The following is a 72,089-nucleotide window of genomic DNA, read 5'->3' as shown; positions in this document are numbered from 1 at the left end:
ATCTGTATGAAGATGGAAATATCTACTCCGCTATATGTGTAAACATGGAAATATCTACCCCACCATCTCTATAAACATGGAAATATCTACACCGCCATACGTATAAACATGGAAATATCTACACCGCCATCTCTAAAAACATGGAAATAACTACACCGCCATCTCTATAAATGTGGAATTATCTACACCGCCATCTGTAAGAACGTGGAAATATTTACACCGCCATCTGTATAAAGATGGAAATATCTACACCGCCATCTGTATAAACATGGAAATACCTACACCGCCATCTCTATAAACATGGAAATATCTACACCGTCATCTGTATGAACATGGAAATATCCACACCGCCATCTGTATGTACATGATAATATCTTCTCCGCCATCTGTATAAACATGGAAATATCTACACAGCCATGTGTATAAACATGGAAATATCTACACCATCATCTGTAAAAACATGAAAATATCTATACCGCAATCTCTATAAACATAGAAATATCTACACCGCCAACTGTATGAGCATGGAAATATCTACTCTACCATCTGTATAAAGATGGAAACGTCTTCACCGCCGTCTGTATAAACATGGAAATATCTACACCGCTATCTCTATAAGGATGGAGATATCTACACCACCATCTGTATGAACATGTAAATACCTACACCGCTGTCTGTATAAACGTGGAAATGTCTACACCGCTATCTCTATAAACATGGAAATATCTACACCACTATCTGTATAAACAAGGAAATATCTACACGTCTGTCTCTATAAACATGGAAATATCTACACCGCTATGCCTATTAACATGGAAATAACTACACCGCTATCTCTATATACATGGAAATATCTACACCGCCATCTTTATGAACATGGATACATCTACACCGCCATCTGTATAAACATGGAAATATCTACACAGCTATGTGTATAAACATGGAAATATCTACACCGCTATCTGCATAAACATGGAAATATCTACACCGCCATCTCTATAAACGTGGAAATATCTACACCGCCATCTGTATAAACATGGAAATGTCTACACCGATATCTGTATCAGGATGGAAATATCTACACAACCATCGGTATTAACATGGAAATATCTACACCGCTATCTGTGTAAACATGGAAATATCTACCCCACCATCTCTATAAACATGGAAATATCTACACTGCCATCTGTATAAAGATGGAAATAACTACACCGCAATCTGTGTAAACATGGAAATATCTATCCCACCATCTCTATAACCATGGAAATATCTACACCGCCTTCTGTATAAGCATGGAAATATCCACACCGACATGTGTATAAACATGTAAATATGTACACCGCTATCTGAAAAAACATGGAAATAACTACACCGCCATCTCTATAAACATGGAATTATCTACACCGCCATCCGGATGAACATGGAAATATTTACACCGCCTTCTGTATAAAAATGGAAATATCTACTCAGCCATCTGTATAAACATGGAAATATCTACACCACCATTTGTATAAAGATGTAAATATCTACACAGCTATCTGTATAAACATGGAAATAACTACACCGCTATCTGTATAAACGTGGAAATGTCTACACCGCTATCTCTATAAACATGGAAATATCTACACCGATATCTGTATAAACAAGGTAATATCTACACTTCTATCTCTATAAACATGGAAATATCTACACCGTTATGCATATTAACATGGAAATAACTACACAGCTACCTCTATAAAGGTGGAAATATCTACACCGCCATCTCTATAAACATGGAAATATCTACGCCGCCATCTGTATAAACATGGAAATATCTACACCGCCATCTGTATAAAGATGGAAATATCTACACAGCTATCTGTATAAAGATGGATATATCTACCCCGCCATCTGTGTAAACATGGAAATATCTCCACGGCCATCTGTATAAACATGGAAATATCTACACAGCCATCTGTATAAACATGGAAGTATCTACAACACTATCTGTATAAACATGGAAATATCTACACCGCCATCTCTATAAACATGGAAATACCTACACCACCAGCTGTATAAACACGGAAATATCTACACCGCCATCTCAATAAAGATGGAAATAACTACACCTCCATCTGTACGAACATGGAAATATCTACACCGCCATCTGTATAAGGATGGAAATATCTACACCGCTATCTGTATGAACATGGAAATACCTACCCCGCCATCTGTATAAAGATGGAAATATCTACACAGCTATCTGTATAAACATGGATATATATACGCTGCCATGTGTATAAACAAGGAAATATCTACACCGCCATCTATATAAACATGGAAATATCTACACCGCCATCTGTATGAACGTGGAAATCTCTACACCGCCATCTCTATAAACATGGAAATATCTACACAGCTATCTGTATAAACATGGAAATATCTACACCGCTATCTGTATTAACATAGAAATATCTACACCGCCATGTCTATGAACATGGAAATATCTACACCGCCATCTGTATGAACATGGAAATATCTACACTGCCATCTGTATAAAGATGGAAATATCTACACCGCCATCTCTGTAAACATGCAAATATCTACACCGCCATCTCTATAAACATGGAAATATCTACACCGCCTTCAGTATAAGCATGGAAATATCTACACCGACATCTGTATAAACATGGAACTATCTACACCGCCATCTGTATAAACATGGAAATATCTACACAGCTATCTGTATGAACATGGAAATATCTACACCGCTATCTGAATAAACATAGAAATATCTACACCGCCATCCCTATAAACATGGAATTACCTACACCGCCATCGGTATGAAAATGGAAATATTTACACCGTCATCTGTATAAAGATGGAAATATCTACACAGCCATCTGTATAAACATGGAAATATCTACACCGCTATCTGTATCAGGATGGAAATATCTACACCTCCATCTGTATTAACATGGAAATATCTACACCGCTATCTGTATAAACGTGGAAATGTCTACACCGCTATCTCTATAAACATGGAAATATCTACACTGATATCTGTATAAACAAGGAAATATCTACACCTCTATCTCTATAAACATGGAAATATCTACACCGTTATGCGAATTAACATGGAAAAACTACACAGCTATCTCTATAATGGTGGAAATATCTACACCGCCATCTCTAAAAACATGGAAATATCTACACCGCCATCTGTAAAAACATGGAAATATCTACACTGCCATCTGTATAAACATGGAAATATCTACACTGTCATATGTATAAAGATGGAAATATCTACACAGCTATCTGTATAAACATGGATATATCTACACTGCCATCTGTATAAACAAGGAAATATCTACACCGCCATCTATATAAACATGGAAATATCTACACCACCATCTGCATAAACATGGAAATATCTACAAAGCCATCTCTAAAAACATGGAAATATGTTCCACGCTATCTGTATAAACATGGAAATATCTACAACGCCGTCTCTACAAACATGGAAATATCTACACCGCCATCTGTATAAACATGGAAATATCTACACCGCCATCTCTATAAACACGGAAATATCTACACCGCCATCTGTATGAACATGTAAATCTCTACACCGACATCTCTATAAACATGGAAATATCTACACAGCTAATTGTATAAACATGGAAATATCTACACTGCTATCTGTATTAACATCGAAATATCTTCACCGCCATGTCTATGAACTTGGAAATATCTACACCACCATCTGTATGAACATGGAAATATCTTCACTGCCATCTGTATTAAGATGGAAATATCTACACCGCCATCTGTGTAAACATGGAAATATCTACAACGCTACCTCTATAAACATGGAAATATCTACACCGCTATCTATTTAAACGTGGAAATGTCTACACCGCTAACTCTATAAACATGGAAATATCTACACCGCTATCTGTATAAACAAGGAAATATCTACACCTCTATCTCCATAAACTTGGAAATATCCACACCGCTATGCCTATTAACATGTAAATAACTACACAGCTATCTCTATAAACATGGAAATATCTACACTGCCATCTGTATAAACATGGAAATATCTACACTGCCATCTGTATGAACATGGAAATATCTACACCACTATCTATTTAAACGTGGAAACGTCTTCACCACCGTCTGTATAAACATGGAAATATCTACACCGCTATCTGCATAAACAAGGAAATATCTATACCTCTATCTCTATAAACATGGAAATATCTACACCGCTATGCCTATTAACATGTAAATAACTACACCGCTATCTGTATAAACATGGAAATATCTACACCGCTATCTGCATAAACAAGGAAATATCTACACCTCTATAAACATGGAAATATCTACACCGCTATACCTATTAACATGTAAATAACTTCACCGCTATCTGTATAAACATGGAAATTTTTACACCGCCATCTCAATAAACTTGGAAATATCTACACCGCGATCTCTATAAATTTGGAAATAACTACACCGCCATCTGTATGTACGTGGAAATATCTACACCGCCATCTGTATAAGGATGGAAATATCTACACCGACATCTGTATGAACATGGAAATAACTACACCGCCATCTGTATAAAGATGGAAATATCTACAAAGCCATCTGTATGAACATGGAAATACCTACACCGCTATCTGTATAAACATGGAAATATCTACACCGCCATCTGTATAAACATGGAAATAACTACACCGCCATCTCTATAAACATGGAAATATCTACACCGCCATCTGTATGAACATGGAAATATCTACACCGCCATCTGTGTAAAGATGGAAATATCTACACAGCTATCTGTATAAACATGGAAATATCTACACCGCTATCTTTATAAACATGGAAATATCTACACCACAATCTCTATAAACATGGAAATATCTAAACCGCCATCTGTATAAACATGGAAATATCTACACCGCCATCTCTAAAAACATGGAAATAACTACACCGCCATCTGTATGAACATGGAAATATCTGCAATGCCATATGTATAATCATGGAAATATCTACATAGCCATGTGTATAAACATGGAAATATCTACACCGTCATCTATAAAAACATGGAAATATCTACACCGCCATCTCTATTAACATGGAAATATCTACACCGCCATCTGTATGAACATGGAAATATCTACACTGCCATCTGTATAAAGATGGAAACGTCTTCACCGCCGTCAGTATAAACATGGAAATATCTACACCGCTATCTGCATAAGGATGGAAATATCTACACCACCATCTTTATGAACATGTAAATATCTACACCGCTGTCTGTATAAACTTGGAAATGTCTACACCGCTATCTCTGTAAACATGGAAATATGTAAACCACTATCTGTATAAACAAGGAAATATCTACACCTCTGTCTCTATAAACATGGAAATATCTACACCGCTATGCCTTTTAACATGGAAATTACTACACCAGTATCTCTATAAACATGGAAAAATCTACACCGCCATCTGAATGAACATGGAAATATCTACACCGCCATCTTTATAAACATGGAAATATCTACACAGCCATCTGTATAAACATGGAAGTATCTACACCACTATCTGTATTAACATGGAAATATGTACACCGCCATCTCTATAGACATGGAAATACCAACACCACCAGCTGTATAAACACGGAAATATCTACACCGATATCTCTATAAAGATGGAAATAACTACACCGCCATCTTTATGAACATGGAAATATCTACACCGCCATCTGTATAAGGATGGAAATATCTACACCGCCATCTTAATGAACATGGAAATATCTACACCGCCATCTGTATAAATATGGAAATATCTACACAGCTATCTGTATGAACATGGAAACACCTACACCGCTATCTGTATAAACATGGAAATATCTACACTGCCATCTGTATTAACATGGAAATATCTACACCGCCATCTCTATAAACATGGAAATATCTACACCGCCATCTGAATGAGCATGGAAATATCTACACTGCCATCTGTATAAAGATGGAAATATCTACACAGCTATCTGTATACACATGGAAATATCTACACCACAATCTCTATAAACACGGAAATATCTACACCGCCATCTGTATAAACATGGAAATATCTAAACCGCCATCTCTAAAAACATTAAAATAACTACACCGCCATCTGTATGAACATGGAAATATCTACACCGCCATCTGTATAAACATAGAAATATCTGCACCGCCATCTGTAGAAACATGGCACTATCTACACCGCCATCTGTATAAAGATTTAAATATCTACACAGCTATCTGTATAAACATGGAAATATCTTCATCGCTATCTGTATAAACATGGAAATATATACATCGCTATCTCTATAGACATGGAAATATCTACACCGCTATGCCTATTAACATGGAAATAACTACACCGCTATCTCTATAAACATGGAAATATCTACACCGCCATCTGCATGAACATGGAAATATCTACACTGCCATCTGTATAAAGATGGAAACGACTTCAACGCCGTCTGTATGAACATGGAAATATCTACACCGCTATCTGTATAAGGATGGAAATATCTACACCACCATCTGTATGAACATGTAAATATCTACACCACTGTCTGTATAAAGAAGGAAATATCTACACCTCTGTCTCTATAAACATGGAAATATCTACACCGCTATGCCTATTAACATGGAAATAACTACACCGGTATCTCTAAACATGGAAATATCTACACCACCATCTGTATGAACATGGAAATGTCTACACCGCCATCTGTATAAAGATGGAAACGCCTTCAACGCCGTCAATATGGACATGGAAATATCTACACTGCTATCTGTATAAGGATGGAAATATGTACACCACCGTCTGTATGAACATGTAAATATCTACACAGCCGTCTGTATGAATATGGAATTAGCTACACCGCTATCTGTATAAACGTGGAAATATCTACACCGCCATCTGTATAAACATGGAAATATCTACACCGCCATCTCTGTAAACATGGAAATATCTACACCGCCATCTGTATGAACATGGAAATATCTACACCGCCATCTGTATAAACATGGAAATATCTACACCGCTATCTGTATAAACATGGAAATAACTACACAACAATCTCTATAAACATGGAAATATCTACACCGCCATCTGTATAAACATGGAAATATCTACACCGCCATCTCTAAAAACATGGAAATAACTACACCGCCATCTGTATGAACATGGAAATGTCTACACCACCATCTGTATAAACATGGAAATATCTGCACCACCATCTGTAGAAACATGGCACTATCTACACCGCCATCTGTATAAAGATGTAAATATATACACAGCTATCTGTATAAACATGGAAATATCTTCACCGCTATCTGTATAAACATGGAAATATACACATCGCTATCTCTATAGACATGGAAATATCTACACTGCTATGCCTATTAACATGGAAATAACTACACCGCTATCTCTATAAACATGGAAATATCTACACCACCATCTGTATGAACATGGAAATATCTACACTGCCATCTGTATAAACATGGAAATATCTACATAGCCATGTGTATAAACATGGAAATATTTACAACGTCATCTGTAAAAACATGGAAATATCTACACCGCCATCTCTATAAACATGGAAATATCTACACCACCATCTGTATGAACATGGAAATATCTACACTGCCATCTGTATAAGGATGGAAACGTCTTCAACCCCGTCTGCATGAACATGGAAATATCTACACCGCTATCTGTATAAGGATGGAAATATCTACACCACCATCTGTATGAACATGTAAATATCTACACCACTGTCTGTATAAACAAAGAAATATCTACACCTCTGTCTCTATAAACATGGAAATATCTACACCGCTATGCCTTTTAACATAGAAGTAACTACACCAGTATCTCTATAAACATGGAAAAATCTACACCGCCATCTGAATGAACATGGAAATATCTACACCGCCATCTTTATAAACATGGAAATATCTACACAGCCATCTGTATAAACATGGAAGTATCTACACCACTATCTGTATAAACATGGAAATATGAACACCGCCATCTCTATAGACATGGAAATACCAACAGCACCAGCTGTATAAACACGGAAATATCTACACCGATATCTCTATAAAGATGGAAATAACTACACCGCCATCTTTATGAACATGGAAATATCTACACCGCCATCTGTATAAGGATGGAAATATCTACACCGCCATCTGAATGAACATGGAAATATCAACACCGCCATCTGCATAAAGATGGAAATATCTACACAGCTATCTGTATGAACATGGAAACACCTACACCGCTATCTGTATAAACATGGAAATATCAACATCGCTATCTCTATAGACATGGAAATATCTACACCGCCATGCCTATTAACATGGAAATAACTACACCGCTATCTCTATAAACATGGAAATATCTACACCGCCATCTGTATGAACATGGAAATATCTACACCGCCATCTGTATGAACATGGAAATATCTACACAGCCATGTGTATAAACATGGAAATATCTACACCGCTATCTGTATAAACATGGAAATATCTACACCTCCACCTCTATAAACATGGAAATATCTACTCTGCCATCTGTAGGAACATGGAAATATTTACACCGCCATCTGTATAAAGACGGAGATATCTACACCGCCATCTGTATGAACATGGAAATAACTACACCGCCATCTGTATAAAGATGGAAATATCTACACCGCCATCTGTATGAACATGGAAATATCTACACCGCCATCTGTGTAAAGATGGAAATATCTACACAGCTATCTGTATAAACATGGAAATATCTACACCGCTATCTTTATAAGCATGGAAATATCTACACCACAATCTCTATAAACATGGAAATATCTACACCGCCATCTGTATAAACAGGGAAATATCTACAACGCCATCTCTAAAAACATGGAAATAACTACACCGCCATCTGTATGAACATGGAAATATCTACATAGCCATGTGTATAAACATGGAAATATCTACACCGTCATCTATAAAAACATGGAAATATCTACACCGCCATCTCTAAAAACATGGAAATATCTACACCGCCATCTGTATGAACATGGAAATATCTACACAGCCATCTGTATAAAGATGGAAAAGACTTCACCGCCGTCTGTATAAACAAGGAAATATCTACACCACTATCTGTATAAGGATGGAAATATCTACACCACCATCTGTGTGAACATGTAAATATCTACACCGCTGTCTGTATAAACGTGGAAATGTCTACACCGCTATCTCTATAAACATGGAAATATGTAAAACACTATCTGTATAAACAAGGAAATATCTACACCTCTGTCTCTATAAACATGGAAATATCTACACCGCTGTGCCTATTAACATGGAAATAACTACACCAGTATCTCTATAAACATGGAAATATCTACACCGCCATCTGTATGAACATGGAAATATCTACACCGCCATCTCTAAAAACATGGAAATAACTACACCGCCATCTGTATGAACATGGAAATATCTACACTGCCATATGTATAATCATGGAAATATCTACATAGCCATGTGTATAAACATGGAAATATCTACACCGTCATCTATAAAAACATGGAAATATCTACACCGCCATCTCTATTAACATGGAAATATCTACACCGCCATCTGTATGAACATGGAAATATCTACACCGCCATCTGTATAAGGATGGAAATATCTACACCGCCATCTGTATGAACATGGAAATATCTACACCGCCATCTGTATAAAGATGGAAATATCTACACAGCTATCTGTATGAACAAGGAAATACCTACACCGCTATCTGTATAAACATGGAAATATCTACACCCCCTTCTGTATAAACATGGAAATATCTACACCGCCATCTCTATAAACATGGACATATCTACACCGCCATCTGAAGAACATGGAAATATCTACACCGCCATCTGTATAAAGACGGAAATATCTACACAGCTATCTGTATACACATGGAAATATCGACACCACAATCTCTATAAACATGGAAATATCTACACCGCCATCTGTATAAACATGGAAATATCTACACCGCCATCTCTAAAAACATGGAAATAACTACACCGCCATCTGTATGAACATGGAAATATCTACACCGCCATCTGTATAAACATGGAAATATCTGCACCGCCATCTGTAGAAACATGGAAATATCTACACCGCTATCTTTATAAGCATGGAAATATCTACACCACAATCTCTATAAACATGGAAATATCTACACCGCCATCGGTATAAACATGGAAATATCTACACCGCCATCTCTAAAAACATGGAAATAACTACACCGCCATCTGTATGAACATGGAAATATCTACACCGCCATCTGTATAAACATGGAAATATCTACATAGCCATGTGTATAAACATGGAAATATCTACACCGTCATCTATTAAAACATGGAAATATCTACACCGCCATCTCTATAAACATGGAAATATCTAAACCGCCATCTGTATGAACATGGAAATATCTACACTGCCATCTGTAAAAAGATGGAAACGTCTTCACCGCCGTCTGTATAAACATGGAAATATCTACACCACTATCTGTATAAGGATGTAAATATCTACACCACCATCTGCATGAACATGTAAATATCTACCCTGCTGTCTGTATAAACGTGGAAATGTCTACACCGCTATCTCTATAAACATGGAAATATGTAAACAACTATCTGTATAAACAAGGAAATATCTACACCTCTGTCTCTATAAACATGGAAATATCTACACCGCTATGCCTATTAACATGAAAATAACCACACCAGTATCTCTATAAACATGGAAATATCTACACCGCCATCTGTATGAACATGGAATTATCTACACCGCCATCTTTATAAACATAGAAATATCTACACAGCCATCTGAATAAACATGGAAGTATCTACACCACTATCTGTACAAACATGGAAATATGTACACCGCCATCTGTATACACATGAAAATACCAACACCACCAGCTGTATAAACACGGAAATATCTACACCGATATCTCTATAAAGATGGAAATAACTACACCGCCATCTGTATGAACATGGAAATATCTACACCGCCATCTGTATAAGGAAGGAAATATCTACACCGCCATCTGTATGAACATGGAAACATCTACACCGCCATCTGTATAAAGATGGAAATATCTACACAGCAATCTGTATGAACATGGAAATACCTACACCGCTATCTGTATAAACATGGAAATATCTACACCCACATCTGTATAAACATGGAAATATCTACACCGCCATCTCTATAAACATGGAAATATCTACACCGCCAACGGAATGAACATGGAAATATCTACACCGCCATCTGTATAAAGATGGAAATATCTACACAGCTATCTGTATACACATAGAAATATCTACACCACAATCTCTATAAACATGGAAATATCTACACCGCCATCTGTATGAACATGGAAATATCTACACTGCCATCTGTATAAACATGGAAATATCTACACAGCCGTCTGTATGAACATGGAATTACCTACACCGCTATCTGTATAAACATGGAAATATCTACACCGCCATCTGTATACACGTGGAAATATCTACACCGCCATCTCTATAAACATAGAATGATCTATGCCGCCATCTGTATGAACATGGAAATATCTACACCGCCATCTGTATAAAGATGGAAATACCTACACAGCTATCTGTATAAACATGGAAATAACTACAACACAATCTCTATAAACATGGAAATATCTACACCACAATCTCTATAAACATGGAAATATCTACACCGCCATCTGTAAAAACGTGGAAATAACTACACCGCCATCTGTATGAACATGGAAATATCTACACAACCATCTGTATGAACATGGAAATATCTACACGGCCATCTGTATAAACATGGCACTATCTACATAGCCATCTGTATAAAGTTTTAAATATCTACACAGCTATCTGTATAAACATGGAAATATCTACACCGCTATCAGTATAAACATGGAAATGTCTACATCGCTATCTCTATAGACAGGGAAATATCTACACCGCTATGACTATTAACATGGAAATAACTACACCGCTTTCTCTATAAACATGGAAATATCTACACCGCCATATGTATGAACATGGATATATGTACACAGCCATGTGTATAAACATGGAAATATCTACACCGCTATCTGTATGAACATGGAAATATCTACACCTCCTTCTCTATAAACATGGAAATATCTAGACTGCCATCTGTAGGAACATGGAAATATTTACACCGCCATCTGTATAAAGACGGAAATATCTACACCGCCATCAGTATGAACATGGAAATATCTACACCGCCATCTGTATAAAGATGGAAATATCTACACCGCCATCTGTGTAAACATGGAAATATCTACACCGCCATCTCTACAAACATGGAAATATCTACACCGCCATCTGTATGAACATGGAAATATCTACACCGCCATCTGTATAAACATGGAAATACCTACACAGCTATCTGTATAAACATGGAAATATCTACACCGCTATCTGTATAAACATGGAAATAACTACACCACAATCTCTATAAACATGGAAATATCTACACCACCATCTGTATAAACATGGAAATATCTACAGCGCCATCTCTAAAAACATGGAAATAACTACACCGCCATCTGTATGAACATGGAAATATCTGCACCGCCATCTGTATGAACAAGGAAATATCTACACTGCCATCTGTATAAACATGGCACTATCTACACCGCCATCTGTATAAAGCTTTAAATATCTACACAGCTATCTGTATAAACATGGAAATATCTACACCGCTATCTGTATAAACATGGAAATATCTACATCGCAATCTCTATACACATGGAAATACCTACACCGCTATGCCTACTAACATGGAGATAACTACACCGCTCTCTCTATAAACATGGAAATATCTACACCGCCATATGTATAAACATGGAAATATCTACACCGCCATCTCTAAAAACATGGAAATAACTACACCGCCATCTCTATAAACGTGGAATTATCTACACCGCCATCTGTAAGAACATGGAAATATTTACACCGCCATCTGTATAAAGATGGAAATATCTACACCGAAATCTCTATAAACATGGAAATATCTACACCGTCATCTGTATGAACATGGAAATATCCACACCGCCATCTGTGTAAAGATGGATATATCTACACAGCTACCTGTATAAACATGGAAATATCTACACCGCTATCTGTATAATCATGGAAATATCTACATCACAATCTCTATAAACATGGAAATATCTACACCGCCATCTGTATAAACATGGAAATATCTACAAAGCTATCTGTATAGACATGGAAATATCTACACCGCTATGCCTAATAACATGGAAATAACTGCACCGCTATCTCTATAAACAAGGAAATATCTACACCGCCATCTGTATGCACATGATAATATCTGCTCCGCCATCTGTATAAACATGGAAATATCTACACAGCCATGTGTATAAACATGGAAATATCTACACCATCATCTGTAAAAACATGGAAATATCTATACCGCCATCTCTATAAACATAGAAATATCTACACCGCCATCTGTATGAGCATGGAAATATCTATACCATCTGTATAAAGATGGAAACGTCTTCACCGCCGTCTGTATAAACATGGAAATATCTACACCGCTATCTCTATAAGGATGGAGATATCTACACCACCATCTGTATGAACATGTAAATATCTACACCGCTGTCTGTATAAACGTGGAAATGTCTACACCGCTATCTCTATAAACATGGAAATATCTACACCACTATCTGTATAAACAAGGAAATATCTACACGTCTGTCTCTATAAACATGGAAATATCTACACCGCTATGCCTATTAACATGGAAATAACTACACCGCTATCTCTATATACATGGAAATATCTACACCGCCATCTGTATGAACATGGATACATCTACACCGCCATCTGTATATACATTGAAATATCTACACAGCCATGTGTATAAACATGGAAATATCTACACCGCTATCTGTATAAACATGGAAATATCTACACCGCCATCTCTATAAACGTGGAAATATCTACACCGCCATCTGTATGAACATGGAAATATTTACACCGCCATCTGTATAAAGATGGAAATATCTACACCGCCATCTGTATAAACATGGAAATATCTACACCGATATCTGTATCAGGATGGAAATATCTACACAACCATCGGTATTAACATGGAAATATCTACACCGCTATCTGTGTAAACATGGAAATATCTACCCCACCATCTCTATAAACATGGAAATATCTACACTGCCATCTGTATAAAGATGGATATAACTACACCGTAATCTGTGTAAACATGGAAATATCTATCCCACCATCTCTATAACCATGGAAATATCTACACCGCCTTCTGTATAAGCATGGAAATATCCACACCGACATGTGTATAAACATGGAAATATGTACACCGCTATCTGAATAAACATGGAAATAACTACACCGCCATCTCTATAAACATGGAATTATCTACACCGCCATCTGGATGAACATGGAAATATTTACACCGCCTTCTGTATAAAGATGGAAATATCTACTCCGCCATCTGTATAAACATGGAAATATCTACACCACCATTTGTATAAAGATGTAAATATCTACACAGCTATCTGTATAAACATGGAAATAACTACACCACTATCTGTATAAACGTGGAAATGTCTACACCGCTATCTCTATAAACATGGAAATATCTACACCGATATCTGTATAAACAAGGAAATATCTACACTTCTATCTCTATAAACATGGAAATATCTACACCGTTATGCGTATTAACATGGAAATAACTACACAGCTACCTCTATAAACTTGGAAATATTTACACCACGGTCTCTAAAAACATGGAAGTTTCTACACCCCCATCTGTATAAACATGGAAATATCTTCACAGCCATCTCTATAAACATGGAAATATCTACACCGCCATCTGTATGAACATGGAAATCTCTACACCGCCATCTCTATAAACATGGAAATATCTACACAGCTATCTGTATAAACAGGGAAATATCTACACCGCTATCTGTATTAACATCGAAATATCTACACCGCCATGTCTCTGAACATGGAAATATCTACACCGCCATCTGTATGAACGTGGAAATATCTACACTGCCATCTGTATAAAGATGGAAATATCTACACCCCCATCTGTGTAAACATGGAAATATCTACACCGCCATCTCTATAAACATGGAAATATCTACACTGCCTTCTGTATAAGCATGGAAATATCTACACTGCCATCTGTATAAACATGGATCTAGCTACACCGTCATCTGTATGAAGACGGAAATATCTACACAGCTATCTGTATAAACATGGAAATATCTTCACCGCTATCTTTATTAACATGGAAATATCTACACCGCTATCTCTATAAACATGGAAATATCTGCACTGCCATCTGTATAAACATGGAAATATCTACACAGCCATCACTGAACATGGAAATATCTACACTGCCATCTGTATAAAGATGGAAACGTCTTCACCGCCGTCTGTATAAACACGGAAATATCTACAACGCTATCTGTGTAAGGATGGAAATATCTACACCACCATCTGTTTGAACATGTAAATATATACACCGCTGTCTGTATAAACGTGGAAATGTCTACACCGCTATCTCTGTAAACATGGAAATATCTACACCACTATCTGTATAAACAAGGAAATATTTACACCTCTGTCTCCATAAAGATGGAAATATCTATACCGCCATCTGTATGAACATGGAAATATCTACACCGCCATCTGTATAAAGATGGAAATATCTACACAGCCATCTGAATAAACATGGAAGTATCTACACCACTATCTGTATAAACATGGAAATATCTTCACCGCCATCTCTATAAACATGGAAATACCTACACCACCAGCTGTATAAACACGGAAAGGTCTACACCGCCATCTCTATAAAGATGGAAATAACTACACTGCCATGTGTATGAACATGGAAATATCTACACCGCCATCTGTATAAGGATGGAAACATCTACAGCGCCATCTGTATGAACATGGAAATATCTTCACCGCCATCTGTATAAAGATGGAAATATCTACACAGCTATCTGTATGAACATGGAAATACCTACACCGCTATCTGTATAAACATGGAAATATCTACAATGCCATCTGTAAAAACAAGGAAATATCTACACCGCCATCTCTTTAAACTTGGAAATATCTACACCGCCATCTGTATGAACATGGAAATATCTACACCGCCATCTGTGTAAAGATGGAAATATCTACACAGCTATCTGTATAAACATGGAAATATCTACACCGCTATCTGTATAAACATGGAAATATCTACACCACAATCTCTATAAACATGGAAATATCTACATCGCCATCTGTATAAACATGGAAATATCTACACCGCCATCTCTAAAAACATGGAAATAACTACACCGCCATCTGTATGAACATGGAAATATCTACACCGCCATCTGTATAAACATGGAAATATCTACACCGGCATCTGTATAAACATGGCACTATCTACACCGCCATCTGTATAAAGATTTAAATATCTACACAGTTATCTGTATAAACATGGAAATATCTACACCGCTATCTGTATAAACATGGAAATATCTACATCGGTATCTCTATAGACATGGAAATATCTACACCGCTATGCCTATTAACATGGAAATAACTACACCGCTAACTCTATAAACATCGAAATATCTACACCGCCATCTGTATGAACATGGAAATATCTACACTGCCATCTGTATAAACATGGAAATATCTACACAGCCATGTGTATAAATAAGAAAACATCTACACTGTCATCTGTAAAAACATGGAAATATCTACACCGCCATCTCTATAAACATGGAAATATCTACACCGCCATCTGTACGAACATGGAAATATCCACAACGCCATCTGTATAAAGACGGAAATATCTACACTGCCATCTGTATGAACATGGAAATATATACTCCGCCATCTGTATAAAGATGGAAATATCTACATCGCCTTCTGTATAAACATGGAAATATCTATACAGCAATCTGTATAAGGATGGAAATATCTACACCACCATCTGTACGATCCTGGAAATATCTAAACCGCTATCTGTATAAATGTGGAAATATCTACACCGCTATCTCTATAAACATGGAAATGTCTACACCGCCATCTCTATAGAGATGGAAATAACTTCACCGCCATCTGTATGAACATGGAAATATCTACACCGCCATCTGTATAAGGATGGAAATATCTACACCGCCATCTGTATGAACATGGAAATATCTACACCGCCATCTGTATAAAGATGGAAATATCTACACAGCTATCTGTATGAACATGGAAATACCTACACCACTATCTGTATAAACATGGAAATATCTACACCGCCATCTGTAAAAACAAGGAAATATCTAAACCGCAATCTCTATAAACATGGAAATATCTACACCGCCATCTGTATGAACATGGAAATATCTACACCGCCATCTGTGTAAAGATGGAAATATCTACACAGCTATCTGTATAAACATGGATATTTCTACACCGCCATCTGTATAAACATGGCACTATCTACACCGCCATCTGTATAAAGATTTAAATAGCTACACAGCTATCTGTATAAACATGGAAATATATACACTGCTATCTGTATAAACATGGAAATATCTACATCGCTGTCTATATAGACATGGAAATATCTACACCGCTATGCCTTTTAACATGGAAATAACTACACCGCTAACTCTATAAACATCGAAATATCTACACCGCCACCTGTATGAACATGGAAATATCTACACAGCCATCTGTATAAACATGGAAACATCTACACAGCCTTGTGTATAAACATGGAAATATCTACACCTCCATCTCTATAAACATGGAAATATCTACCCCGCTATCTGTATAAACATGGAAATATCTACACCACCGTCTCTGAAAACCTGGAAACATCTACACCACCATCTGTATAAACATGGAAATATCTACAGCGCCATCTCTATAAACATGGAGATATCTACACGGCCATCTGTATGAACATGGAAATCTCTACACCGTCATCTCTATAAACATGGAAATATCTACAAAGCTATCTGTATAAACATGGAAATATCTACACCGCTGTCTGTATTAACATCGAAATATCTACACAGCCATGTCTATGAACATGGAAATATCTACACCGCCATCAGTATGAACATGGAAATATCTACACTGCCATCTGTATAAAGATGGAAATATCTACACCGCTATATGTGTAAACATGGAAATATCTACCCCACCATCTCTATAAACATGGAAATATCTACACCGCCATATGTATAAACATGGAAATATCTACACCGCCATCTCTAAAAACATGGAAATAACTACACCGCCATCTCTATAAATGTGGAATTATCTACACCGCCGTCTGTAAGAACATGGAAATATTTACACCGCCATCTGTATAAAGATGGAAATATCTACACCGTCATCTCTATAAACATGGAAATATCTACACCGTCATCTGTATGAACATGGAAATATCCACACCGCCATCTGTGTAAAGATGGAAATATCTACACAGCTACCTGTATAAATATGGAAATATCTACACCGCTATCTGTATAATCATGGAAATATCTACATCACAATCTCTATAAACATGGAAATATCTACACCGCCATCTGTATAAACATGGAAATATCTACAAAGCAATCTGTATAGACATGGAAATATCTACACCGCTATGCCTAATAACATGGAAATAACTGCACCGCTATCTCTATAAACAAGGAAATATCTACACCGCCATCTGTATGTACATGATAATATCTGCTCCGCCATCTGTATAAACATGGAAATATCTAAACAGCCATGTGTATAAACATGGAAATATCTACACCATCATCTGTAAAAACATGGAAATATCTATACCGCCATCTCTATAAACATAGAAATATCTACACCGCCATCTGTATGAGCATGGAAATATCTACTCTACCATCTGTATAAAGATGGAAACGTCTTCACCGCCGTCTGTATAAACATGGAAATATCTACACCGCTATCTCTATAAGGATGGAGATATCTACACCACCATCTGTATGAACATGTAAATATCTACACCGCTGTCTGTATAAACGTGGAAATGTCTACACCGCTATCTCTATAAACATGGAAATATCTACACCACTATCTGTATAAACAAGGAAATATCTACACGTCTGTCTCTATAAACATGGAAATATCTACACCGCTATGCCTATTAACATGGAAATAACTACACCGCTATCTCTATATACATGGAAATATCTACACCGCCATCTGTATGAACATGGATACATCTACACCGCCATCTGTATAAACATGGAAATATCTACACAGCCATGTGTATAAACATGGAAATATCTACACCGCTATCTGTATAAACATGGAAATATCTACACCGCCATCTCTATAAACGTGGAAATATCTACACCGCCATCTGTATGAACATGGAAATATTTACACCGCCATCTGTATAAAGATGGAAATATCTACACCGCCATCTGTATAAACATGGAAATATCTACACCGATATCTGTATCAGGATGGAAATATCTACACAACCATCGGTATTAACATGGAAATATCTACACCGCTATCTGTGTAAACATGGAAATATCTACCCCACCATCTCTATAAACATGGAAATATCTACACTGCCATCTGTATAAAGATGGAAATAACTACACCGCAATCTGTGTAAACATGGAAATATCTATCCCACCATCTCTATAACCATGGAAATATCTACACCGCCTTCTGTATAAGCATGGAAATATCCACACAGACATGTGTATAAACATGGAAATATGTACACCGCTATCTGAATAAACATGGAAATAACTACACCGCCATCTCTATAAACATGGAATTATCTACACCGCCATCTGGATGAACATGGAAATATTTACACCGCCTTCTGTATAAAGATGGAAATATCTACTCCGCCATCTGTATAAACATGGAAATATCTACACCACCATTTGTATAAAGATGTAAATATCTACACAGCTATCTGTATAAACATGGAAATAACTACACCGCTATCTGTATAAACGTGGAAATGTCTACACCGCTATCTCTATAAACATGGAAATATCTACACCGATATCTGTGTAAACAAGGAAATATCTACACTTCTATCTCTATAAACATGGAAATATCTACACCGTTATGTGTATTAACATGGAAATAACTACACAGCTACCTCTATAAAGGTGGAAATATCTACACCACCATCTCTATAAACATGCAAATATCTACGCCGCCATCTGTATAAACATGGAAATATCTACACCGCAATCTGTATAAACATGGAAATATCTACACCGCCATCTGTATAAAGATGGAAATATCTACACAGCTATCTGTATAAACATGGAAATATCTTCACAGCCATCTCTATAAACATGGAAATATCTACACCGCCATCTGTATGAACATGGAAATCTCTACACCGCCATCTCTATAAACATGGAAATATCTACACCGTTATGCTTATTAACATGGAAATAACTACACTGCAATCTGCATAAAGGTGGAAATATCTACACCGCCTTCTCTATAAACATGGAAATATCTACACCGCCATCTGTATAAACATGGAAATATCTACACCGCCAAATGTATAAACATGGAAATATCTACACCGCCATCTGTATGAACATGGAAATATCTACACCACCATCTGCCTAAACATGGAAATATCTACACCGCCATCTCTACAAACATGGAAACATCTACCCCGTTATCTGTATAAACATGGAAATATCTACACCGCCGTCTCTAAAAACATGGAAATATCTACACCGCCATCTGTATAAGGATGGAAATATCTACACCGCCATCTGTATGAACATGGAAATATCTACACCGCCATCTGTATAAAGATGGAAATATCTACACAGCTATCTGTATGAACATGGAAATACCTACACCACTATCTGTATAAACATGGAAATATCTACACCGCCATCTGTAAAAACAAGGAAATATCTAAACCGCAATCTCTATAAACATGGAAATATCTACACCGCCATCTGTATGAACATGGAAATATCTACACCGCCATCTGTGTAAAGATGGAAATATCTACACAGCTATCTGTATAAACATGGATATTTCTACACCGCCATCTGTATAAACATGGCACTATCTACACCGCCATCTGTATAAAGATTTAAATAGCTACACAGCTATCTGTATAAACATGGAAATATATACACTGCTATCTGTATAAACATGGAAATATCTACATCGCTGTCTATATAGACATGGAAATATCTACACCGCTATGCCTTTTAACATGGAAATAACTACACCGCTAACTCTATAAACATCGAAATATCTACACCGCCACCTGTATGAACATGGAAATATCTACACAGCCATCTGTATAAACATGGAAACATCTACACAGCCTTGTGTATAAACATGGAAATATCTACACCTCCATCTCTATAAACATGGAAATATCTACCCCGCTATCTGTATAAACATGGAAATATCTACACCACCGTCTCTGAAAACCTGGAAACATCTACACCACCATCTGTATAAACATGGAAATATCTACAGCGCCATCTCTATAAACATGGAGATATCTACACGGCCATCTGTATGAACATGGAAATCTCTACACCGTCATCTCTATAAACATGGAAATATCTACAAAGCTATCTGTATAAACATGGAAATATCTACACCGCTGTCTGTATTAACATCGAAATATCTACACAGCCATGTCTATGAACATGGAAATATCTACACCGCCATCAGTATGAACATGGAAATATCTACACTGCCATCTGTATAAAGATGGAAATATCTACACCGCTATATGTGTAAACATGGAAATATCTACCCCACCATCTCTATAAACATGGAAATATCTACACCGCCATATGTATAAACATGGAAATATCTACACCGCCATCTCTAAAAACATGGAAATAACTACACCGCCATCTCTATAAATGTGGAATTATCTACACCGCCGTCTGTAAGAACATGGAAATATTTACACCGCCATCTGTATAAAGATGGAAATATCTACACCGTCATCTCTATAAACATGGAAATATCTACACCGTCATCTGTATGAACATGGAAATATCCACACCGCCATCTGTGTAAAGATGGAAATATCTACACAGCTACCTGTATAAATATGGAAATATCTACACCGCTATCTGTATAATCATGGAAATATCTACATCACAATCTCTATAAACATGGAAATATCTACACCGCCATCTGTATAAACATGGAAATATCTACAAAGCAATCTGTATAGACATGGAAATATCTACACCGCTATGCCTAATAACATGGAAATAACTGCACCGCTATCTCTATAAACAAGGAAATATCTACACCGCCATCTGTATGTACATGATAATATCTGCTCCGCCATCTGTATAAACATGGAAATATCTAAACAGCCATGTGTATAAACATGGAAATATCTACACCATCATCTGTAAAAACATGGAAATATCTATACCGCCATCTCTATAAACATAGAAATATCTACACCGCCATCTGTATGAGCATGGAAATATCTACTCTACCATCTGTATAAAGATGGAAACGTCTTCACCGCCGTCTGTATAAACATGGAAATATCTACACCGCTATCTCTATAAGGATGGAGATATCTACACCACCATCTGTATGAACATGTAAATATCTACACCGCTGTCTGTATAAACGTGGAAATGTCTACACCGCTATCTCTATAAACATGGAAATATCTACACCACTATCTGTATAAACAAGGAAATATCTACACGTCTGTCTCTATAAACATGGAAATATCTACACCGCTATGCCTATTAACATGGAAATAACTACACCGCTATCTCTATATACATGGAAATATCTACACCGCCATCTGTATGAACATGGATACATCTACACCGCCATCTGTATAAACATGGAAATATCTACACAGCCATGTGTATAAACATGGAAATATCTACACCGCTATCTGTATAAACATGGAAATATCTACACCGCCATCTCTATAAACGTGGAAATATCTACACCGCCATCTGTATGAACATGGAAATATTTACACCGCCATCTGTATAAAGATGGAAATATCTACACCGCCATCTGTATAAACATGGAAATATCTACACCGATATCTGTATCAGGATGGAAATATCTACACAACCATCGGTATTAACATGGAAATATCTACACCGCTATCTGTGTAAACATGGAAATATCTACCCCACCATCTCTATAAACATGGAAATATCTACACTGCCATCTGTATAAAGATGGAAATAACTACACCGCAATCTGTGTAAACATGGAAATATCTATCCCACCATCTCTATAACCATGGAAATATCTACACCGCCTTCTGTATAAGCATGGAAATATCCACACAGACATGTGTATAAACATGGAAATATGTACACCGCTATCTGAATAAACATGGAAATAACTACACCGCCATCTCTATAAACATGGAATTATCTACACCGCCATCTGGATGAACATGGAAATATTTACACCGCCTTCTGTATAAAGATGGAAATATCTACTCCGCCATCTGTATAAACATGGAAATATCTACACCACCATTTGTATAAAGATGTAAATATCTACACAGCTATCTGTATAAACATGGAAATAACTACACCGCTATCTGTATAAACGTGGAAATGTCTACACCGCTATCTCTATAAACATGGAAATATCTACACCGATATCTGTGTAAACAAGGAAATATCTACACTTCTATCTCTATAAACATGGAAATATCTACACCGTTATGTGTATTAACATGGAAATAACTACACAGCTACCTCTATAAAGGTGGAAATATCTACACCACCATCTCTATAAACATGCAAATATCTACGCCGCCATCTGTATAAACATGGAAATATCTACACCGCAATCTGTATAAACATGGAAATATCTACACCGCCATCTGTATAAAGATGGAAATATCTACACAGCTATCTGTATAAACATGGAAATATCTTCACAGCCATCTCTATAAACATGGAAATATCTACACCGCCATCTGTATGAACATGGAAATCTCTACACCGCCATCTCTATAAACATGGAAATATCTACACCGTTATGCTTATTAACATGGAAATAACTACACTGCAATCTGCATAAAGGTGGAAATATCTACACCGCCTTCTCTATAAACATGGAAATATCTACACCGCCATCTGTATAAACATGGAAATATCTACACCGCCAAATGTATAAACATGGAAATATCTACACCGCCATCTGTATGAACATGGAAATATCTACACCACCATCTGCCTAAACATGGAAATATCTACACCGCCATCTCTACAAACATGGAAACATCTACCCCGTTATCTGTATAAACATGGAAATATCTACACCGCCGTCTCTAAAAACATGGAAATACCTACACCACCATCTGTATAAACATGGAAATATCTACACTGCAATGTCTATAAACATGGAATTATCTACACCGCTACCTTTATAAACATGGAAATATCTACACCGCTATCTCTATAATCATGGAAATATCTGCACTGCCATCTGTATAAACATGGAAATATTTACACCACCATCTGTCTGAACATGGAAATATCTACACCGCTATCTCTTTAAACGTGGAAATGTCTACACCGCTATCTGTATAAACATGGAAATATCTACACCGCTATCTGCATAAACAAGGAAATATCTACACCTCTCTCTATAAACATGGAAATATCTACACCGCTATGCCTATTAACATGTAAATAACTACACCGCTATCTGTATAAACATGGAAATTTTTACACCGCCATCTCTATAAACATGGAAATATCTACACCGCCATCTCTATAAATTTGGAAATAACTACACCGCCATCTGTATGTACGTGGAAATATCTACACCGCCATCTGTATAAGGATGGAAATATCTACACCGACATCTGTATGAACATGGAAATAACTACACCGCCATCTGTATAAAGATGGAAATATCTACACAGCCATCTGTATGAACATGGAAATACCTACACCGCTATCTGTATAAAGATGGAAATATCTACACCGCCATCAGTATAAACATGGAAATAACTACACCGCCATCTCTATAAACATGGAAATATCTACACCGCCATCTGTATGAACATGGAAATATCTACACCGCCATCTGTGTAAAGATGGAAATATCTACACCACTATCTGTATAAAAAAGGAAATATCTACACCTCTGTCTCTATAAACATGGAAATATCTACACCGCTATGCCTATTAACATGGAAATAACTACACCGGTATCTCTAAACATGGAAATATCTACACCACCATCTGTATGAACATGGAAATATCTACACCGCCATCTGTATAAAGATGGAAACGCCTTCAACGCCGTCTGGACATGGAAATATCTACACCGCTATCTGTATAAAGATGGAAATATCTACACCACCATCTATATGAACATGTAAATATCTACACAGCTGTCTGTATGAACATGGAATTACCTACACAGCTATCGGTATAAACATGGAAATACCTACACCACCACTGTATAAACATGGAAATATCTACACCGCCATCTTTATAAACATGGAAATATCTACACAGCCATCTGTATAAACATGGAAGTATCTACACCACTATCTGTAAAAACATGGAAATATGTACACCGCCATCTCTATACACATGGAAATACCAACACCACCAGCTGTATAAACACGGAAATATCTACACCGATATCTCTATAAAGATGGAAATATCTACACCGCCATCTTTATGAACATGGAAATATCTACACCGCCATCTGTATAAGGATGGAAATATCTACACCGCCATCTGTATGAAGATGGATATATCCCCACCGCTTACTGTATAAACCTGGAAATGTCTACACCGCTATCTCCATGAACATGGAAATATCTACACCGCTATCTGTTTAAACTAGGAAATATCTATGCCTCTATCTCTATAAACATGGAAATATCTACACCGCTATGCCTATTTACATGGAAATAACTACATCGCTATCTCTACAAACATGGAAATATCTACACCGCCCTCTCTATAAACATGGAAATATCTACACTGCCATCTGTATAAACCTGGAAATATCTACACCGCCATCTGTATAAACATGGATACATCTACACTGCCGTCTGTATAAAGATGGAAATATCTACACAGCTAACTGTATAAACATGAAAATATCTACACCGCCATCTCTATAAACATGGAAATACCTACACTGCCATCTGTATAAACATGGAAATATCTACACTGCCATCTGTATAAACATGGGAATATCTACACCGCCATCTCTTTAAACATGGAAATATCTACACTGCCATCTGTATAAAGATGGAAATATCTACACAGCTATCTGTATAAACATGGAAATATCGACACCAATATCTGCATTAACATCGAAATATCTACACGGCCATGTCTATAAACATGGAAATATCTACACCGACATCTGTATAAACATGGAAATATCTACACCGCCATCTGTATGAACATGGAAATATCTACACCGCCATCTCTAAAAACATTGAAATAACTACATCGCCATCTGTATGAACATGGAAATGTCTACACCGCCATCTGTATAAACATGGAAATATCTGCACCGCCATCTGTAGAAACATGGCACTATCTACACTGCCATCTGTGTAAAGATGTAAATATCTACACAGCTATCTGTATAAACATGGAAATATCTTTACCGCTATCTGTATAAACATGGAAATACACACATCGCTATCTCTATAGACATGGAAATACCTACACTGCTATGCCTATTAACATGGAAATAACTACACCGCTATCTCTATAAACATGGAAATATCTACACCGCCATCTGTATGAACATGGAAATATCTACAATGAAATCTGTATAAACATGGAAATATCTACATAGCCATGTGTATAAACATGGAAATATCTACAACGTCATCTGTAAAAACATGGAAATATCTACACCGCCATCTCTATAAACATGGAAATACCTACACCGCCATCTGTATGAACATGGAAATATCTACACTGCCATCTGTATAAGGATGGAAACGTCTTCAACACCGTCTGTATGAACATGGAAATATCTACACCGCTATCTGTATAAGGATGGAAATATCTACACCACCATCTGTATGAACATGTAAATATCTACACCACTGTCTGTATAAACAAGGAAATATCTACACCTCTGTCTCTATAAACATGGAAATATCTACACCGCTATGCCTATTAAGATGGAAATAACTACACCGGTATCTCTAAACATGGAAATATCTACACCACTATCTGTATAAACAAGGAAATATCTACACCTCTGTCTCTATAAACATGGAAATATCTACACCGCTATGCCTATTAACATGGAAATAACTACACCGGTATCTCTAAACATGGAAATATCTACACCACCATCTGTATGAACATGGAAATATCTACACCGCCATCTGTATAAAGATGGAAACGCCTTCAACGCCGTCTGTATGGACATGGAAATATCTACACCGCTATCTGTATAAAGATGGAAATATCTACACCACCATCTGTATGAACATGTAAATATCTACACAGCTGTCTGTATGAACATGGAATTACCTACACAGCTATCGGTATAAACATGGAAATACCTACACCACCACTGTATAAACATGGAAATATCTACACCGCCATCTTTATAAACATGGAAATATCTACACAGCCATCTGTATAAACATGGAAGTATCTACACCACTATCTGTATAAACATGGAAATATGTACACCGCCATCTCTATACACATGGAAATACCAACACCACCAGCTGTATAAACACGGAAATATCTACACCGATATCTCTATAAAGATGGAAATAACTACACCACCATCTTTATGAACATGGAAATATCTACACCGCCATCTGTATAAGGATGGAAATATCTACACCGCCATCTGTATGAAGATGGATATATCTCCACCGCTTACTGTATAAACCTGGAAATGTCTACACCACTATCTCCATGAACATGGAAATATCTACACCGCTATCTGTTTAAACTACGAAATATCTATGCCTCTATCTCTATAAACATGGAAATATCTACAACGCTATGCCTATTTACATGGAAATAACTACATCGCTATCTCTACAAACATGGAAATATCTACACCGCCCTCTCTATAAACATGGAAATATCTACACTGCCATCTGTATAAACTTGGAAATATCTACACCGCCATCTGTATAAACATGGATACATCTACACTGCCGTCTGTATAAAGATGGAAATATCTACACAGCTAACTGTATAAACATGAAAATATCTACACCGCCATCTCTATAAACATGGAAATACCTACACTGCCATCTGTATAAACATGGAAATATCTACACTGCCATCTGTATAAACATGGGAATATCTACACCGCCATCTCTTTAAACATGGAAAAATCTACACCGCCATCTGTATAAAGATGGAAATATCTACACAGCTATCTGTATAAACATGGAAATATCGACACCAATATCTGCATTAACATCGAAATATCTACACGGCCATGTCTATAAACATGGAAATGTCTACACCGACATCTGTATAAACATGGAAATATCTACACCGCCATCTGTATGAACATGGAAATATCCACAACGCCATCTGTATAAAGATGGAAGTATCTACACCGCCATCTGTATGAACATGGAAATATATACACCGCCATCTCTATAAACAAGGAATTATCTACAATTCCACCTGTATGAACATGGAAATATCTACACCGCCATCTGTATAAAGATGGAAATATCTACACCGCCTTCGGTATAAACATGGAAATATCTCCACCGACTTCTGTATAAACATGGAAATATCGACACCGCCATTTGTATAAAGATGTAAATATCTACACAGCTATCTGTATAAACATGGAAATATCTACACCGCCATCTCTATAAACATGGAAATATCTACACCGCTATCTGTATAAGGATGGAAATATCTGCACCACCATCTGTATGAACCTTTAAATATCTACACCGCCATCTGTATAAAGATTGAAATATCTACAGCGCCATCTGTATAAACATGGAAATATCTACACCGCTATCTGTATAAGGATGGAAATATCTACACCACCATCTGTCTGAAAATTTAAATATCTACACCGCTACCTGTATAAATTTGGAAATGTCTACACCGCTATCTCTATAAACATGGAAATATCTAAACCGCTATGTGTATAAACAAGGAAACATCTACACCTCTGTCTCTATAAACATGGAAATATCTACACCGGTATGCCTATTAACATTGAAATAACTACACCGTTATCTCTATAAACATGGAAATATCTACACCGCCATCTCCATAAACATGGAAACATCTACACCGCCATCTGTATAAACATGGAAATATCTACACCGCTATCTGTATAAACATGGAAATAACCACACCGCCATCTCTATAAACATGGAAATATCTACACCGCCGTCTGTATGAACATGGAAATATCTACACCGCCATCTGTATAAAGATGGAAATACCTACACAGCTATCTGTATAAACATGGAAATATCTACACCGCTATCTGTATAAACATGGAAATAACTACAACACAATCTCTATAAACATGGAAATATCTACACCACAATCTCTATAAACATGGAAATATCTAAACCGCCATCTCTAAAAAGGTGGAAATAACTACACCGCCATCTGTATGAACATGGAAATATCTACACGGCCATCTGTATAAACATGGCACTATCTACACAGCCATAAGTATAAAGTTTTAAATATCTACACAGATATCTGTATAAACATGGAAATATCTACACCGCTATCAGTATAAACATGGAAATGTCTACATCGCTATCTCTATAGACATGGAAATATCTACACCGCTATGCCTATTAACATGGAAATAACTACACCGCTTTCTCTATAAACATGGAAATATCTACACCGCCATATGTATGAACATGGAAATATGTACACAGCCATGTGTATAAACATGGAAATATCTACACCACCATCTCTATAAACATGGAAATATCTACACCGCCATCTGCATGAACATGGAAATATCTACACCGCCATCTGTATAAACATGGAAATACCTACACAGCTATCTGTATAAACATGGAAATATCTACACCGCTATCTGTATAAACATGGAAATAACTACACCACAATCTCTATAAACATGGAAATATCTACACCACCATCTGTATAAACATGGAAATATCTACAGCGCCATCTCTAAAAACATGGAAATAACTACACCGCCATCTGTATGAACATGGAAATATCTGCACCGGCATCTGTATGAACAAGGAAATATCTACACTGCCATCTGTATAAACATGGCACTATCTACACCGCCATCTGTATAAAGATTTAAATATCTACACAGCTATCTGTATAAACATGGAAATATCTACACCGCTATCTGTATAAACATGGAAATATCTACATCGCTATCTCTATATACATGGAAATATCTACACCGCTATGCCTATTAACATGGAGATAACTACACCGCTCTCTCTATAAACATGGAAATATCTAAACCGCCATCTGTATGAACATGGAAATATCTACACCGCCATCTGTATAAACATGGAAATATCTACACAGCCATGTGTATAAACATGGAAATATCTACACCGCTATCTGTATAAACATGGAAATATCTACACCTCCATCTCTATAAACATGGAAATATCTACACTGCCATCTGTATGAACATGGAAATATTCACACCGCCATCTGTATAAAGATGGAAATATCTACACCGCCATCTGTATAAACATGGAAATATCTACACTGCTATCTGTATAAACGTGGAAAGGTCTACACCGCTATCTCTATAATCATGGAAATATCTACACCGATATCTGTATAAGCAAGGAAATATCTACACCTCTATCTCTATAAACATGGAAATATCTACACCATTATGCGTACTAACATGGAAATAACTACACAGCTATCTCTATAAAGGTGGAAATATCTACACCGCCATCTCTATAAACATGGAAATATCTACACCGCCATCTGTATAAACATGGAAATATCTATACCGCCATCTGTATAAACATGGAAATATCTACACCGCCATCTGTATATAGATGTAAATATCCACACAGCTATCTTTATAAACTTGGATATATCTACACCGCCATCTGTATAAACAAGGAAATATCTACACCACCATCTATATAAACATGGAAATATCTACACCACCATCTGCATAAACATGGAAATATCTACACCTCCATCTCTATAAACATGGAAATATCTACCCCGCTATCTGTATAAACATGGAAATATCTACACCACCGTCTCTAAAAACTTGGAAACATCTACACCACCATCTGTATAAACATGGAAATATCTACAGCGCCATCTCTATAAACATGGAGATATCTACACGGCCATCTGTATGAACATGGAAATCTCTACACCGTCATCTCTATAAACATGGAAATATCTACAAAGCTATCTGTATAAACATGGAAATATCTACACCGTTATCTGTATTAACATCGAAATATCTACACAGCCATGTCTATGAACATGGAAATATCTACACCACCATCAGTATGAACATGGAAATATCTACACTGCCATCTGTATAAAGATGGAAATATCTACACCGCTATATGTGTAAACATGGAAATATCTACCCCACCATCTCTATAAACATGGAAATATCTACACCGCCATATGTATAAACATGGAAATATCTACACCGCCATCTCTAAAAACATGGAAATAACTACACCGCCATCTCTATAAATGTGGAAGTATCTTCACCGCCATCTGTAAGAACATGGAAATATTTACACCGCCATCTGTATAAAGATGGAAATATCTACACCGCCATCTCTATAAACATGGAAATATCTACACCGTCATCTGTATGAACATGGAAATATCCACACCGCCATCTGTGTAAAGATGGAAATATCTACACAGCTACCTGTATAAATATGGAAATATCTACACCGCTATCTGTATAATCATGGAAATATCTACATCACAATCTCCATAAACATGGAAATATCTACACCGCCATCTGTATAAACATGGAAATATCTACAAAGCTATCTGTATAGACATGGAAATATCTACACCGCTATGCCTAATAACATGGAAATAACTGCACCGCTATCTCTATAAACAAGGAAATATCTACACCGCCATCTGTATGTACATGATAATATCTACTCCGCCATCTGTATAAACATGGAAATATCTACACAGCCATGTGTATAAACATGGAAATATCTACACCATCATCTGTAAAAACATGGAAATATCTATACCGCCATCTCTATAAACATAGATATATCTACACCGCCATCTGTATGAGCATGGAAATATCTACTCTACCATCTGTATAAAGATGGAAACGTCTTCACCGCCGTCTGTATAAACATGGAAATATCTACACCGCTATCTCTATAAGGATGGAGATATCTACACCACCATCTGTATGAACATGTAAATATCTACACCGCTGTCTGTATAAACGTGGAAATGTCTACACCGCTATCTCTATAAACATGGAAATATCTACACCACTATCTGTATAAACAAGGAAATATCTACACGTCTGTCTCTATAAACATGGAAATATCTACACCGCTATGCCTATTAACATGGAAATAACTACACCGCTATCTCTATATACATGGAAATATCTACACCGCCATCTGTATGAACATGGATACATCTACACCGCCATCTGTATAAACATGGAAATATCTACACAGCCATGTGTATAAACATGGAAATATCTACACCGCTATCTGTATAAACATGGAAATATCTACACCGCCATCTCTATAAACGTGGAAATATCTACACCGCCATCTGTATGAACATGGAAATATTTACACCGCCATCTGTATAAAGATGGAAATATCTACACCGCCATCTGTATAAACATGGAAATATCTACAACGATATCTGTATCAGGATGGAAATATCTACACAACCATCGGTATTAACGTGGAAATATCTACACCGCTATCTGTGTAAACATGGAAATATCTACCCCACCATCTCTATAAACATGGAAATATCTACACTGCCATCTGTATAAAGATGGAAATAACTACACCGCAATCTGTGTAAACATGGAAATATCTATCCCACCATCTCTATAACCATGGAAATATCTACACCGCCTTCTGTATAAGCATGGAAATATCCACACCGACATGTGTATAAACATGGAAATATGTACACCGCTATCTGAATAAACATGGAAATAACTACACCGCCATCTCTATAAACATGGAATTATCTACACCGCCATCTGGATGAACATGGAAATATTTACACCGCCTTCTGTATAAAGATGGAAATATCTACTCCGCCATCTGTATAAACATGGAAATATCTACACCACCATTTGTATAAAGATGTAAATATCTACACAGCTATCTGTATAAACATGGAAATAACTACACCGCTATCTGTATAAACGTGGAAATGTCTACACCGCTATCTCTATAAACATGGAAATATCTACACCGATATCTGTATAAACAAGGAAATATCTACACTTCTATCTCTATAAACATGGAAATATCTACACCGTTATGCGTATTAACATGGAAATAACTACACAGCTACCTCTATAAAGGTGGAAATATCTACACCGCCATCTCTATAAACATGGAAATATCTACGCCGCCATCTGTATAAACATGGAAATATCTACACCGCAATCTGTATAAACATGGAAATATCTACACCGCCATCTGTATAAAGATGGAAATATCTACACAGCTATCTGTATAAACATGGAAATATCTACACTGCCATCTGTATAAACAAGGAAATATCTACATCGCCATCTATATAAACATGGAAATATCTACCCCGCTATCTGTATAAACTTGGAAATATCTACACCACCGTCTCTAAAAACATGGAAGTTTCTACAACCCCATCTGTATAAACATGGAAATATCTTCACAGCCATCTCTATAAACATGGAAATATCTACACCGCCATCTGTATGAACATGGAAATCTCTACACCGCCATCTCTATAAACATGGAAATATCTACACAGCTATCTGTATAAACAGGGAAATATCTACACCGCTATCTGTATTAACATCGAAATGTCTACACCGCCATGTCTCTGAACATGGAAATATCTACACCGCCATCTGTATGAACGTGGAAATATCTACACTGCCATCTGTATAAAGATGGAAATATCTACACCCCCATCTGTGTAAACATGGAAATATCTACACCGCCATCTCTATAAACATGGAAATATCTACACTGCCTTCTGTATAAGCATGGAAATATCTACACTGCCATCTGTATAAACATGGATCTAGCTACACCGCCATCTGTATGAAGACGGAAATATCTACACAGCTATCTGTATAAACATGGAAATATCTTCACCGCTATCTTTATTAACATGGAAATATCTACACCGCTATCTCTATAAACATGGAAATATATGCACTGCCAACCGTATAAACATGGAAATATCTACACCGCCATCTCTATGAACATGGAAATATCTACACTGCCATCTGTATAAAGATGGAAACGTCTTCACCGCCGTCTGTATAAACACGGAAATATCTACAACGCTATCTGTGGAAGGATGGAAATATCTACACCACCATCTGTTTGAACATGTAAATATATACACCGCTGTCTGTATAAACGTGGAAATGTCTACACCGCTATCTCTGTAAACATGGAAATATCTACACCACTATCTGTATAAACAAGGAAATATTTACACCTCTGTCTCTATAAAGATGGAAATATCTATACCGCCATCTGTATGAACATGGAAATATCTACACCGCCATCTGTATAAAGATGGAAATATCTACACAGCCATCTGAATAAACATGGAAGTATCTACACTACTATCTGTATAAACATGGAATTATCTTCACCGCCATCTCTATAAACATGGAAATACCTACACCACCAGCTGTATAAACACGGAAATGTCTACACCGCCATCTCTATAAAGATGGAAATAACTACACTGCCATGTGTATGAACATGGAAATATCTACACCGCCATCTGTATAAGGATGGAAATATCTACAACGCCATCTGTATGAACATGGAAATATCTTCACCGCCATCTGTATAAAGATGGAAATATCTACACAGCTATCTCTATGAACATGGAAATACCTACACCGCTATCTGTATAAACATGGAAATATCTACAACGCCATCTGTAAAAACAAGGAAATATCTACACCGCCATCTCTTTAAACTTGGAAATATCTACACCGCCATCTGTATGAACATGGAAATATCTACACCGCCATCTGTGTAAAGATGGAAATATCTACACAGCTATCTGTATAAACATGGAAATATCTACACCGCTATCTGTATAAACATGGAAGTATCTACATCGGTATCTCTATAGACATGGAAATATCTACACCGCTATGCCTATTAACATGGAAATAACTACACCGCTAACTCTATAAACATCGAAATATCTACACCGCCATCTGTATGAACATGGAAATATCTACACTGCCATCTGTATAAACATGGAAATATCTACACAGCCATGTGTATAAACATGAAAACATCTACACTGTCATCTGTAAAAACATGGAAATATCTACACCGCCATCGCTATAAACATGGAAATATCTACACCGCCATCTGTATGAACATGGAAATATCCACAACGCCATCTGTATAAAGACGGAAATATCTACACTGCCATCTGTATGAACATGGAAATATATACACCGCCATCTCTATAAACATGGAATTATCTACACCTCCATCTGTATGAACATGGAAATATATACTCCGCCATCTGTATAAAGATGGAAATATCTACATCACCTTCTGTATAACCATGGAAATATCTATACAGCTATCTGTATAAGGATGGAAATACCTACACCACCATCTGTACGAACCTGGAAATATCTACACCGCTATCTGTATAAATGTGGAAATATCTACACCGCTATCTCTATGAACATGGAAATATCTACACCGCTATCTGTATAAACAAGGAAATATCTACACCTCTGTCTCTATAAACACGGAAATGTCTACACCGCCATCTCTATAAAGATGGAAATAACTTCACCTCCATCTGTATGAACATGGAAATATCTACACCGCCATCTGTATAAGGATGGAAATATCTACACCGCCATCTGTATGAACATGGAAATATCTACACCGCCATCTGTATAAAGATGGAAATATCTACACAGCTATCTGTATGAACATGGAAATACCTACACCACTATCTGTATAAACAAGGAAATATCTACACCGCCATCTGTAAAAACAAGGAAATATCTAAACCGCCATCTCTATAAACATGGAAATATCTACACCGCCATCTGTATGAACTTGGAAATATCTACACCGCCATCTGTGTAAAGATGGAAATATCTACACAGCTATCTGTATAAACATGGAAATATCTACACCGCCATCTGTATAAACATGGCACTATCTACACTGCCATCTGTATAAAGATTTAAAGATCTACACAGCTATCTGTATAAACATGGAAATATATACACTGCTATCTGTATAAACATGGAAATATCTACATCGCTGTCTCTATAGACATGGAAATATCTACACCGCTATGCCTTTTAACATGGAAATAACTACACCGCTAACTCTATAAACATCGAAATATCTACACCGCCACCTGTATGAACATGGAAATATCTACACTGCCATCTGTATAAACATGGAAACATCTACACAGCCTTGTGTATAAACATGGAAACATCTACACTGTCATCTGTAAAAATATGGAAATACCTACACCGCCATCTCTACAAACATGGAAATACCTACACCGCCTTCTGTATGAACATGGAAATATCTACACTGCCATCTGTATAAACATGGAAACGTCTTCACCGCCGTCTGTATGAACATGGAAATATCTACACCGCTATCTGTATGAGGATGGAAATATCTACACCACCATCTGTATGAACAAGTAAATATCTACACCGCTGTCTGTATAAACGTGGAAATGTCTACACCGCTATCTCTGTAAACATGGAAATATCTACACCACTATCTGTATAAACAAGGAAATATCTACACCTCTGTCTCTATAAACATGGAAATATCTACACTGCTATGCCTATTAACATGGAAATAAATACACCGGTATCTCTATAAACATGGAAATAACTACACCGCCATCTGTATGAAGATGGAAATATCTACACCGCCATCTGTATAAACATGGAAATATCTACACAGCCATCTGTATTAACATGGAAGTATCTACACCACTAGCTGTATAAACATGGAAATATCTACACAGCCATCTCTATAGACATGGAAATACCTACACCACCAGCTGTATAAACACGGAAATATCTACACCGATATCTCTATAAAGACGGAAATAACTACACCGCCATCTGTATGAACATGGAAATAACTACACCGCCATCTGTATAAGGATGGAAATATCTAAACCGCCGTCTGTATGAACATGGAAATATCTACACCGCCATCTGTAAAAAGATGGAAATATCTACACAGCTATCTGTATGAACATGGAAATACCTACACCGCCAACTGTATGAACATGGAAATATCTACACCGCCATCTGTATAAAGATGGAAATATCTACACAGCTATCTGTATAAACATGAAAATATCTACACCGCCATCTGTATAAACATGGAAATACCTACACCGCCAACTGTATGAACATGGAAATATCTACACCGCCATCGGTATAAACATGGAAATATCTACACCGCCATGTCTAAAAACATGGAAATAACTACACCGCCATCCATATGAACATGTAAATAACTACACCGCCATCTGTATGAACATGGAAATATCTACACTGCCATCTGTATAAACATAGCACTAGCTACACCGCCATCTGTATAAAGATTTAAATATCCACACAGCTATCTGTATAAACATGGAAATATCTACACGGCTATCTGTATAATCGTGGAAATATCTACATCGCTATCTCTATAGACATGGAAATATCTACAACGCTTTGCCTACAAACATGGAAATAACTACACCTCTATCTCTATAAACATGGAAATATCTACACCGCCATCTGTATGAACATGTAAATATCTACACCGCCATCTGTTTAAACATGGATATATCTACATATCCATCTGTATAAACATGGAAATATCTACACCTCTATCTCTATAAACATGGAAATAACTACACATCCATCTCTATTAACATGGAAATATCTACACTGCCATCTGTAAGAACATGGAAATATTTACTCCGCCATCTGTATAAAGATGGAAATATCTACACCACTATCTGTATAAATGTGGAAATATCTACACCGCTATCTCCATCAACATGGAAATATCTACACCGATATCTGAATAAACAAGGAAATATCTCCAACTCTATCTCTATAAACATGGAAATATCTACACCGTTATGCATATTAACATGGAAATAACTACACAGCTATCTCTATAAAGGTGGAAATATCTACACCGCCATCTCTATAAACATGGAATTATCTACACCGCCATCTGGATGAACATGGACATATTTACACCGCCTTCTGTATAAAGATGGAAATATCTACTCCGCCATCTGTATAAACATGGAAATATCTACACCGCCATCTCTATAAACATGGAAATATCTACACCGTCATCTGTATGAACATGGAAATATCTACACCGCCATCTCTATAAACATGGAAATATCTACACAGCTATCTGTATAAACATGGAAATATCTAACCCGCCATCTGTATAACCATGGAAATATCTACACCACAATCTCTATAAACATGGAAATATCTATACCGCCATCTGTATATACATGGAAATATCAACAAAGCTATCTGTATAGACATGGAAATATCTACACCGCTATGCCTATTAACATGGAAATAACTACACCGCTATCTCTATAAACAAGGAAATATCTACACCGCCATCTGTATGTACATGACAATATCTACTCCGCCATCCATATTAACATGGAAATATCTACACAGTCATGTGTATAAACATGGAAATATCTACACCGTCATCTGTAAAAACATGGAAATATCTACACCGCCATCTCTATAAACATGGAAATACCTACACCACCAGCTGTATAAACAAGGAAATATCTACACGTCTATCTCTATAAACATGGAAATATCTACACCGCTATGCCTATTAACATGGAAATAACTACACCGCTATCTCTATAAACATGGAAATATCTACACCGCCATCTGTATGAACATGGAAATATCTACACCGCCATCTGTATAAACATGGAAATATCTACACAGCCATGTGTATAAACATGGAAATATCTACACCGCTATCTGTATAAACATGGAAATATCTACACCGCCATCTCTATAAACATGGAAATATCTACACCGCCATCTGTATGAACATGGAAATATTTACACCGCCATCTGTATAAAGATGGAAATGTCTACACCGCCATCTGTATATACATGGAAATATCTACACCGATATCTGTACCAGGATGGAAATATCTACACAACCATCGGTATTAACATGGAAATATCTACACCGCTATCTGTGTAAACATGGAAATATCTACCCCACCATCTCTATAAACATGGAAATATCTACACTGCCATCTGTATAAAGATGGAAATATCTACACCGCAATCTGTGTAAACATGGAAATATCTACCCCACCATCTCTATAAACATGGAAATATCTACACCGCCTTCTGTATAGGCATGGAAATATCTACACCGACATGTGTATAAACATGGAAATATCTACACCGCTATCTGAATAAACATGGAAATAACTACACCGCCATCTCTATAAACATGGAATTATCTACACCGCCATCTGGATGAACATGGAAATATTTACACCGCCATCTGTATAAAGATGGAAGTATCTACTCCGCCATCTGTATAAACATGGAAATATCTACACCACCATTTGTATAAAGATGTAAATATCTAAACAGCTATCTGTATAAACATGGATATATCTACACTACCATCTGTATAAACAAGGAAATATCTATACCGCCATCTATATAAACACGGAAATATCTACACCGCCATCTGTATGAACGTGGAAATCTCTATAACGCCATCTCTATAAACATGGAAATATCTACACAGCTATCTGTATAAACATGGAAATATCTACACCGCTATCTGTATTAACATAGAAATATCTACCCCGCCATGTCTATGAACATGGAAATATCTACACCGCCATCTGTATGAACAAGGAAATATCTACACTGCCATCTGTATAAAGATGGAAATATCTACACCGCCAACTGTGTAAACATGGAAATATCTACACCGCCATCTCTATAAACATGGAAATATCTACACTGCCTTCTGTATAAGCATGGAAATATCTACACCGACATCTGTATAAACATGGAACTATCTACACAGCTATCTGTATAAACATGGAAATATCTACACCGCTATCTAAATAAACATAGAAATATCTACACCGCCATCCCTATAAACATGGAATTTCCTACACCGCCATCTGTATGAAAATGAAAATATTTACACCGTCATCTGTATAAAGATGGAAATATCTACACAGCCATCTGTATAAACATGGAAATAACTACACCGCTCTCTGTATCAGGATGGAAATATCTACACCTCCATCTGTATTAACATGGAAATATCTACACTGCTATCTGTATAAACGTGGAAATGTCTACACCGCTATCTCTATAAACATAGAAATATCTACACCGATATTTGTATAAACAAGGAAATATCTACACCTCTATCTCTATAAATATGGAAATATCTACACCGTTATGCGTATTAACATGGAAAAAACTACACAGCTATCTCTATAATTGTGGAAATATCTACACCGCCGTCTCTATAAACATGGAAATATCTACACCGCCATCTGTATAAACATGGAAATATCTACACCGCCATCTGTATAAACATGGAAATATCTACACCGCCATATGTATAAAGATGGAAATATCTACACAGCTATCTGTATAAACATGGATATATCTACACTGCCATCTGTATAAACAAGGAAATATCTACACTGCCATCTATCTAAACATGGAAATATCTACAACACCATCTGCATAAACATGGAAATATCTACAAAGCCATCTCTAAAAACATGGAAATATGTTCCACGCTATCTGTATAAACATGGAAATATCTACAACGCCGTCTCTTCAAACATGGAAATATCTACACCGCCATCTGTATAAACTTGGAAATATCTACACTGCCATCTCTATAAATACGGAAATATCTACACCGCCATCTGTATGAACATGGAAATCTCTACACCGCCATCTCTATAAACATGGAAATATCTACACAGCTAACTGTATAAACATGGAAATATCTACACCGCTATCTGTAGTAACATCGAAATATCTACACCGCCATGTCTATGAACATGGAAATATCTACACCGCCATCTGTATGAACATGGAAATATCTACACTGCCATCTGTATTAAGATGGAAATATCTACACCGCCATCTGTGTAAACATGGAAATATCTACACCGCCATCTGTATAAACATGGAAATATATACACCGCTATCTGTATTAACATGGAAATATCTACACCGCTATCTGTATGAACATGGAAATATCTACACCGCCATCTGGATGAACATGGACATATTTACACCGCCTTCTGTATAAAGATGGAAATATCTACTCCGCCATCTGTATAAACATGGAAATATCTACACCGCCATCTCTATAAACATGGAAATATCTACACCGTCATCTGTATGAACATGGAAATATCTACACCGCCATCTCTATAAACATGGAAATATCTACACATCTATCTGTATAAACATCGAAATATCTAACCCGCCATCTGTATAATCATGGAAATATCTACACCACAATCTCTATAAACATGGAAATATCTATACCGCCATCTGTATAAACATGGAAATATCTACAAAGCTATCTGTATAGACATGGAAATATCTACACCGCTATGCCTATTAACATGGAAATAACTTCACCGCTATCTCTATAAACAAGGAAATATCTACACCGCCATCTGTATGTACATGACAATATCTACTCAGCCATCTATATTAACATGGAAATATCTACACAGTCATGTGTATAAACATGGAAATATCTACACCGTCATCTGTAAAAACATGGAAATATCTACACCGCCATCTCTATAAACATGGAAATATCTACACCGCCATCTGTATGAGCATGGAAATATCTACACTGCCATCTGTATAAAGATGGAAACGTCTTCATCGCCGTCTGTATAAACATGGAAATATCTACACCACTATCTCTATAAGGATGGAGATATCTACAACACCATCTGTATGAACATGTAAATATTTACACCGCTGTCTGTATAAACGTGGAAATGTCTACACCGCTATCGCTATAAACATGGAAATATCAACACCAATATCTGTATAAACAAGGAAATATCTACACGTCTATCTCTATAAACATGGAAATATCTACACCGCCAACGGAATGAACATGGAAATATCTACACCGCTATCTGTATAAACATGGAAATATCTACACCCACATCTGTATAAACATGGAAAGATCTACACGGCCATCTCTATAAACATGGAAATATCTACACCGCCAACTGAATGAACATGGAAATATCTACACCGCCATCTGTATAAAGATGGAAATATCTACACAGCTATCTGTATACACATAGAAATATTTACACCACAATCTCTATAAACATGGAAATATCTACACCGCCATCTGTATGAACATGGAAATATCTACACTGCCATCTGTATAAACATGGAAATATCTACACAGCCGTCTGTATGAACATGGAATTACCTACACCGCTATCTGTATAAACATGGAAATATCTACACCGCCATCTGTATAAACGTGGAAATATCTACACCGCCATCTCTATAAACATAGAAGTATCTACACCGCCATCTGTATGAACATGGAAATATCTACACCGCCATCTGTATAAAGATGGAAATACCTACACAGCTATCTCTATAAACATGGAAATATCTACACCGCTATCTGTAAAAACATGGAAATAACTACAACACAATCTCTATAAACATGGAAATATCTACACCACAATCTCTATAAACATGGAAATATCTAAACCGCCATCTCTAAAGAGGTGGAAATAACTACAGCGCCATCTGTATGAACATGGAAATATCTACACAACCATCTATATGAACATGGAAATATCTACACGGCCATCTGTATAAACATGGCACTATCTACACAGCCATCTGTATAAAGTTTTAAATATCTACACAGCTATCTGTATAAACATTGAAATATCTACACCGCTATCAGTATAAACATGGAAATGTCTACATCGCTATCTCTATAGACATGGAAATATCTACACCGCTATGCCCATTAACATGGAAATAACTACACCGCTTTCTCTATAAACATTGAAATATCTACACCGCCATATGTATGAACATGGAAATATGTACACAGCCATGTGTATAAACATGGAAATATCTACACCACCATCTCTATAAACATGGAAATATCTACACCGCCATCTGCATGAACATGGAAATATCTACACCGCCATCTGTATAAACATGGAAATACCTACACAGCTATCTGTATAAACATGGAAATATCTACACCGCTATCTGTATAAACATGGAAATAACTACACCACAATTTCTATAAACATGGAAATATCTACACCACCATCTGTATAAACATGGAAATATCTACAGCGCCATCTCTAAAAACATGGAAATAACTACACCGCCATCTGTATGAACATGGAAATATCTGCACCGCCATCTGTATGAACAAGGAAATAACTACACTGCCATCTGTATAAACATGGCACTATCTACAACGCCATCTGTATAAAGATTTAAATATCTACACAGCTATCTGTATAAACATGGAAATATCTACACCGCTATCTGTATAAACATGGAAATATCTACATCGCTATCTCTATATACATGGAAATATCTACACCGCTATGCCTATTAACATGGAGATAACTACACCGCTCTCTCTATAAACATGGAAATATCTAAACCGCCATCTGTATGAACATGGAAATATCTACACCGCCATCTGTATAAACATGGAAATATCTACACAGCCATGTGTATAAACATGGAAATATCTACACCGCTATCTGTATAAACATGGAAATATCTACACCTCCATCTCTATAAACATGGAAATATCTACACTGCCATCTGTATGAACATGGAAATATTCACACCGCCATCTGTATAAAGATGGAAATATCTACACCGCCATCTGTATAAACATGGAAATATCTACACTGCTATCTGTATAAACGTGGAAAGGTCTACACCGCTATCTCTATAATCATGGAAATATCTACACCGATATCTGTATAAGCAAGGAAATATCTACACCTCTATCTCTATAAAAATGGAAATATCTACACCGTTATGCGTACTAACATGGAAATAACTACACAGCTATCTCTATAAAGGTGGAAATATCTACACCGCCATCTCTTTAAACATGGAAATATCTACACCACCATCTGCATAAACATGGAAATATCTATACCGCCATCTGTATAAACATGGAAATATCTACACCGCCATCTGTATATAGATGTAAATATCCACACAGCTATCTTTATAAACTTGGATATATCTACACCGCCATCTGTATAAACAAGGAAATATCTACACCACCATCTATATAAACATGGAAATATCTACACCACCATCTGCATAAACATGGAAATATCTACACCTCCATCTCTATAAACATGGAAATATCTACCCCGCTATCTGTATAAACATGGAAATATCTACACCACTGTCTCTAAAAACCTGGAAACATCTACACCACCATCTGTATAAACATGGAAATATCTACAGCGCCATCTCTATAAACATGGAGATATCTACACGGCCATCTGTATGAACATGGAAATCTCTACACCGTCATCTCTATAAACATGGAAATATCTACAAAGCTATCTGTATAAACATGGAAATATCTACACCGCTATCTGTATTAACATCGAAATATCTACACAGCCATGTATATGAACATGGAAATATCTACACCACCATCAGTATGAACATGGAAATATCTACACTGCCATCTGTATAAAGATGGAAATATCTACACCGCTATATGTGTAAACATGGAAATATCTACCCCACCATCTCTATAAACATGTAAATATCTACACCGCCATATGTATAAACATGGAAATATCTACACCGCGATCTCTAAAAACATGGAAATAACTACACCGCCATCTCTATAAACGTGGAATTATCTACACCGCCATCTGTAAGAACATGGAAATATTTACACCGCCATCTGTATAAAGATGGAAATATCTACACCGCCATCTCTATAAACATGGAAATATCTACACCGTCATCAGTATGAACATGGAAATATCCACACCGCCATCTGTGTAAAGATGGAAATATCTACACAGCTACCTGTATAAATATGGAAATATCTACACCGCTATCTGTATAATCATGGAAATATCTACATCACAATCTCTATAAACATGGAAATATCTACACCGACATCTGTATAAACATGGAAATATCAACAAAGCTATCTGTATAGACATGGAAGTATCTACACCGCTATGCCTAATAACATGGAAATAACTGCACCGCTATCTCTATAAACAAGGAAATATCTACACCGCCATCTGTATGTACATGATAATATCTACTCCGCCATCTGTATAAACATGGAAATATCTACACAGCCATGTGTATAAACATGGAAATATCTACACCATCATCTGTAAAAACATGGAAATATCTATACCGCCATCTCTATAAACATAGAAATATCTACACCGCCATCTGTATGAGCATGGAAATATCTACTCTACCATCTGTATAAAGATGGAAACGTCTTCACCGCCGTCTGTATAAAGATGGAAATATCTACACCGCTATCTCTATAAGGATGGAGATATCAACACCACCATCTGTATGAACATGTAAATATCTACACCGCTGTCTGTATAAACGTGGAAATGTCTACACCGCTATCTCTATAAACATGGAAATATCTACACCACTATCTGTATAAACAAGGAAATATCTACACGTCTGTCTCTATAAACATGGAAGTATCTACACCGCTAAGCCTATTAACATGGAAATAACTACACCGCTATCTCTATATACATGGAAATATCTACACCGCCATCTGTATGAACATGGATACATCTACACCGCCATCTGTATAAACATGGAAATATCTACACAGCCATGTGTATAAACATGGAAATATCTACACCGCTATCTGTATAAACATGGAAATAACTACAACACAATCTCTATAAACATGGAAATATCTACACCACAATCTCTATAAACATGGAAATATCTAAACCGCCATATCTAAAAAGGTGGAAATAACTACACCGCCATCTGTATGAACATGGAAATATCTACACAACCATCTGTATGAACATGGAAATATCTACACGGCCATCTGTATAAACATGGCACTATCTACACAGCCATCTGTATAAAGTTTTAAATATCTACACAGCTATCTGAATAAACATGGAAATATCTACACCGCTATCAGTATAAACATGGAAATGTCTACATCGCTATCTCTATAGACATGGAAATATCTACACCGCTATGCCTATTAACATGGAAATAACTACACCGCTTTCTCTATAAACATTGAAATATCTACACCGCCATATGTATGAACATGGAAATATGTACACAGCCATGTGTATAAACATGGAAATATCTACACCACCATCTCTATAAACATGGAAATATCTACACCGCCATCTGCATGAACATGGAAATATCTACACCGCCATCTGTATAAACATGGAAATACCTACACAGCTATCTGTATAAACATGGAAATATCTACACCGCTATCTGAATAAACATGGAAATAACTACACCACAATCTCTATAAACATGGAAATATCTACACCACCATCTGTATAAACATGGAAATATCTACAGCGCCATCTCTAAAAACATGGAAATAACTACACCGCCATCTGTATGAACATGGAAATATCTGCACCGCCATCTGTATGAACAAGGAAATAACTACACTGCCATCTGTATAAACATGGCACAATCTACACCGCCATCTTTATAAAGATTTAAATATCTACACAGCTATCTGTATAAACATGGAAATATCTACACCGATATCTGTATAAACAAGGAAATATCTAAACTTCTATCTCTATAAACATGGAAATATCTACTCCGTTATGCGTATTAACATGGAAATAACTACACAGCTACCTCTATAAAGGTGGAAATATCTACACCACCATCTCTATAAACATGCAAATATCTACGCCGCCATCTGTATAAACATGGAAATATCTACACCGCAATCTGTATAAACATGGAAATATCTACACCGCCATCTGTATAAAGATGTAAATATCTACACAGCTATCTGTATAAACATGGAAATATCTACACTGCCATCTGTATAAACAAGGAAATATCTACATCGCCATCTATATAAACATGGAAATATCTACCCCGCTATCTGTATAAACTTGGAAATATCTACACCACCGTCTCTAAAAACATGGAAGTTTCTACACCCCCATCTGTATAAACATGGAAATATCTTCACAGCCATCTCTATAAACATGGAAATATCTACACCGCCATCTGTATGAACATGGAAATCTCTACACCGCCATCTCTATAAACATGGAAATATCTACACAGCTATCTGTATAAACAGGGAAATATCTACACCGCTATCTGTATTAACATCGAAATGACTACACCGCCATGTCTCTGAACATGGAAATATCTACACCGCCATCTGTATGAACGTGGAAATATCTACAATGCCATCTGTATAACGATGGAAATATCTACACCCCCATCTGTGTAAACATGGAAATATCTACACCGCCATCTCTATAAACATGGAAATATCTACACTGCCTTCTGTATAAGCATGGAAATATCTACACTGCCATCTGTATAAACATGGATCTCGCTGCACCGCCATCAGTATGAAGACGGAAATATCTACACAGCTATCTGCATAAACATGGAAATATCTTCACCGCTATCTTTATTAACATGGAAATATCTACACCGCTATCTCTATAAACATGGAAATATCTGCACTGCCATCTGTATAAACATGGAAATATCTACACCGACATCTCTATGAACATGGAAATATCTACACTACCATCTGTATAAAGATGGAAACGTCTTCACCGCCGTCTGTATAAACACGGAAATATCTACAATGCTTTCTGTGTAAGGATGGAAATATCTACACCACCATCTGTTTGAACATGTAAATATATACACCGCTGTCTGTATAAACGTGGAAATGTCTACACCGCTACCTCTGTAAACATGGAAATATCTACACCACTATCTGTATAAACAAGGAAATATTTACACCTCTGTCTCTATAAAGATGGAAATATCTATACCGCCATCTGTATGAACATGGAAATATCTACACCGCCATCTGTATAAAGATTGAAATATCTACACAGCCATCTGAATAAACATGGAAGTATCTACACCACTATCTGTATAAACATGGAATTATCTTCACCGCCATCTCTATAAACATCGAAATACCTACACCACCAGCTGTATAAACACGGAAATGTCTACACCGCCATCTCTATAAAGATGGAAATAACCACACTGCCATGTGTATGAACATGGAAATATCTACACCGCCATCTGTATAAGGATGGAAATATCTACAGCGCCATCTGTATGAACATGGAAATATCTTCCCCGCCATCTGTATAAACATGGAAATATCTACACCGCTATCTGTATAAACATGAAAATATCTACACCACAATCTCTATAAACACGGAAATATCTACATCGCCATCTGTATAAACATGGAAATATCTACACCGCCATCTCTAAAAACATGGAAATAACTACACCGCCATCTGTATGAACATGGAAATATCTACACCGCCATCTGTATAAACATGGAAATATCTACACCGGCATCTGTATATACATGGCACTATCTACACCGCCATCTGTATAAAGATTTAAATATCTACACAGCTATCTGTATAAACATGGAAATATCTACACCGCTATCTGTATAAACATGGAAATATCTACCCCGCTATCTGTATAAACTTGGAAATATCTACACCACCGTCTCTAAAAACATGGAAGATTCTACACCCCCATCTGTATAAACATGGAAATATCTTCACAGCCATCTCTATAAACATGGAAATATCTACACCGCCATCTGTATGAACATGGAAATCTCTACACCGCCATCTCTATAAACATGGAAATATCTACACAGCTATCTGTATAAACAGGGAAATATCTACACCGCTATCTGTATTAACATCGAAATATCTACACTGCCATGTCTCTGAACATGGAAATATCTACACCACCATCTGTTTGAACGTGGAAATATCTACACAGCCATCTGTATAAAGATGGAAATATCTACACCCCCATCTGTGTAAACATGGAAATATCTACACCGCCATCTCTATAAACATGGAAATATCTACACTGCCTTCTGTATAAGCATGGAAATATCTACACTGCCATCTGTATAAACATGGATCTAGCTACACCGCCATCTGTATGAAGACGGAAATATCTACACAGCTATCTGTATAAACATGGAAATATCTTCACCGCTATCTTTATTAACATGGAAATATCTACACTGCCATCTGTATAAACATGGAAATATCTACACCGCCATCTCTATGAACATGGAAATATCTACACTGCCATCTGTATAAAGATGGAAACGCCTTCACCGCCGTCTGTATAAACACGGAAATATCTACAACGCTATCTGTGTAAGGATGGAAATATCTACACCACCATCTGTTTGAACATGTAAATATATACACCGCTGTCTGTATAAACGTGGAAATGTCTACACCGCTATCTCTGTAAACATGGAAATATCTACACCACTATCAGTATAAACAAGGAAATATTTACACCTCTGTCTCTATAAAGATGGAAATATCTATACCGCCATCTGTATGAACATGGAAATATATACACCGCCATCTGTATAAAGATGGAAATATCTACACAGCCATCTGAATAAACATGGAAGTATCTACACCACTATCTGTATAAACATGGAAATATCTTCACCACCATCTCTATAAACATGGAAATACCTAAACCACCAGCTGTATAAACACGGAAATGTCTACACCGCCATCTCTATAAAGATGGAAATAACTACACTGCCATGTGTATGAACATGGAAATACCTACACCGCCATCTGTATAAGGATGGAAATATCTACAGCGCCATCTGTATGAACATGGAAATATCTTCACCGCCATCTGTATAAAGATGGAAATATCTACACAGCTATCTCTATGAACATGGAAATACCTACACCGCTATCTGTATAAACATGGAAATATCTACAACGCCATCTGTAAAAACAAGGAAATATCTACACCGCCATCTCTTTAAACTTGGAAATATCTACACCGCCATCTGTATGAACATGGAAATATCTACACCGCCATCTGTGTAAAGATGGAAATATCTACACAGCTATCTGTATAAACATGGAAATATCTACACCGCTATCTGTATAAACATGGAATTATCTACATCGGTATCTCAATAGACATGGAAATATCTACACCGCTATGCCTATTAACATGGAAATAACTACACCGCTAACTCTATAAACATCGAAATATCTACACCGCCATCTGTATGAACATGGAAATATCTACACTGCCATCTGTATAAACATGGAAATATCTACACAGCCATGTGTATAAACATGAAAACATCTACACTGTCATCTGTAAAAACATGGAAACATCTACACCGCCATCTCTATAAACATGGAAATATCTACACCGCCATCTGTATGAACATGGAAATATCCACAACGCCATCTGTATAAAGACGGAAATATCTACACTGCTATCTGTATGAACATTGAAATATATACACCGCCATCTCTATAAACATGGAATTATCTACACCTCCATCTGTATGAACATGGAAATATATACTCCGCCATCTGTATAAAGATGGAAATATCTACATCGCCTTCTGTATAAACATGGAAATATCTATACAGCTATCTGTATAAGGATGGAAATATCTACACCACCATCTGTACGAACCTGGAAATATCTACACCGCTATCTGTATAAATGTGGAAATATCTACACCGCTATCTCTATAAACATGGAAATATCTACACCACTATCTGTATAAACAAGGAAATATCTACACCTCTGTCTCTATAAACAAGGAAATGTCTACACCGCCATCTCTATAAAGATGGAAATAACTTCACCGCCATCTGTATGAACATGGAAATATCTACACAGCCATCTGTATAAGGATGGAAATATCTACACCGCCATCTGTATGAACATGGAAATATCTACACCGCCATCTGTATAAAGATGGAAATATCTACACAGCTATCTGTATGAACATGCAAATACCTACACCACTATCTGTATAAACATGGAAATATCTACACCGCCATCTGTAAAAACAAGGAAATATCTAAACCGCCATCTCTATAAACATGGAAATATCTACACCGCCATCTGTATGAACATGGAAATATCTACACCGCCATCTGTGTAAAGATGGAAATATCTACACAGCTATCTGTATAAACATGGAAATATCTACACCGCCATCTGTATAAACATGGCACTATCTACACCGCCATCTGTATAAAGATTTAAAGATCTACACAGCTATCTGTATAAACATGGAAATATATACACTGCTATCTGTATAAACATGGAAATATCTACATCGCTGTCTCTATAGACATGGAAATATCTACACCGCTATGCCTTTTAACATGGAAATAACTACACTGCTAACTCTATAAACATCGAAATATCTACACCGCCACCTGTACGAACATGGAAATATCTACACTGCCATCTGTATAAACATGGAAATATCTACACAGCCTTGTGTATAAACATGGAAACATCTACACTGTCATCTGTAAAAACATGGAAATACCTACACCGCCATCTCTACAAACATGGAAATACCTACACCGCCTTCTGTATGAACATGGAAATATCTACACTGCCATCTGTATAAACATGGAAACGTCTTCACCGCCGTCTGTATGAACATGGAAATATCTACACCGCTATCTGTATGAGGATGGAAATATCTACACCACCATCTGTATGAACAAGTAAATATCTACACCGCTGTCTGTATAAACGTGGAAATATCTACACAGCTATCTGTATAAACATGGAAATATCTACAACGCCATCTGTATAAACATGGAAATATCTACACCACAATCTCTATAAACATGGAAATATCTACACCGCCATCTGTATAAACATGGAAATATCTACACCGCCATGTCTAAAAACATGGAAATAACTACACCGCCATCTGTATGAACATGTAAATAACTACACCGCCATCTGTATGAACATGGAAATATCTACACTGCCATCTGTATAAACATGGCACTATCAACACCGCCATCTGTATAAAGATTTAAATATCTACACAGCTATCTGTATAAACATGGAAATATCTACACGGCTATCTGTATAATCGTGGAAATATCTACATCGCTATCTCTACAGACATGGAAATATCTACACCGCTTTGCCTACAAACATGGAAATAAATACACCGCTATCTCTATAAACATGGAAATATCTACACCGCCATCTGTATGAACATGTAAATATCTACACTGCCATCTGTATAAACATTGAAATATCTACATATCCATCTGTATAAACATGGAAATATCTACACCTCTATCTCTATAAACATGGAAATAACTACACATCCATCTCTATAAACATGGAAATATCTACACTGCCATCTGTAAGAACATGGAAATATTTACTCCGCCATCTGTATAAAGATGGAAATATCTACACCACTATCTGTATAAATGTGGAAATATCTACACCGCTATCTCCATCAACATGGAAATATCTACACCGATATCTGAATAAACAAGGAAATATCTCCAACTCTATCTCTATAAACATGGAAATATCTACACCGTTATGCGTATTAACATGGAAATAACTACACAGCTATCTCTATAAAGGTGGAAATATCTACACCGCCATCTCTATAAACATGGAATTATCTACACCGCCATCTGGATGAACATGGACATATTTACACCGCCTTCTGTATAAAGATGGAAATATCTACTCCGCCATCTGTATAAACATGGAAATATCTACACCGCCATCTCTATAAACATGGAAATATCTACACCGTCATCTGTATGAACATGGAAATATCTACACCGCCATCTCTATAAACATGGAAATATCTACACAGCTATCTGTATAAACATGGAAATATCTAACCCGCCATCTGTATAATCATGGAAATATCTACACCACAATCTCTATAAACATGGAAATATCTATACCGCCATCTGTATAAACATGGAAATATCTACAAAGCTATCTGTATAGACATTGAAATATCTACACCGCTATGCCTATTAACATGGAAATAACTACACCGCTATCTCTATAAACAAGGAAATATCTACACCGCCATCTGTATGTACATGACAATATCTACTCCGCCATCCATATTAACATGGAAATATCTACACAGTCATGTGTATAAACATGGAAATATCTACACCGTCATCTGTAAAAACATGGAAATATCTACACCGCCATCTCTATAAACATGGAAATATCTACACCGCCATCTGTATGAGCATGGAAATATCTACACTGCCATCTGTATAAAGATGGAAACGTCTTCATCGCCGTCTGTATAAACATGGAAATATCTACACCACTATCTCTATATGGATGGAGATATCTACACCACCACCTGTATGAACATGTAAATATTTACACCGCTGTCTGTATAAACGTGGAAATGTCTACACGGCTATCGCTTTAAAGATGGAAATATCAACACCAATATCTGTATAAACAAGGAAATATCTACACGTCTATCTCTATAAACATGGAAATATCTACACCGCTATGCCTATTAACATGGAAATAACTACACCGCTATCTCTATAAACATGGAAATATCTACACCGCCATCTGTATGAACATGGAAATATCTACACCGCCATCTGTATAAACATGGAAATATCTACACAGCCATGTGTATAAACATGGAAATATCTACACCGCTATCTGTATAAACATGGAAATATCTACACCGCCATCTCTATAAACATGGAAATATCTACACCGCCATCTGTATGAACTTGGAAATATTTACAACGCCATCTGTATAAAGATGGAAATATCTACACCGCCATCTGTATATACATGGAAATATCTACACCGATATCTGTACCAGGATGGAAATATCTACACAACCATCGGTATTAACATGGAAATATCTACACCGCAATCTGTGTAAACATGGAAATATCTACCCCACCATCTCTATAAACATGGAAATATCTACACTGCCATCTGTATAAAGATGGAAATATCTACACCGCAATCTGTGTAAACATGGAAATATCTACCCCACCATCTCTATAAACATGGAAATATCTACACCGCCTTCTGAATAGGCATGGAAATATCTACACCGACATGTGTATAAACATGGAAATATCTACACCGCTATCTGAATAAACATGGAAATAACTACACCGCCATCTCTATAAACATGGAATTATCTACACCGCCATCTGGATGAACATGGAAATATTTACACCGCCATCTGTATAAAGATGGAAGTATCTACTCCGCCATCTGTATAAACATGGAAATATCTACACCACCATTTGTATAAAGATGTAAATATCTACACAGCTATCTGTATAAACATGGATATATCTACACTGCCATCTGTATAAACAAGGAAATATCTATACCGCCATCTATATAAACACGGAAATATCTACACTGCCATCTGTATGAACGTGGAAATCTCTATAACGCCATCTCTATAAACATGGAAATATCTACACAGCTATCTGTATAAACATGGAAATATCTACACCGCTATCTGTATTAACATAGAAATATCTACCCCGCCATGTCTATGAACATGGAAATATCTACACCGCCATCTGTATGAACATGGAAATATCTACACTGCCATCTGTATAAAGATGGAAATATCTACACCGCCAACTGTGTAAACATGGAAATATCTACACCGCCATCTCTATAAACATGGAAATATCTACACTGCCTTCTGTATAAGCATTGAAATATCTACACCGACATCTGTATAAACATGGAACTATCTACACAGCTATCTGTATAAACATGGAAATATCTACACCGCTATCTGAATAAACATAGAAATATCTACACCGCCATCCCTATAAACATGGAATTACCTACACCGCCATCTGTATGAAAATGAAAATATTTACACCGTCATCTGTATAAAGATGGAAATATCTAAACAGCCATCTGTATAAACATGGAAATAACTACACCGCTCTCTGTATCAGGATGGAAATATCTACACCTCCATCTGTATTAACATGGAAATATCTACACTGCTATCTGTATAAACGTGGAAATGTCTACACCGCTATCTCTATAAACATGGAAATATCTACACCGATATCTGTATAAACAAGGAAATATCTACACCTCTATCTCTATAAATATGGAAATATCTACACCGTTATGCGTATTAACATGGAAAAAACTACACAGCTATGTCTATAATTGTGGAAATATCTACACCGCCGTCTCTATAAACATGGAAATATCTACACCGCCATCTGTATAATCATGGAAATATCTACACCGCCATCTGTATAAACATGGAAATATCTACACCGCCATATGTATAAAGATGGAAATATCTACACAGCTATCTGGATATATCTACACTGCCATCTGTATAAACAAGGAAATATCTACACCGCCATCTGTCTAAACATGGAAATATCTACAACAACATCTGCATAAACATGGAAATATCTACAAAGCCATCTCTAAAAACATGGAAATATGTTCCACGCTATCTGTATAAACATGGAAATATCTACAACGCCGTCTCTTCAAACATGGAAATATCTACACCGCCATCTGTGTAAACTTGGAAATATCTACACCGCCATCTCTATAAATACGGAAATATCTACACCGCCATCTGTATGAACATGGAAATCTCTACACCGCCATCTCTATAAAAATGGAAATATCTACACAGCTAACTGTATAAACATGGAAATATCTACACCGCTATCTGTAGTAACATCGAAATATCTACACCGCCATGTCTATGAACATGGAAATATCTACACCGCCATCTGTATGAACATGGAAATATCTACACTGCCATCTGTATAAACATGGAAATATCTACACCGCCATCTGTGTAAACATGGAAATATCTACACCGCCATCTGTATAAACATGGAAATATCTACACCGCCATCTGTATAAACATGGAAATATCTACACCGCCATCTGTATAAAGATGGAAATATCTACACAGCTATCTGTATAAAGATGGATATATCTACCCCGCCATCTGTGTAAACATGGAAATATCTCCACCGCCATCTGTATAAACATGGAAATATCTACACAGCCATCTGTATAAACATGGAAGTATCTACAACACTATCTGTATAAACATGGAAATATCTACACCGCCATCTCTATAAACATGGAAATACCTACACCACCAGCTGTATAAACACGGAAATATCTACACCGCCATCTCAATAAAGATGGAAATAACTACACCGACATCTGTATGAACATGGAAATATCTACACCGCCATCTGTATAAGGATGGAAATATCTACACCGCCATCTGTATGAACATGGAAATACCCACTCCGACATCTGTATAAAGATGGAAATATCTACACAGCTATCTGTATAAACATGGATATATATACGCTGCCATCTGTATAAACAAGGAAATATCTACACCGCCATCTATATAAACAGGGAAATATCTACACCGCCATCTGTATGAACGTGGAAATCTCTACACCGCCATCTCTATAAACATGGAAATATCTACACAGCTATCTGTATAAACATGGAAATATCTACACCGCTATCTGTATCAACATAGAAATATCTACACCGCCATCTGTATGAACATGGATATATCTACACAGCCATCTGGATGAACATGGAAATATCTACACCACTATCTGTATCAACATGGAAATAGCAACACCTTTATCTGTATGAACATGGAAATATCTACACCGTTATGCGTATTAACATGGAAATAACTACACAGCTATCTCTATAAAGGTGGAAATATCTACACCGCCATCTCTATAAACATGGAATTATCTACACCGCCATCTGGATGAGCATGGACATATTTACACCGCCTTCTGTATAAAGATGGAAATATCTACTCCGCCATCTGTATAAACATGGAAATATCTACACCGCCATCTCTATAAACATGGAAATATCTACACCGTCATCTGTATGAACATGGAAATATCTACACCGCCATCTCTATAAACATGGAAATATCTACACAGCTATCTGTATAAACATGAAAATATCTAACCCGCCATCTGTATAATCATGGAAATATCTACACCACAATCTCTATAAACATGGAGATATCTATACCGCCATATGTATAAACATGGAAATATCTACAAAGCTATCTGTATAGACATGGAAATATCTACACCGCTATGCATATTAACATGGAAATAACTACACCGCTATCTCTATAAACAAGGAAATATCTACACCGCCATCTGTATGTAGATGACAATATCTACTCCGCCATCTATATTAACATGGAAATATCTACACAGTCATGTTTATAAACATGGAAATATCTACACCGTCACCTGTAAAAACATGGAAATATCTACACCGCCATCTCTATAAACATGGAAATATCTACACCGCCATCTGTATGAGCATGGAAATATCTACACTGCCATCTGTATAAAGATGGAAACGTCTTCATCGCCGTCTGTATAAACATGGAAATATCTACACCACTATCTCTATAAGGATGGAGATATCTACAACACCATCTGTATGAACATGTAAATATTTACACCGCTGTCTGTATAAACGTGGAAATGTCTACACCGCTATCGCTATAAACATGGAAATATCAACACCAATATCTGTATAAACAAGGAAATATCTACACGTCTATCTCTATAAACATGGAAATATCTACACCGCTATGCCTATTAACATGGAAATAACTACACCGCTATCTCTATAAACATGGAAATATCTACACCGCCATCTGTATGAACATGGAAATATCTACACCGCCATCTGTATAAACATGGAAATATCTACACAGCCATGTGTATAAACATGGAAATATCTACACCGCTATCTGTATAAACATGGAAATATCTACACCGCCATCTCTATAAACATGGAAATATCTACACCGCCATCTGTATGATCATGGAAATATTTACACCGCCATCTGTATAAAGATGGAAATGTCTACACCGCCATCTGTATATACATGGAAATATCTACACCGATACCTGTACCAGGATGGAAATATCTACACAACCATCGGTATTAACATGGAAATATCTACACCGCTATGTGTGTAAACATGGAAATATCTACCCCACCATCTCTATAAACATGGAAATATCTACACTGCCATCTGTATAAAGATGGAAATATCTACACCGCAATCTGTGTAAACATGGAAATATCTACCCCACCATCTCTATAAACATGGAAATATCTACACCGCCTTCTGTATAGGCATGGAAATATCTACACCGACATGTGTATAAACATGGAAATATCTACACCGCTATCTGAATAAACATGGAAATAACTACACCGCCATCTCTATAAACATGGAATTATCTACACCGCCATCTGGATGAACATGGAAATATTTACACCGCCATCTGTATAAAGATGGAAGTATCTACTCCGCCATCTGTATAAACATGGAAATATCTACACCACCATTTGTATAAAGATGTAAATATCTACACAGCTATCTGTATAAACATGGATATATCTACACTGCCATCTGTATAAACAAGGAAATATCTATACCGCCATCTATATAAACACGGAAATATCTACACCGCCATCTGTATGAACGTGGAAATCTCTATAACGCCATCTCTATAAACATGCAAATATCTACACAGCTATCTGTATAAACATGGAAATATCTACACCGCTATCTGTATTAACATAGAAATATCTACCCCGCCATGTCTATGAACATGGAAATATCTACACCGCCATCTGTATGAACATGGAAATATCTACACTGCCATCTGTATAAAGATGGAAATATCTACACCGCCATCTGTGTAAACATGGAAATATCTACACCGCCATCTCTATAAACATGGAAATATCTACACCGCCTTCTGTATAAGCATGGAAATATCTACACTGACATCTGTATAAACATGGAACTATCTACACAGCTATCTGTATAAACATGGAAATATCTACACCGCTATCTAAATAAACATAGAAATATCTACACCGCCATCCCTATAAACATGGAATTACCTACACCGCCATCTGTATGAAAATGAAAATATTTACACCGTCATCTGTATAAAGATGGAAATATCTACACAGCCATCTGTATAAACATGGAAATAACTACACCGCTCTCTGTATCAGGATGGAAATATCTACACCTCCATCTGTATTAACATGGAAATATCTACACTGCTATCTGTATAAACGTGGAAATGTCTACAGCGCTATCTCTATAAACATGGAAATATCTACACCGATATCTGTATAAACAAGGAAATATCTACACCTCTATCTCTATAAATATGGAAATATCTACACCGTTACGCGTATTAACATGGAAAAAACTACACAGCTATCTCTATAATTGTGGAAATATCTACACCGCCGTCTCTATAAACATGGAAATATCTACACCGCCATCTGTATAAACATGGAAATATCTACACTGCCATCTGTATAAACATGGAAATATCTACACCGCCATATGTATAAAGATGGAAATATCTACACAGCTATCTGTATAAACATGGATATATCTACACTGCCATCTGTATAAACAAGGAAATATCTACACCGCCATCTATCTAAACATGGAAATATCTACAACACCATCTGCATAAACATGGAAATATCTACAAAGCCATCTCTAAAAACATGGAAATATGTTCCACGCTATCTGTATAAACATGGAAATATCTACAACGCCGTCTCTTCAAACTTGGAAATATCTACACCGCCATCTGTATAAACTTGGAAATATCTACACCGCCATCTCTATAAATACGGAAATATCTACACCGCCATCTGTATGAACATGGAAATCTCTACACCGCCATCTCTATAAACATGGAAATATCTACACAGCTAACTGTATAAACATGGAAATATCTACACCGCTATCTGTAGTAACATCGAAATATCTACACCGCCATGTCTATGAACATGGAAATATCTACACCGCCATCTGTATGAACATGGAAATATCTACACTGCCATCTGTATTAAGATGGAAATATCTACACCGCCATCTGTGTAAACATGGAAATATCTACACCGCCATCTGTATAAACATGGAAATATCTACACCGCCATCTGTATAAACATGGAAATATCTACAACGCCATCTGTAAACAGATGGAAATATCTACACAGCTATCTGTATAAAGATGGATATATCTACCCCGCCATCTGTGTAAACATGGAAATATCTCCACCGCCATCTGTATAAACATGGAAATATCTACACAGCCATCTGTATAAACATGGAAGTATCTACAACACTATCTGTATAAACATGGAAATATCTACACCGCCATCTCTATAAACATGGAAATACCTACACCACCAGCTGTATAAACACGGAAATATCTACACCGCCATCTCAATAAAGATGGAAATAACTACACCGACATCTGTATGAACATGGAAATATCTACACCGCCATCTGTATAAGGATGGAAATATCTACACCGCCATCTGTATGAACATGGAAATACCTACCCCGCCATCTGTATAAAGATGGAAATATCTACACAGCTATCTGTATAAACATGGATATATATACGCTGCCATCTGTATAAACAAGGAAATATCTACACCGCCATCTATATAAACACGGAAATATCTACACCGCCATCTGTATGAACGTGGAAATCTCTACACCGCCATCTCTATAAACATGGAAATATCTACACAGCTATCTGTATAAACATGGAAATATCTACACCGCTATCTGTATTAACATGGAAATATCTACACCGCCATCTGTATGAACATGGATATATCTACACAGCCATCTGGATGAACATGGAAATATCTACACCACTATCTGTATGAACATGGAAATAGCAACACCTTTATCTGTATGAACATGGAAATATCTACACCGCCATCTGTATGAACCTGGAAAGATCTACACCGCTATCTGTATGAACATGGAAATATCTTCACCGCCGTCTGTATGAACATGGATATATCTACACAGCCATCTGGATGAACATGGAAATATCTACACCGCTATCTGTATGAACATGGAAATAGCTACACCGCTATCTGTATCAGGATGGAAATATCTACACCTCCATCTGTATTAACATGGAAATATCTACACCGCTATCTGTATAAACGTGGAAATGTCTACACCGCTATCTCAATAAACATGGAAATATCTACACCGATATCTGTATAAACAAGGAAATATCCACACCTCTATCTCTATAAACATGGAAATATCTACACCGTTATGCGAATTAACATGGAAAAACTACACAGCTATCTCTATAATGGTGGAAATATCCACACCGCCATCTCTATAAACATGGAAATATCTACACCGCCATCTGTAAAAACATGGAAATATCTACACTGCCATCTGTATAAACATGGAAATATCTACACTGCCATATGTATAAAGATGGAAATATCTACACAGCTATCTGTATAAACATTTATATATCTACACTGCCATCTGTATAAACAAGGAAATATCTACACCGCCATGTATATAAACATGGAAATATCTACACCACCATCTGCATAAACATGGAAATATCTACAAAGCCATCTCTAAAAACATCGAAATATGTTCCACGCTATCTCTATAAACATGGAAATATCTACAACGCCGTCTCTACAAACATGGAAATATCTACACCGCCATCTGTATAAACATGGAAATATCTACACCGCCATCTCTATCAACACGAAATATCTACACCGCCATCTGTATGAACATGTAAATCTCTACACCGACATCTCTATAAACATGGAAATATCTACACAGCTAACTGTATAAACATGGAAATATCTACACCGCTATCTGTAGTAACATCGAAATATCTACACCGCCATGTCTATGAACATGGAAATATCTACACCGCCATCTGTATGAACATGGAAATATCTACACTGCCATCTGTATTAAGATGGAAATATCTACACCGCCATCTGTGTAAACATGGAAATATCTACACCGCCATCTGTATAAACATGGAAATATCTACACCGCCATCTGTATAAACATGGAAATATCTACAACGCCATCTGTATAAAGATGGAAATATCTACACAGCTATCTGTATAAAGATGGATATATCTACCCCGCCATCTGTGTAAACATGGAAATATCTCCACCGCCATCTGTATAAACATGGAAATATCTACACAGCCATCTGTATAAACATGGAAGTATCTACAACACTATCTGTATAAACATGGAAATATCTACACCGCCATCTCTATAAACATGGAAATACCTACACCACCAGCTGTATAAACACGGAAATATCTACACCGCCATCTCAATAAAGATGGAAATAACTACACCGACATCTGTATGAACATGGAAATATCTACACCGCCATCTGTATAAGGATGGAAATATCTACACCGCCATCTGTATGAACATGGAAATACCTACCCCACCATCTGTATAAAGATGGAAATATCTACACAGCTATCTGTATAAACATGGATATATATACGCTGCCATCTGTATGAACAAGGAAATATCTACACCGCCATCTATATAAACACGGAAATATCTACACCGCCATCTGTATGAACGTGGAAATCTCTACACCGCCATCTCTATAAACATGGAAATATCTACACAGCTATCTGTATAAACATGGAAATATCTACACCGCTATCTGTATTAACATGGAAATATCTACACCGCCATCTGTATGAACATGGATATATCTACACAGCCATCTGGATGAACATGGAAATATCTACACCACTATCTGTATGAACATGGAAATAGCAACACCTTTATCTGTATGAACATGGAAATATCTACACCGCTATCTGTATGAACCTGGAAAGATCTACACCGCTATCTGTATGAACATGGAAATATCTTCACCGCCGTCTGTATGAACATGGATATATCTACACAGCCATCTGGATGAACATGGAAATATCTACACCGCTATCTGTATGAACATGGAAATAGCTACACCGCTATCTGTATCAGGATGGAAATATCTACACCTCCATCTGTATTAACATGGAAATATCTACACCGCTATCTGTATAAACGTGGAAATGTCTACACCGCTATCTCTATAAACATGGAAATATCTACACCGATATCTGTATAAACAAGGAAATATCCACACATCTATCTCTATAAACATGGAAATATCTACACCGTTATGCGAATTAACATGGAAAAACTACACAGCTATCTCTATAATGGTGGAAATATCCACACCGCCATCTCTATAAACATGGAAATATCTACACCGCCATCTGTAAAAACATGGAAATATCTACACTGCCATCTGTATAAACATGGAAATATCTACACTGCCATATGTATAAAGATGGAAATATCTACACAGTTATCTGTATAAACATTTATATATCTACATTGCCATCTGTATAAACAAGGAAATATCTACACCGCCATGTATATAAACATGGAAATATCTACACCACCATCTGCATAAACATGGAAATATCTACAAAGCCATCTCTAAAAACATCGAAATATGTTCCACGCTATCTCTATAAACATGGAAATATCTACAACGCCGTCTCTACAAACATGGAAATATCTACACCGCCATCTGTATAAACATGGAAATATCTACACCGCCATCTCTATCAACACGGAAATATCTACACCGCCATCTGTATGAACATGTAAATCTCTACACCGACATCTCTATAAACATGGAAATATCTACACAGCTAACTGTATAAACATGGAAATATCTACACCGCTATCTGTATTAACATCGAAATATCTTCACCGCCATGTCTATGAACATGGAAATATCTACACCACCATCTGTATGAACATGGAAATATCTTCACTGCCATCTGTATTAAGATGGAAATATCTACACCGCCATCTGTGTAAACATGGAAATATCTACACCGCTATCTCTATAAACATGGAAATATCTACACCGCTATCTATTTAAACGTGGAAATGTCTACACCGCTAACTCTATAAACATGGAAATATCTACACCGCTATCTGTATTAACAAGGAAATATCTACACCTCTGTCTCTATATACAGGGAAATATCTACACCGCTATACCTATTAATATGGAAATAACTACACCGGTATCTCTATAAACATGAAAATATCAACACCGCCATCTGTATGAACATGGAAATATCTCCACCGCCATCTGTATAAACATGGAAATATCTACACAGCCAACTGTATAAAAATGGAAGTATCTACAACACTATCTGTATAAACATGGAAATATCTACACCGCCATCTCTATAATCATGGAAATACCTACACCACCAGCTGCATAAACACGGAAATATCTACACCGCCATCTCAATAAAGATGGAAATAACTACACCGCCATCTGTATGAACATGGAAATATCTAAACCGCCATCTGTATAAGGATGGAAATATCTACACCGCCATCTGTATGAACATGGAAATACCTACACCGCCATCTGTATAAAGATGGAAATATCTACACAGCTATCTGTATAAACATGGATATATCTACACTGTCATCTGTATAAACAAGGAAATATCTACACCGCCATCTATATAAACACGGAAATATCTACACCGCCATCTATATGAAAATGGAAATCTCTACACTGCCATCTCTATAAACATGGAAATATCTACACAGCTATCTGTATAAACACGGAAATATCTTCACCGCTATCTGTATTAACATAGAAATATCTACACTGCCATGTCTATGAACATGGAAATATCTACACCGCCATCTGTATGAACATGGAAATATCTACACTGCCATCTGTACAAAGATGGAAATATCTACACCGCCATCTGTGTAAACATGGAAATATCTACAACACCATCTCTATAAACATGGAAATATCTACACCGCCTTCTGTATAAGCATGGAAATATCTACACCGACATCTGTATAAACATGGAACTATCTACACCGCCATCTGTATAAACATGGAAATATCTACACCACTATCTCTATAAGGATGGAGATATCTACAACACCATCTGTATGAACATGTAAATATTTACACCGCTGTCTGTATAAACGTGGAAATGTCTACACCGCTATCGCTATAAACATGGAAATATCAACACCAATATCTGTATAAACAAGGAAATATCTACACGTCTATCTCTATAAACATGGAAATATCTACACCGCTATGCCTATTAACATGGAAATAACTACACCGCTATCACTATAAACATGGAAATATCTACACCGCCATCTGTATGAACATGGAAATATCTACACCGCCATCTGTATAAACATGGAAATATCTACACAGCCATGTGTATAAACATGGAAATATCTACACCGCTATCTGTATAAACATGGAAATATCTACACCGCCATCTCAATAAACATGGAAATATCTACACCGCCATCTGTATGAACATGGAAATATTTACACCGCCATCTGTATAAAGATGGAAATGTCTACACCGCCATCTGTATATACATGGAAATATCTACACCGATATCTGTACCAGGATGGAAATATCTACACAACCATCGGTATTAACATGGAAATATCTACACCGCTATCTGTGTAAACATGGAAATATCTACCCCACCATCTCTATAAACATGGAAATATCTACACTGCCATCTGTATAAAGATGGAAATATCTACACCGCAATCTGTGTAAACATGGAAATATCTACCCCACCATCTCTATAAACATGGAAATATCTACACCGCCTTCTGTATAGGCATGGAAATATCTTCACCGACATGTGTATAAACATGGAAATATCTACACCGCTATCTGAATAAACATGGAAATAACTACACCGCCATCTCTATAAACATGGAATTATCTACACCGCCATCTGGTTGAACAAGGAAATATTTACACCGCCATCTGTATAAAGATGGAAGTATCTACTCCGCCATCTGTATAAACATGGAAATATCTACACCACCATTTGTATAAAGATGTAAATATCTACACAGCTATCTGTATAAACATGGATATATCTACACTGCCATCTGTATAAACAAGGAAATATCTATACCGCCATCTATATAAACACGGAAATATCTACACCGCCATCTGTATGAACGTGGAAATCTCTATAACGCCATCTCTATAAACATGGAAATATCTACACAGCTATCTGTATAAACATGGAAATATCTACACCGCTATCTGTATTAACATAGAAATATCTACCCCGCCATGTCTATGAACATGGAAATATCTACACCGCCATCTGTATGAACATGGAAATATCTACACTGCCATCTGTATAAAGATGGAAATATCTACACCGCCATCTGTGTAAACATGGAAATATCTACACCGCCATCTCTATAAACATGGAAATATCTACACCGCCTTCTGTATAAGCATGGAAATATCTACACCGACATCTGTATAAACATGGAACTATCTACACAGCTATCTGTATAAACATGGAAATATCTACACCGCTATCTAAATAAACATAGAAATATCTACACCGCCATCCCTATAAACATGGAATTACCTACACCGCCATCTGTATGAAAATGAAAATATTTACACAGTCATCTGTATAAAGATGGAAATATCTACACAGCCATCTGTATAAACATGGAAATAACTACACCGCTCTCTGTATCAGGATGGAAATATCTACACCTCCATCTGTATTAACATGGAAATATCTACACTGCTATCTGTATAAACGTGGAAATGTCTACAGCGCTATCTCTATAAACATGGAAATATCTACACCGATATCTGTATAAACAAGGAAATATCTACACCTCTGTCTCTATAAATATGGAAATATCTACACCGTTATGCGTATTAACATGGAAAAAACTACACAGCTATCTCTATAATTGTGGAAATATCTACACCGCCGTCTCTATAAACATGGAAATATCTACACCGCCATCTGTATAAACATGGAAATATCTACACTGCCATCTGTATAAACATGGAAATATCTACACCGCCATATGTATAAAGATGGAAATATCTACACAGATATCTGTATAAACATGGATATATCTACACTGCCATCTGTATAAACAAGGAAATATCTACACCGCCATCTATCTAAACATGGAAATATCTACAACACCATCTGCATAAACATGGAAATATCTACAAAGCCATCTCTAAAAACATGGAAATATGTTCCACGCTATCTGTATAAACATGGAAATATCTACAACGCCGTCTCTTCAAACATGGAAATATCTACACCGCCATCTGTATAAACTTGGAAATATCTACACCGCCATCTCTATAAATACGGAAATATCTACACCGCCATCTGTATGAACATGGAAATCTCTACACCGCCATCTCTATAAACATGGAAATATCTACACAGCTAACTGTATAAACATGGAAATATCTTCACCGCTATCTGTAGTAACATCGAAATATCTACACCGCCATGTCTATGAACATGGAAATATCTACACCGCCATCTGTATGAACATGGAAATATCTACACTGCCATCTGTATTAAGATGGAAATATCTACACCGCCATCTGTGAAAACATGGAAATATCTACACCGCCATCTGTATAAACATGGAAATATCTACACCGCCATCTGTATAAACATGGAAATATCTACAACGCCATCTGTATAAAGATGGAAATATCTACACAGCTATCTGTATAAAGATGGATATATCTACCCCGCCATCTGTGTAAACATGGAAATATCTCCACCGCCATCTGTATAAACATGGAAATATCTACACAGCCATCTGTATAAACATGGAAGTATCTACATCACTATCTGTATAAACATGGAAATATCTACACCGCCATCTCTATAAACATGGAAATACCTACACCACCAGCTGTATAAACACGGAAATATCTACACCTCCATCTTAATAAAGATGGAAATAACTACACCAACATCTGTATGAACATGGAAATATCTACACCGCCATCTGTATAAGGATGGAAATATCTACACCGCCATCTGTATGAACATGGAAATACCTACCCCGCCATCTGTATAAAGATGGAAATATCTACACAGCTATCTGTATAAACATGGATATATATACGCTGCCATCTGTATAAACAAGGAAATATCTACACCGCCATCTATATAAACACGGAAATATCTACACCGCCATCTGTATGAACGTGGAAATCTCTACACCGCCATCTCTATAAACATGGAAATATCTACACAGCTATCTGTATAAACATGGAAATATCTAAACCGCTATCTGTATTAACATAGAAATATCTACACCGCCATCTGTATGAACATGGATATATCTACACAGCCATCTGGATGAACATGGAAATATCTACACCACTATCTGTATGAACATGGAAATAGCAACACCTTTATCTGTATGAACATGGAAATATCTACACCGCTATCTGTATGAACCTGGAAAGATCTACACCGCTATCTGTATGAACATGGAAATATCTTCACCGCCGTCTGTATGAACATGGATATATCTACACAGCCATCTGGATGAACATGGAAATATCTACACCGCTATCTGTATGAACATGGAAATAGCTACACCGCTATCTGTATCAGGATGGAAATATCTACACCTCCATCTGTATTAACATGGAAATATCTACACCGCTATCTGTATAAACGTGGAAATGTGTACACCGCTATCTCTATAAACATGGAAATATCTACACCGATATCTGTATAAACAAGGAAATATCCACACCTCTATCTCTATAAACATGGAAATATCTACACCGTTATGCGAATTAACATGGAAAAACTACACAGCTATCTCTATAATGGTGGAAATATCTACACCGCCATCTCTATAAACATGGAAATATCTACACCGCCATCTGTAAAAACATGGAAATATCTACACTGCCATCTGTATAAACATGGAAATATCTACACTGCCATATGTATAAAGATGGACATATCTACACAGCTATCTGTATAAACATTTATATATCTACACTGCCTTCTGTATAAACAAGGAAATATCTACACCGCCATGTATATAAACATGGAAATATCTACACCACCATCTGCATAAACATGGAAATATCTACAAAGCCATCTCTAAAAACATGGAAATATGTTCCACGCTATCTCTATAAACATGGAAATATCTACAACGCCGTCTCTACAAACATGGAAATATCTACACCGCCATCTCTATCAACACGGAAATATCTACACCGCCATCTGTATGAACATGTAAATCTCTACAACGACATCTCTATAAACATGGAAATATCTACACAGCTAACTGTATAAACATGGAAATATCTACACCGCTATCTGTATTAACATCGAAATATCTTCACCGCCATGTCTATGAACATGGAAATATCTACACGACCATCTGTATGAACATGGAAATATCTTCACTGCCATCTGTATTAAGATGGAAATATCTACACCGCCATCTGTGTAAACATGGAAATATCTACACCGCTATCTCTATAAACATGGAAATATCTACACCGCTATCTATTTAAACGTGGAAATGTCTACACCGCTAACTCTATAAACATGGAAATATCTACACCGCTATCTGTATAAACAAGGAAATATCTACACCTCTATCTCCATAAACACGGAAATATCCAAACCGCTATGCCTATTAACATGTAAATAACTACACCGCTATCTCTATAAACATGGAAATATCTACACTGCCATCTGTATAAACATGGAAATATCTACACCGCCCTCTGTATAAACATGGAAATATCTACACCGCCATGTTTATAAAGAGGGAAATATCTACACAACCATCTGTATAAACATGGAAATATCTACACTGCCATCTGTATGAACATGGAAATATCTACACTTCCATCTGTATAAAGACGGAAACGTCTTCACCTCCGTCTGTATAAACATGGAAATATCTACAGCGCTATCTGTATAAGGATGGAAATATCTACATCACCATCTGTATGAACATGTAAATATCTACACCGCTGTCTGTATAAACGTGGAAAGGTCTACACCGCTATCTCTGTAAACATGGAAATATCTACACCACTATCTGTATAAACAAGGAAATATCTACACCTCTGTCTCTATATACAGGGAAATATCTACACCGCTATACCTATTAATATGGAAATAACTACACCGGTATCTCTATAAACATGAAAATATCAAAACCGCCATCTGTATGAACATGGAAATATCTCCACCGCCATCTGTATAAACATGGAAATATCTACACAGCCAACTGTATAAAAATGGAAGTATCTACAACACTATCTGTATAAACATGGAAATATCTACACCGCCATCTCTATAATCATGGAAATACCTACACCACCAGCTGCATAAACACGGAAATATCTACACCGCCATCTCAATAAAGATGGAAATAACTACACCGCCATCTGTATGAACATGGAAATATCTACACCGCCATCTGTATAAGGATGGAAATATCTACACCGCCATCTGAATGAACATGGAAATACCTACACCGCCATCTGTATAAAGATGGAAATATCTACACAGCTATCTGTATAAACATGGATATATCTACACTGTCATCTGTATAAACAAGGAAATATCTACAACGCCATCTATATAAACACGGAAATATCTACACCGCCATCTGTATGAACATGGAAATCTCTACACTGCCATCTCTATAAACATGGAAATATCTACACAGCTATCTGTATAAACATGGAAATATCTTCACCGCTATCTGTATTAACATAGAAATATCTACACTGCCATGTCTATGAACATGGAAATATCTACACCGCCATCTGTATGAACATGGAAATATCTACACTGCCATCTGTATAAAGATGGAAATATCTACACCGCCATCTGTGTAAACGTGGAAATATCTACAACACCATCTCTATAAACATGGAAATATCTACACCGCCTTCTGTATAAGCATGGAAATATCTACACCGACATCTGTATGAACATGGAACTATCTACACCGCCATCTGTATAAACATGGAAATATCTACACAGCTATCTGTATAAACATGGAAATATCTACACCGCGATCTGAATAAACATAGAAATATCTACACCGCCATCCCTATAAACATGGAATTACCTACACCGCCATCTGTATAAAGATGGAAATATCTACACAGCCATCTGTGTAAACATGGAAATATCCACACTGCTATCTGTATCAGGATGGAAATATCTACACCTCCATCTGTATTAACATGGAAATATCTACACCGCTATCTGTATAAACGTGGAAATGTCTACACCGCTATCTCTATAAACATGGAAATATCTACACCGATATCTGTATAAACAAGGAAATATCTACACCTCTATCTCTATAAACATGGAAATATCTACACCGTTATGCGTATTAACATGGAAAAAACTACACAGCTATCTCTATAACGGTGGAAATATCTACACCGCCATCTCTATAAACATGGAAATATCTACACCGCCATCTGTATAAACATGGAAATATCTACACCGCCATCT

This window comes from Gorilla gorilla, chromosome 9, assembly GCF_029281585.2.
Source record: "Gorilla gorilla gorilla isolate KB3781 chromosome 9, NHGRI_mGorGor1-v2.1_pri, whole genome shotgun sequence".
Lineage (NCBI taxonomy): Eukaryota > Metazoa > Chordata > Mammalia > Primates > Hominidae > Gorilla > Gorilla gorilla.
The sequence above is the reverse complement of the archived record's forward strand: the minus strand, read 5'-3'. Positions refer to the sequence as shown.